The 72089-nt window shown below is 34.1% G+C and overlaps 2 protein-coding genes and 1 pseudogene across 2 annotated transcripts in view; 2 read left to right on the top strand and 1 right to left on the bottom strand.

Moving 5' to 3' along the window:
* NTS (neurotensin) overlaps nt 1-4329 on the bottom strand; it is a 10090-nt gene extending 5761 nt beyond the window's left edge. Inside the window, exons 1-2 of the mRNA XM_069491291.1 lie at nt 4146-4329; nt 1780-1841 (exon numbers count right to left, since the gene is read on the bottom strand). Coding sequence (XP_069347392.1) covers nt 1780-1841; nt 4146-4218 — 135 coding nt within the window. The 5' untranslated portion in view covers nt 4219-4329. The remainder of the gene's footprint in view (nt 1-1779; nt 1842-4145) is intronic.
* A 16783-nt stretch (nt 4330-21112) lies between these two features.
* Nucleotides 21113-54855, top strand: RASSF9 (Ras association domain family member 9). Its single transcript, XM_069491251.1, has 3 exons — nt 21113-21265; nt 26446-26645; nt 53595-54855. The coding sequence occupies exons 1-3, from the start codon at nt 21113-21115 to the stop codon at nt 54853-54855; spliced, it is 1614 nt and encodes a 537-aa protein (XP_069347352.1).
* A 13210-nt stretch (nt 54856-68065) lies between these two features.
* Nucleotides 68066-68626, top strand: LOC138397138 (TM2 domain-containing protein 3 pseudogene; annotated as a pseudogene).
* The last annotated feature ends 3463 nt before the right edge of the window (nt 68627-72089 follow it).

Raw genomic sequence — 72089 nt, 5'->3', positions numbered from 1 at the left:
TTTTTTTTTGATCTGTTTTTTAGAGATATATCCCATGACTGAATGAAAATGAAAAATTTAATTATGCCTATACTTTTGCTATATATTTCTCATAAGAGAAAAGTGAAACTCCTCTATATACTAATTCATTTTTTCTTTGCAGTATCTTGGCTAGAGAAGGAATCACAACTCTACTCTCACATGTTCTCAAAGTAACTAGCACTCCCCAAATTATGTCACATTTCGGAGATTATTTAGGACATTTATGTGTCCATGTACACTTGGAAATTATTATAGAGGTAAAAATCTATACCAAAACACCAAAGCATTCTAATCTATCCCATTTTCTGTCACGGACTATTGACTTCAATTGTCTTCCTAGTTTTGAGTTGAAGAGATTGTAGTCATTGCTATTCTGATTGAGTGTTAAACAAGGACTCTGCTAGCATAGGTTAAATATATTTACTCATGGAGTTTTAGTTACTAAACTAAATTTGTTCATTCCTAATAAAAATCCTACCAAATTAGAGTAACATTGGGGTTCAATCTGGTCAATTTTTGTAGCTGTGAGCCATTATGGAAATGTATATATGCCTAAAGTTTCCAAAAATGTCTCTTATGTACCATGGTAGAAAATATATCTTTGTGAGCTTCCAGACAATAATGTCCTACACTCTCACACACAAAAATGGATATTTTTCCTTCCCACTATCAAGCATAATCCTTCTCGTATACTAAGTATTATTGTACCTACAACATGTTCTTTTAACCAGAGAAGAGGAACCTAACATGGCAGAACTTGAGCTTCAGAAATCAGACAGTTTTGTGCACTTACTTTTCCACCATAACATCTATTGAGTTCTCCCCCTTGGTACAGTGGTGCTATAAAAACGATTGCATCGGGTGACTGCTTCACATTTAGAATACAATGATTGACTTACTCTGAGTAATCAATGTTATATGGTAACATGGTAATCATGTGTATTCTAATAGAGTTTTATTCCTAGGTCCAGGTTGGAAACTTGTTTTCAAGATCCCAAAAAATAATAGTGCCCAGAATACCAAATTGTATGTGGCTCAATTAAAAGAAAAAAAGAGAGAGAGCAAGTACAGATAACACATCTGTTATAGGGAGAACTGAAATGCAGACAAACAATGAAGAATGCAGTTCAATAATTTTTACACACATTGCAGAACTGTAAATGTCTAGATCATGAACTCCAACCCCTGCATTTAAAAATAAGGAAACAAAGGTAAGCAATGTTAACTAATCCACTTGCTTAAGATCAACTATTTCATAAGCCATAGTTTCAGGATTAGATCTCAAAGTTCCTATTTTTAAGTTTATTGCTCTTTCTTCTCTACCACATTTCTTTCATATGTTGTCATGAACTTTCATTTTTAATTTAGGTACATTTTTGTTCTTTCCCTCAATATAATAGAAAAGGCAAAAAGTTCACTTAGTTGTCATTTAAGTTGAAGCCAGTGATCTTTCATCATACCCAATTTAAAAAATATGGAAACAAGTTCCTTTAAATACATTTACATGTCCACATAAATAATATGTGACTACTTAATTAACTTTGCAATATGATGATTGATAATCATTATAGTTCCTTTCCCTGTCATATCAACGCCCTTAACTTCTTTGAACTAAAAGAAAAGTTTCCCAAGAAAGGAAATGCCTCCCAAGGAACTTTTCAATCTTGATGGGAAGTTATTACTATAGGAAAAGGACATGATGTTTAGGATGAAAGTTCATATGTTTTTCACCCAGGGTTAAAGAAAAGAAAAAGTTACCTTTGATGTATGCATATTGGTCAATAAATCTGCCTCTAATGCTTTCATTTCCTCTTCTGAATCTGAGTAAAATCAAAACCACATGTTTACTATTTAATCACATACCATATAATTATATCATAATATACAGAGTTTAGATTAATCTCAAAAAAATTGGTCTTAGATGTTTAATGTCTTTCCTATGTATTTGTTCTATTTAACACAGTATTTAGAATAAACAAATTATAGTGTTATTTTAGGCAAACAGCAGGCAACTAGAATAGTAGAGGCACCTCTAAGAAAATAATCATATGATTATTTGCCAAGAGAGCTATTAATCTGGAGTTGCTTAATCTTTGAAAGTCAATAAAAAATTATATTTTATAAGAGAGATTCCATCAAATATGCTACAGTGGTTTATTTTTATCAGCAATAGTTTACATATATAGGAAATATGTATATTAATATTTTTAAAACAACATAATAAAAATATGTGAACAAGAGACTTTTTCAAGAAAAAAACAAAGGGAATTGCTTACTGGTAATTTTAAAATAATTAAGATATAAAGATACTGAGATTTATTTAGTCTGAGATGCTACTTTACAAAACACACTTTGAAAGAATTGTTTTTGTATTATTAGCAAAAATTTGGAATTATGCATAGGCATAATTTTATCATAGGCAATTAAGGAAATTGTTTAAGCAAACATGGAGCTGTCCATCAACATATTTACAACAGTGTTGAAAATAGATCTCTATTTTTTAAGAATATTCTAAGTTTCCATTAATTAAAATTTTACAAAGAAGGAAAATCTAGAAAATACAATAAAGTAGTTAAAGTTATAAAACACGATAATAAAGTGGCTTGATTCATACTCACTGACCTATATGTTATAAAACAAGGCAGAAGTTAAAAATGACTCTATCTTCCTTGCACTATAAACTCATTGAAAAGAAGCGGCATACTTGGAGAAACCATTTGTTAAATTGACCTAGAAACTAAATCATAACATAGATCTTTTCTCCCTATTTGTTAGAGAAGTAATCTGTTCTTCAAAATGAATGGCATATTCCATTGATTATTTATGAACAATATATATCACAATCCCCATAACTTTTGGTTCATTACAGCAAGTAGTTTCAAGAGTTAATAAACACAGTGCTTTTAAACAACAGCTCAGTTTTTTTCACATACTCTAAGTATACCTTTAATCTCACATAACTATCAGATAAAATCACAACTGTAGAAAAGTCAATGTTTTTCTCATAAAAGATTTGCAAATTTAGAAGTTCAAGGTCCTTTTCTAATGATTAAAATAAATTTAAAAATTTTCATAAATCAGTTAAATCTTCTAGATTTTAATTTCATAATGTAAATAAAATTATAACATGAGTTTGAATTAAACATTTCAATGTCATGTATATGAGATATACTCATAAAAGCATAGGAACAGGTTAAATTGCATTTGCTGCATTTATCCCCAAGCTTTTTTTCACTTTGATGTGATCATGCAAATATTTTTAAACATAATCAGAACATTTTGCAATAGTTTTAATATTTCATGTTACTTCTTTAAACTTAAATCTTACATTCAAGGTGAGTTATTGATAGATATTTAGTAATATAACTTCTCCTTATCATATGCAAAACATGCTAAAGCCAAATAATTTCCATTAATATAAGAATATTAATTTTCCAATTAAATTTGCATCAACTTAAATGATATGCCAAAAGTACCAAATGATTAAATTAATAGCATCTCTGTTTGTCACACAGACAGACTATGTAAAATGTATTCTCAAAAAGACTTGGAATATTTTGGTATTTTTCTAGAAATAATTTTCTACAAATAATGCTTCATTCATTTATGTATTAATCATCAATTTTCACTTTATTTGTTATCTTAACACAAATACACAGTTAAGAAGATAATTTGGGGACAATTATAAGCATAAGGGAGGAAGAAGCCACTGAATCCTAAGAGATCCAATAAGGATGAGAGGAAAGCATTTTGAATGGAATCGGTTTTAATGATGGGTTTGCACACTGACAGCCACCGCCTCTGTACTTCTCATTAGATAATGACCACCCCAAATTAAAGTTTTGTGGATTTTTTCTCTAGTGGCTGCATTCCAAAGGTGGGCATGCAGTATTTAATTGAAATCCCTTTTTTCTTTGCTTTGCATATTTAAAAAGAGAAAATACATCTCTCAGTTCTTATCATCATAAAGACAGAGAAAGAAGATAGTCACAGTTTCTATCAGTAAAAAGCAAATCCTGAATAAGAGGGAGTGACTCTTCTCCTTGGATACATTAAGTAGCAACACACCACAAAAGAGGAAAAAGAAATCACTTCAGAGAGTTGTGAAATGCAGTTTCACTTACCTGAGCACAGACTCCAGGAGCTGAAAGCCAGGAGTAGCATGCATACCAGCTGGATTTTCATTGCTGCCATCATCTCTTTCAGCCTTCTAGCAAGCCAAGTCCATAAAAGTCAGAAACACACGGAAGGGGGCTCTCTTTAGCTCTTCCTCTTGCCTTCAGCTGGCTTTGAAAGTGAGTGAACTATGAGGGATGCTCTAGCCATTCCCTATATATATGTAAGCAGGAGGATGATGTCATGACTGTACAGGGATTATCTTTTCAGGATGTGCCCTGCCTTCACCTTTATCCCTCCCCTCCTTTCCCCACTTCCTCCTTTGTCCCCCACTATCCTCCCCCACTTCTGAACCTTGAGTGAAAGTGACGATCTTCCCTAATTGCTGCTGCTGCTCTGTGTTTCTGACGCACGGAAGGAATCATTCAAAAGCAGAGCCATATACAGCATACTGGAAAAGAACCCTCAGTGTCATTCTTTCCCCATTTCCTCCCATTCCCTCCCCTCCAAAAAGTTGTCATTTTGATTCTATGAAACATGAGATCTGTTATTTCTAATATTTAAGCAAAATCTCCAGATGAAGGTATGAAAGCAGTGATTTCTCAGGTTTGGAAGTTCTAAAAGAGTTAGGGTACTTTTCTGGTAATCCAAGCTTCTCAGCAAATGTTTCGTGATTCCAGAACTAATATAAGTTTTAGAGAACACACGGTAGAATAAGAAAAAATATAGGCAGAGAATCGGTTATAATATATAAATTAAGCAAAAGAATTTAGAAAAAAGAGAGAAAATCAATAAAAGAGAAAGAACAGTAGCTCCAAGAAATAGGATATTATTTCTTAACAAATCCAAGTTTTTATCGTCAATAATTGGGAGAATGACTGAATTTTATATGCTGACTTTGGATTGAATGTCTTAGAAAAATAATTTCATGTTTATAAAATTAAGCTATAAATCATTTATGTATTAGCTGGTGAAAATGTGTCACTGATTGCTTTTTTTCCTGCTTATTTTCTCTTTTTCTGTCTACATTGTTCTGCTCTTTTTGGATTCTTTCTTGATGCTATATCCCATTCTTCCTATAATCCCTTCTCCCTGGTTTTCACCATTCCATCAACTTTTTTTTTGTCATAGTCCTATTTCCCCCCAAAATGAGACTGTACTTTTAGAAAGGAGACAATCCTAAATACCCACCATTCACCAGAGTCACTTTTCTATGACAGAATCTTTACGTATTTCATGAGTCACAATGATACTCATTGCTTCTCTGAGTTCTCAGAAGAAAATCAAGCAAAATGCCTTTTGGAGTGATGCTTTCCTCTTGAATTAGGTATTTCAGGATAAAAGGAGTGATCTGAAAAGACAGTGCTGTTAGGGATGTGAATATTTAAAGCTAAAGGTGCCTCAGACTTGTTTAATGTTTAAATAAATCAATCATGTAGTAGCAATTGAGAAAATCAATATTTATTTCTATTAGAGTTGATTTATTTTCTGTCTGTGAGATTAATTTCATATTTACTTTAAGCTTAAAGAAAGGGAGTAAGTCCAAACATTTAATAATTATTTAAAATAACAAAGAATCCCTCATATAATTTAACATCAGGAATTTAACAATGGCTTATATTTTTATTACTTCTAGTTTGTTTTGTGAGCTTACATAAAACACAATTTTGAACACTACTCACTTGAGTGAAGTTTTCTATAAAATGCAATTAATTGACAAAATGTGAAATATATACAAGTCTAGATATTTTTTGCTTTTCTACCATTAGGGGGCACAATGGAAGTTTAAAAGGCTTTTACTTTCATTTAACTAATCACCGTGGAATTCTGAGTATTGTGCTTACTTTCCTCTCACTTTCAGAGCATCTTTGTGATAGAATCGTTTTAAAGCCACTTGATGAAAAAATCCAGAAAATTATATATTCTTTGCATGATGCTTAAATTAGTTGTTTTCTCTGCTTTTGAATTGCAAATACAAAGAATGATGTTTTAAAACGTTTGATAGCAATCGAATAGTAAAAACGAAGTGTGATTCCTATTTTCCCCAAGTGATTTCTGCAATAAGTAAAGCTCAAGGAAAGGTTGACAAAATTCATTCCTAATTAATTAGAAAAAAAGGAAGAGAATGAATAATGGAAATTCATTTTGTTTTAGGTATGTAACATGAATATTAATTGTTAACGTGAGAATTGTTTTAGATATATGATAAATTTGAAAGAATTGGGAAAATGTGTTAACTAAAGACAAATGATTCAAAATCAAATAAATGCTATAGGCCATATTTCCTTTGGATAAAAAAAAGATGTGTAACTTTTTCTGGTAAAATTATGATGTAGATAAACTTTATCTGACCTCTAATTGTTTTTTTTTTTTTTTTAATGTGTTACCCTTTTCTTTTTTAGCCCAAATCTAACTACTTTAAACTGCAGAAAAGTCAACTAAATAATTTGTTTTAGGGATGGAGGCTAAGTGTGGATTTTTATACTTAAAAAGTACCCTAGGAGGTACCCAACTGATGCCTTTAATGCAGGATATTAAGCAACTTTCAGTGGCAATGAGTGAACTATTTTTATTCTAAAGGCTTTTAACCTGAAATTGTTCTAAGGATACCTAGTTCTTAAAATGACTAATAAAGAATTTGAACATTGCCTTTTGATAATCTTCCTATTTTGTCCTTCTAGTTTGAGGTCACTAACTTTAAGTGGGTGTTCCTTGTCTAGGTGTCTGTTGATTGCACCATTTCTACAATAGATAGATTTCTGAGCTTCTACCATGACTTCTCAGACCTTTATTAGGTAAGTGCTCAAACTAATCAACATAGACATTTGAAATATTAGTAACTAGAAAGAAGTCTAAAAGCTTATTTAATTTGGACATGAGAAAGCTATAGAACCAACTTATGAACAGTGAAACAGTAGTTCTTAAGTTCCATATGATTTCTTCCTATACCTTTGGAGGCTTCAATACCTAATTAACAGCTTCCTGGGCTCTCCAATCTTTCGATACCTAAATAGTAAAAACTTGGCCTGTAGTGTGTCTACCACTTGGAATCTCTCCTCCATCTTCCTTTGATCATCTTGTCTCTCATTTTATGACATTGTCTCTCATTTTTTAAAGATTCTATTTTATGGCCTTAATCACCATAAATCTTTCCAAGTTTGAATCCTGAAAGTAGTCATTTCTACTTCTACTCTTCCAAGTTTCTGCTAAATGCTCATCAGTAGTTTGTTTACACCATTTAGGTAAACTGTAAACTGCCAGAAGGCAAGGACTCTCACTCATTGTATTTCTGAAGTCTTCCAAGTTTTGCAATCCATGCTCAATACATACTTTCTAGCTGAATTAGAATACTAATTATATTAAACTTCTAACATCTTTTCACTGTTAACATTTCTTTCAGTCACATCAGTTAAAACTCTTTTGTTTTCATTAATCTTTGTATTTTACGTGAGTCTTTACACTCAGGTTACTCAGCCTTTTCTCTAGTCATTCTTTTTCTCCCTGACTGAGAAAGTTAACTTTAAAAAGTCATTCGAGAAGATTGCCCTGGATTCATGTACAATCTTCAGTTAAGTGGTTAGGATAAATTGTGGGTTTCTTCCATTTCTATAAATGAGTCAATGATTTGAAACTGTAACTCTGATTCATCTGAACAAACAATGATGTCAAAGTCTTCGTGACTGAAATTGATTTTTCTGTTCAATTAAAGTTCATTTTCTAGGCATTCAGATAGATAGATGCACACACCCACACTCATATACACTATCTTATATACAAAAGCTGTGTAAACCAGACCTTGGAAATTTAGGTAAATGTAAACCAAATGTTCAGTTTCCCAATCTATGTGTAACTATGCTTTGCACATAATCTTTACAAATTCCCAGCTCATTTCCCTTCGGCTCTTCCTGTCTCTATTCTTGCATTCTGATAGTAAATTAACTTGAAAAATTTGATGATGGATTTCCATAGTCAAACCATATTTTGCAACTTTAATTATAACACATGCTTTGCTTGGAACTCATACATTAATGAATTATCCTATTTAACTAAAGATGTTCCACATTGCAGTCATTGCTGACTTCACCTATAATCTTCTCATGTCTAAAAAAAAAAAAATTGATACCCACAAAATCACTACCCATTATGTGAAATTCTCAGGTATTTGTCCTTATAAGGACAAGGGTCTCCTTTTTGAGCAAGATGAAAACAAACAGAAAAAAATGTTCCTGACAATTTTCTTCTTTTATATTTCTCAGTTTTACAAATTAGTGAAATTATCTAGGGTAAGAAATGAGATAAATTTTTATTGAAAGAAAAGTTTACCCCTCATTTTAAAATCTGTTACAAAGTCTAAGGAAATTTCCCTAGTACCTGCAATATCTGAAACAGAACAGATGTACTTGAGCTACCACTTACCAGGAGCAGATTCATTGAACACTTTCTTTTTTTTTTTTACTTCTTCAGAAGATATTAGGCCAGGCGCGGTGGTTCACTCCTGTAATCCTAGAACTCTGGGAGGCCAAGGCGGGAGGATGGTTTGAGCTCAGGAGTTTGAAACCAGCCTGAGCAAGAGCGAGACCCCGTCTCTACTAAAAATAGAAGGAAATGATTTGGACAGCTAAAAATATATATAGAAAAAAAAAATTTAGCCAGGCATGGTGGCACATGCCTGTAGTCCCAGCTACTTGGGAGGCTGAGGCAGAAGGATTGCTTAAGCCCAGGAGTTTGAGGTTGCTGTGAGCTAGGCTGATGCCACGGCACTCTAGCCCGGGCAACAGAGTGAGACTCTGTCTCAAAAAAAAAAAAAAAAAAAAGAAGATATTAGACATCAAATTTGGAATGTAATGGTTTTATATTATTTGTGCTCCTTAATCATATTGTTTTTTAAATTTACAATCTTTACCCAATGATCCTGATATGTCCGTGGCTTTCAAACTATCTATTCCTTAATAATCTCCCAACTTGCGTCTGTGATGACCTGAGTTGTATATGCAATCACATCCTTAGCAGCTCTACTTGGAGTTTCATTAGGCAAAATTACAATCCAAAGTAAAACTTTTGATTCCCCCATGCACTTTTCTAAAAATATCCTCCTAGCATTGTTTTAAATTTTAAAATATTAAGGGGGTACAAATGTTTTTATTACATGGATAGTTTTTATAATACTTTAGTCAGGGCCATAAGTGTACCCACCACCTGAATAGAGTTCATTGTACCTGTTAGGTAGGTTTTTACTCCTCCCCTCCCCGCTTCTTGATTTCCAACAATTTTTACTTTTTCTGTGCCCATGTGTGCCCATCAATTAGTTCCAAATTATTAGAGAGTGCATGTGGTGTTTGCTTTCCATTCTTGAAATACTTCACTTAGGATAATGGAAACCATTATCCTAAGTGAAATACCTCCTTGTGTTTTTGGTTTCAGTTATTGGAACCATGATTTATTGAGTTACACAGATAAAAAAACTAGGATCCATTTACATTTTATTCTCTCCACCATCACACTATCCAAAACCTCTGGGTGGCGGCCTGTCACTAAAATATATTTCAAATACAGCTACTTTTTCTTCCTTCATTATCATCATCCAGGTCCGACTCGCCACCATCTTTCCCCTGCACTGCAGCAATAGCCAGTTGAATAGTCTGTCTACAAACAGTCTTCATCTTTTCAATGTAGTCACCACACAGTAGCCTGAGAAGTTTTTAAAAATGTAAATCTATTTTTGTCATTCTCTGCTTAAAAACACTCTAAAAGTTTCCTTTTAAACTTAGAACAAAAATGCCTGATTCTGCCCTACATAGCCAAGTAGGTTCAGTCTCCCTCTCTACCATCATATCCCACCATTCTCCCCTTCTGTTCCTGCACTTCAAGCACATTGGCCTTCTGGATTTTCTGCAATCGTGCCAAGCTTTTCCCTAAGAGATTTTCAACGAACACTGTGATTACTATTCGGCAGATACTCGTTCTCTGCCTCCCCTTAGAGTGGATGAAATATACTCACTCACTCTTTGACCTTGACTTTGGCTATGCAACTTACTTGGGCCAGTGGGAAAACAAAGACATGATATGTTCTTTAAGCAGGGGGCTTGCACTCTTGCTCTGCTGCCATTGCCATAAAAAGATCTTTTCTGGACAGTCCCCAAATGAGGAAGGACGTAGGGAGCAAAGCTGTCCCAGCTGACGTGAAAGTCTGCAGTGTGAAGCAGAGATTCCTGAGCTTAAAGCAGGGTCACCCTCCCTAACTCATAGACATACAAAAATGAAATTAAAGGATTTAAGTAACTGAGTTTTGGGGTAATTTGTTATATAGCATTTTTGTGGCAATAGCTGGCTGATACAAACATTAATTTTAAAACTCATCTCATTGCCGCCCCATTCATTCTCTATCGTCTTTATTTGTCCATTTATTTTTGCCTTCTATAAGTAAAAGCAAGGATTTTTTTTGTTGTTTTCCTAAGTTATCAGAACATAAGTAATTCTTTTACATTGTAGACATTCAGTAAATATTGATAATGAGATGAATTAATGAACTAATGAAATTCCAAACACCCCTCTCTGATGGTTATAGGATAGCTACATATCCCTCACCTTTCACAAGGACATTTTTATTCTCCAGTCTGTGAACAATGAAACCTAGGAAGCAAATTTTTTCTTTTTCTGAGATATTCCTAGCCAAATTAGGTAATATGAGAGAATTATTCCCTTTAAAGAGTCTTGAATATTGTGTTTAATTGCAACTGACATTTTGTACGTCTCCATTGAGGAAAAGTGGGTTAAAGCCACATGTTGGTGCCTCCAACAATTTGTGCAGAAAGACTAGATACTGGCAAGTTGTCAGAGGCAGAGGACTAGAGTAAACAACACAGCATTCTGAGTCTAGAAGCAGCCACTGTAACCAGTACCACAGACCTTAAACCAATCTAAAGATTAAACCTGAAATTCAGTTATGTAAAACTTCCTCTATGACAGGCACTACGCCAGGTTTATTTGATTTCATGTAGCATAGCATACTATGAAGCAGGATTCACAGGATGATATTATTCCCATTGTGTAGGTTAAAAAATTGAAATGAAATGCAAAGAGTTTAAGCAAGGATAAGAGAACTTCTTGAGCAGAGCATGGATAGGGTTGAAGAATGCTTTCATTTCCAAAGCAGCAGCTAATCTTTTTAACATTAATACCAGATCCAAGCAACAAGTCAAAGAAAATCTTGTTTTAACATGCTGTAGAAAACATTATGCCAAGCAAAGGAATGGCTAATACTTTCAACTTAAAGGTACATTTAGCAAAAAAAAAAAAAAAAAGAAATAGATATAATTTTGATTCTAATTCATCAGTTTAACTATGTTTTTCTCTCTTTTCAGGCTTAAGTGTGTTACACATCTTAAATATACAGACTTTTGATCTCATTACAAGGACTATGTGAAAGTAAATGAGTTCTCCGTACATTGAATTGTTTTAACTGAGTGGACAATTAGAAAGTACAGCTCCAAGAATCAGGGAGAAAGTAAGGTTGTAGCCTGAGAAGCCAGTTGCCTGGGAAGGAGAACATTTCCCACTTTGTACTCTAGGTGGAGACACTAGTATGCATAGAATGGAAACACCAGCTATGAGCTTTTGCTTTGCTAGGCCATATTTTAATGCCATCATAATTCATTGACCCCAAAAATGTTAGAACTAGAAAGAGCTGTATGAAAATAGTCTTATATTTTCATTTCACAAAGAAAGAAACACAGGCTCAGACACTGTAAGTGGATTACAAATTTTCTTCACCTTCCCACCCTTAATTACATGTCCTAACTGTTCAGAGTCTGACCTCACTTCTTTTCCCAGGGGAAGGTTATTTTCCAACATCAGTTAAGTTATTTTGAGAAATTCATTTATTCTCTGAGTTTCTCTATTATTAATACAGTATCCACACAACAAGTTGGAACACATCTAAAAGGTCACTATAAAACAGGGTTTTCTTTTGGACAAGTTTCTCTTTTTTTGCCTTTATTCTGTGCAATGTCTTGATTTTGGCATGATCATTTCTGTTGCTATCTTCCAGTAAACACAAATCCTTTAGCTTCTAGATCATGGAATCTGTACTCATATAATCTTTTGTTTTACTATGTAATATCATCATCTTTTTTTTTTTCTATGTCCTCACTGGGCCTGAAGTTGGATGAACATGGTCATAAGTCAGGGGACCATACTCAAATGCCTACAAGGACCAGGCAGGTAACATGTTCCATTGAAGTCCTATTTAAGGGGGCCATCTGCTTGCTACTGAGCTTCAGATGATGTTTCTGTGCCTGAACACATAAACCCTGGAAGACAAAACTTCTGAGGTATTTTTAGGATTTTTCAGAAATTAATATTTTTATGGAAATCTTACAATCTTTAAATGCAAATATTTAGTTCAAAAAATTTTTTCACAATGATATGCAGACAAATTGAAATGTATATATACGGAGTTCAGCTTCAAGATCCATTTTGCTAGTGTCTGGTTTGAATCCTATTTCTGTAACTGTCTACTTTTGTGGCTTTAGATTTTAATTCTCTGGGCCTCAAAACAGGGTGATGGGAATATCCATCACCTCAAGCATTTATCATCTCTCTATGTTAGGAACATTCCAATTCTACTCTTTTAGTTATTGTAAAGTATACCCTAACTTATAGTTACTTTGCTGTACTCTCAAATGTCATTCCTTCTATGTAACTATCTAATTATTAAAACATTTTTGCATGCATTAACCATTCCCACTTTATCCCTGGCTTCTGGTAACCACCGTTCTACTCTCTGTCTCTATGAGTCAATTGTTTTAATATTTAGCTCCCATACCTGAGTGAGAACCTGCAAGATTTGTCTTTCAAACCTTTTCTCTTTTTAATATAAACATTTAAATCCATAAATTTCCATTAGGGTCTGGTTTTAGCAGTTTTCCACTAATTTTGCTAAGTTTTACTTTAAGTGCTATTCATTTAAAATAACTTCTATATTAAACTCATATCAAGGATCTTCTCTGACCACAGTGGTATAAAACTAGAAATAAATAATAGGAGGAATTTTGAAAAATTCACAAATATGTGAAAATTAAACAACATGATCCTATACAAATAATGGATTAAAGGAGAATTTAAAAGGGAATTTAAAAAATATCTTGAGGCAAACTAAAATGGAAACACAACATACCAAAAGTTATGGGATGCAGCAAAAGCAGGTCTAAGAGGGAAACTTACAACAATGCACACCTACATCCAAAAGGAAAAAAAAAAAACAAATAAACAACCTAATGTTACACCTTATGAGCTAGCAAAAAAAGAACAAAGTCCAAAGTTAGTAAAAGGAAGAAAGAAAAAATAAAGATCATAGGAATAAGTGAGATAGAAATTAGAAAAACAACAGAAAAGGTCAATGAAATGGAGAGTTGTTTTCTTGTAAAGATAAACAAAATTGACAAACCTTTAGTTGACTGAAAAAAAAAGAGGACAAACAAATAAATAAAATCAGAAATGAAGAAGACATTACAAATGATAGTACAGAAATGCAAAACATCATAAGAGACTATTATGAGTAATTACATGCCAACAAATTAGATGACCTAGAAGTAGTGGGAAAATTCCTAGACATATCCAACCTATCAAGACTAAATCATGGAGAAATAGAAAGTCTGAACAGACCAATAATGAGACTGAATTAGTAATAAAAAGTCTTCTATCAAAGGAAAACCCAGGACCTCATGGTTTCACTGTTAAATTGTAAAATTCTACCAAACACTTACAGAACTAATACCAACCCTTCCCAAACTATTCTAAAAAAATCAAAGAGGAGGAAATACTTCCAAATTCAATTTATGAGCCCTGCATTACCCTGATACCAAAGCCAGATAATGACAGTACAAGAAAAGAAAATTACAGAGTACTATCCCTGATGAACATAAATGCAAAAATTCTCAGCCAAATACTAGCAAACTAAATTCAACAGCACATTGGAAGAACCACTCACCATTATAAGTGGGATTTATCCCTGAGATGCAAAGATGGTTCAACATATGCAAATCAATAAATACAATATGCCACATTAACAGAATGAAGGACAAAAACCATATAATCATCTCAACAGATGCACAAAAGGCATTCTACAAAATTCAACATCTTTTCATAGTAAAAACTATCAACACATTAGATATAGAAAAAATGTACCTCAACACAATAAAGACCATATATAACAAGCCCACAATTAACATTATACTCAATGATGAAAAGTCGAAAATTTTTCCCCTAAGATCAGGAAAAAAACAGCATGCCCACACTTGCCACTTCTATTCAACATAGTACTGGAAGTCCTCGCCAGAACAATTAGGCAAGGGAAAGAACTAAAAGACATCCCAACTGGAAAGCAAGCGTCAGGTTTTAGTTTGAAAATGTCAGTTCTTGGCGCACTCATGGCCAATGAATGACCAGACACACCAAAGTTAGGCAAGCATGAAAATGAGGTTTACTGAGAAGAGAAAGATAAAATTATAGGGCAAGAGCAAGATAATAGGTTTGCAGAGCATGGTACATATGCCACAGATGACGACTGGACCCATTGTCGAAGCAAAGGGAGAGCCAAAGGAAGGGCACAAAAGAGGGGCTGGTTATGGTCTGCATCTTGTTTTATAGTGTCTGGATTGGTCCAGAGGTCACCATGGAACCACTTTGATTGGACAATTGGGGGTCACATGACCTGAGTCTTAACTATGCATGTAGGTTGTTCTAGGTCAATTTCCAGACTCTATGGTACCTATGCTGCTTCGCCCATAGGCTAGAGAGTCCTCTGCATTCTTTTGCAGCTGGCACACTGAGTTATGATTGGCAGATTCATAGGGTATTCCCTTCTCCCCCAGGTATGGGAAATTAGGGTTGGGCAGGACTATGATGGAGGCAACAGCACCCACTTTTGTCCCTAGGAGACCTGGAATCCCTCGCTGTCCATTACTGGGTATATATAAAAAGAAAATGAAATCACTATGTCAAAGAGATATCTGCACTCCTATGTTTATTGAAGCATTATTTGTAACAGTCCAGATATGGGATCAACCTAAGTGTCTATCAGTGGATGGGTATTTAGCCATGAAAAGAAGGAAATTGTGTTAGTTGAAACAACATGACTAAACTTCAAGGACATTATGTTAAGTGAAATAAATCAGGCACAGAAAGAAAAATGCTATATGATCTCACTCACATGTAGAATGTGAACTCAGAGAAGTAAAGAGTAGAATGGTGGTTATTAGGGCCTGGGGTGGTTTATCGGGGAGGGGTTGGGGATGGGAAGATGTTGGTCAAAAGATAGAAAATTTCAGTTAGGTAGGAAACATAAATTCAAGAGATCTATTGTACAACATGGTGACTATGGTTAACAAATTATTATATTTTTGAAAAATGCTAGGAGAGTGTATGCAAAGTTTTCTCATCACAAAAATAACTATTTGAGGTAATGCATGTGTTCATTGGCTAGATTTAGTCATACCACAATGTATATATACTCCAAATGATGTGTTATACACTGTGAACACATGTAGTTTTATCTGTCAATTAAAAAAATCAAAAGAATAGCCATTTATTTATTTATACCAAAATCTTTAACTACCACAGTGTCTGCTCTCACACCCTTAGACCAACACATTCTTTCATTTTACACAAGTCTATTATAATCAGGAATTGTTTTGTGAAAGTAATGTCAGCACAAAGACTGTTAAATGATAAGAATGGTTTCTGGCACCAGACTCTAGTATCTAACGCTTCATCTCCACATTAATAATAGCTAATATGTATTGGCCATTATTTTCTCACAGCATCTCTATGAGGTACAGTTATATCCCTGCTTTACAAATAGAGACACAGAGGTACAGAGATTTTTAGTAACTAGTAAGTGGCAGAGCTGGGTTTCAAACACATCTCTTCTGGCTCAGGAGTCCAAGTTCTCAACCATTCTGCTATAAGCATATACAGGGTCCACAATATAGCAATACCTGATGTATTGCTTCTCAGGATGGGCAATAGTAGTACTGAGATTGTTGGGTTGGGACACATCACTTCCTTCTCTCCACTTTTCTATGCTTCAGTGGCTAGCCAAGGTCGTTTTGACTAAGACATTATTTCTTTAGATGTGAAAATACAGTCAATCACGCTGCAGTGAAGTTTGATCAGATGGCTTTGAATAACTGTCCTAAATTTATTATTGTTAATTTATAGAGAGTTCTCAACCTAGAACACAGTGGGTGGTCTGCATTCAGAAATTTTATATTTGGTTTTTGCATTTTTTTTTTTTTTTTTTTGAGACAGAGTCTCACTCTGTTGCCTGGGCTAGAGTCCCATGATGTCAGCCTTGCTCACAGCAACCTCAAACTCCTAGGCTCAAGCAAACGTTCTGCCTCAGCCTCCCTAGTGGTTGGGACTACAGGCATGTACCACCATGCCCGGCTAATTTTTTCTCTATATATTTTTAGTTGTCCAGCTAATTTCTTTCTATTTTTAGTAGAGACAGGGTCTTGCTCTTGCTCAGGCTGGTCTCGAACTCCTGACCTCGAGCAATCCTACCAACTTGGCCTTCCAGAGTGCTAGGATTACAGGCGTGAGCCACCATGCCCAGCCTGGTTTTAGCATTTTTAAAAATTTAATTTGTTGCCATTCATTTAATATGGCAACTTTTCCCTTCAAAAAATCAGATTTTCATGGTTTCTTTTGAAAAAACCAGAAACTCTGGAGATAATGGACCCATGTTCCACATGAGGCAATCTATTAGAGCTATCTAGGTGACTATATTTATTAGTATAACCTGCTTAACACCCTCAGGCATTTTAGTTGGCAACCTTTGGTATGTAGTTTCACTTGAAAGAAAATGATTGCTGATGTCACTTGTGAAAATATCTATGGATCTACCTTGTTCTTTTAAATATTCATATCAAGTAGTCTATAATGGGGTGCATTATTTATTTAAACATTCTATTAAAGTACATTCAATACATTTCTTTATAAGAGGCAGCTTATTATAATTGCTAAAAGCATGGCTTTACATCACTGCTGTGCCACATAGTAGTTTTGTGACTTTGAGCAAGTTATTTCATTTCTCTGTTCCCAGTTTCTCTTATCCATAAAATGGATTCCAAAATGAGCCAATCTTGTAGGCTCTTAAAAGCATTAAGGAAAGTGCCTGACATATAATAAGTGGTTGTTAGGTAATTTATTTTTTACTATTGCACACAATGACGCAAAAGTACACCTTTTTGGACATTTATAATATTGTACTCCTTTAGGTTATATTTTTAGAAGTAGAACCATTAAGTCAAAGATACGTATGTGTTAAAGTTTTACAGATAGCATGTTGGCAAATTATTCTTTAAACAGGGAGTTTTAATTAAATATTCCTCAGTAGGGTGTGCTTGGTAGATTTGGGGGATTATTACTCTTTTAAAATTTGGGCAATCTAATGTTTAAGAACTGACTTACCTTTGTTGTTTTATTTTGCCTTTCTCTGATACCTAGTGAATCTAATTGCAATGGTTATTTAACTCTGTGTAACAATTCACTCCAAAACTCAGCATCTTAAAACATAGGTTAACTAAGGCAGTTTGTAAGAGTCAGGAATCTGGGAGCAGTTTTGCCGGTGGTTCTGTCCCAAGGTCTCATGAGATTTCAGGTAAGCTGTAGGCTAGGGCTGCAATCTCTAAAGGGACTGGAGTAACTTCTAGACTGACTTTTTATGGTGGTTGGCAAGAGGCTTAACTTCCTCACCATGTGTGCCTCTCCATGGGCTCACAGTATGACTTCCCACAGAGTGAGACAGAAACCACAGTCTTTTTAAACCTAATATTGAAAATGATACACCATTACTTCTACCGTTATTTGTTAAAAGCAAGTCACTAAGTCTAACCCACTTCTATTCATTAGAACTGTGTTACTGAGACCTGTCTACCCTCAAGAAAAAGGGAATCAAACTTTATCTATTGAAGGGAGGAGCATTAAAGAATCTAGGGACATATTTTTTAACATTTTAACACTGAACTTCTTTAATCCCCCTGTGAATTTTATGCTCACATCAGTGACCATTTTCTAAATTATAGTTTTTAGGGTTCTGCTACACATTAAATTCAACCTTGTTATCCTATTAAAATCTAAACCACTGTATTGGGGCAGCAATATACTGACTTTTAAAAATTTCTCCCATCAATTAAGTAAATGCTTACATTATCTAATATCAACTTTTCCTCTCTTCTGCACTTCCCTCCTCCTTATCTACAAATACAAAGCAGCCCTGCTTACAGAAAGTACTACGAAGGAAAAATGAAAAATGTGAACAGTTTACTTGCAAGTAAGCATTTACTTAAATAATTGTTACCGCATGATCAAGATGCCTGAAAATAGTTTCTGGTGAGGGCTCTCTTCCTGGATTATAGACAGCCACCTTCTGGCTGTGTCCTCTCATGACCTTTTATCCGTTTATGAGTGGAGAGGGAGAGAACCTGTCTCTTCCTCTCGTAAGAACATGAGCTCTGTTGGATTAGAGCCTCACCCTTATGACCTCATTTAACCTAAAGCCCTCTCTCCAAATACAGTCACACTGAGGTTAGGGCTTCAACACGTGAATTTTGTGGGGAACAAAATCCAGTCAACAACAATTGGTAGTAAGCAGTGCTCTGATACATATGAGGCTAGTATGTTCTCCCTATCACAGGCAAGAGAACTGGTACAGTGCTAAATGCAGATTACATAAACAAAGCTTTAATAAGTTTAAAAAGGAAAACAGTCCCAAATTTATTTAATAAAAGTTAAATATCAAGTAAAGAAAAATTTCCAAAGGCAATTTAAGTGATTGTATTATCATTCTAAACCATTATTGTTAACATCTATAAAATAGCAATAATACCTGCTTCTCAGAGTTATTGTGGTTTTCCTTAACCGTCCTTAATAAATTTAATTGCCTCCACCTCTCCCCATATCACCATGGTACTCTATAAATACTTCAATTCAAGGAATGATATTTTATATTATAATTGTTTTTCCCATTCCACTCAAGATTTTGAAAGCCAGACTGTGCTTTCTCATCTTTGAATAGCAGGCCTTTAATTCAGTGCCTTGCATGCTCTAGGTGTCCATTAAACCGATAGTATCAAAGAACAGATTAGCTTCAAGTCATTGTTTCTGTTAAACATGAACCAAACATAAATGGTAAGGAATAATGATTAGCAAATTCATTAATTAAAATTCTGTTTGCATGTTTTTAACACTAATCTTTGAACTATTTTTTAACCTTTGCTAAAAATTATCAGCATTTGTCATTACATAATATTTTCTTCAAATTCCCACAGATTCCCACTTCAAATTCCTAATCACACAATGCCTTACAAAGAAGAAAATCAGGTACAATGTTTTTATTTTTGGTGTTAGTAATATTTGAAGCAAACTCCAGGATTTTAAACTAACAAATGAATGTCCTTTGCAATACTTTTTAAATGTTCTGAACTGAAAAATATTCAAATTATTTTTTCCTGTATAGATACTAGCTTCTGGTGTTCTGCTTTTATTTCTCTTTCTTTTCAACACCCTTGTACCAATTCTCTGCAGCAAACCTCTGTCATCTTGAACTACCTAAAGTAATGCCTAATATCCTGATATGAAACATGTGGTATTACATTTTCTTTCCATATCCATTGCCCATTTGTTAAATAATAGTTCTGTATTTTAAAATTATTAGTCTTTGAGACATTAAAATGTGAAGAGTAAATTTCTAGTAATAAGAACATCACACATCTCTATAAGACATTGTTTTTTTCAAAAAAATTCCACTAGTGCTTCATAAGTTCATGAAATTTCCTTTCTTTTTTTTTATTTTTTATTTATTTTATTTATTTATTTATTTATTTTGAGACAGAGTCTCGCTCTGTTGCCCGGGCTAGAGTGCCATGGCGTCAGCCTAGCTCACAGCAACCTCAGACTCCTGGGCTTAAGCAATCCTTCTGCCTCAGCCTCTCGAGTAGCTGGGACTACAGGCGTGTGCCACCATGCCCGGCTAATTTATTTTTTATGTATATATTTTTAGCTGTCCAGATAATTTCTTTCCATTTTTAGTAGAGACGGGGTCTCACTCTTGCTCTGGCTGGTCTCAAACTCCTGAGCTCAAATGATCCACCCGCCTGAGCCTCCCAGAGTGCTAGGATTACAGGCATGAGCCACAGCGCCCGGCCCCTTTCTTTTTTTTAAATTCATATTTTTTATTTGACAAATCATAATTTCAAAATAACCAAGAGAGTAAATTTCAAAAGTATTATCATAGAAACTAATAGATAAATGAGGTAACGAGTATTTTAATTAGTTTGATTTGATCATTCTGCATTGTATACATGTATAAAAACATCACATTTTAATCCCCCATAAATCAAATTTCTTGACATTGGATTAAAAATATTTTGTTTCTTCATAAACTATGACATAGAGGTGAGATTTCAGCCCTAGGCATTTAAATGATTGCAAATAGGTCAAGCATAAAGAGTTATATAATTTAAAAAGAATACTGCATCAGGAGAGTTGTGCTCCAACCCTACCACTGTGTGAAGATTAGAAATTAATTTATTCTCTCTGGACACAGAATTCTTAGCAATAAAATGAGGATTTGTATGAATAAATTCTAAGGTCTGCTTTAGTCCCTAGATTTTTATTTTGTTCTATTTTACATATCAGTTGAAAATAAGCTATAACTGAGTTATTACTATAATCGAAAAGGTCTAGTTTTGGTTCTACTCCATGTGAATAAATATCCTTGAGTAAGTGCATTTATCTCTAGGTCTCATGTTCCTCATTTCTATAATGAGAGATTTGACATAGAGGGTATCTGTGTTTCTTACCAACTATGAAATCATCTTTGATTCTAGTTTGGCCCTGATTTTGTTTTCAGTAATTATACAATCATCACACGACTCTCAATCTCAGTTTCCTCTTTGATAAGACTGAGAAAATGTTTTCTTCTCTGCTGACTATACCGAGATTGTCAGGGTGGCAGTTGGCCTTCAGCGTGCTCTTGGTGTGCTCTTGGCCAAAGAATGACCAGACACACCAAGTACAGGCTATTATCTTAGAAAAATCACCAGCAGGGCAAATACAGCTGGGAGTAAGTAATCCCAGGCAGGACAGTGAAGAGAGAGAGACTGATTCACTTTCTGGCTAACTGACTGACCCACTCTCTGAATTCTCAGATTGTTTCCTTCTATTAGCTCAGTCTGGGGGCAGGCTCTTGGGAGCCTGTGGGATGTTATCAAATGAACAGGTGTCCTTAAAATTCCATCTGCATATATGAGCTCCCTCTCTGAAAGCCCACCTGGCAGGGTGAACCACAATGCAGATTCAAGCTAATGGCATAATAATTACCCTTACATTACTCTAAATCACTTTCTAAATCCCAGATTGAAAAAGCATTCCCTCTTTCCCCAGGTGTAGCAGTTGCTTGGGATAGGATTAAGGGTGGGACATCATCAAAACGGAGTGGCTACCCTTATTTTTCTTCCCAAGTGGAGCTACCGCTCGAGACAGCTTCAAAGCAGGATACCCTTGTCCCTAGAAGAGCTGGACTGAGACTAACTATCTAATAGGATCAAATAAGATACCAAATATAGAAATGCCTTGTGTAAAACACTACAACATAATATTATGATACTATTTACTATAGCAGGTGAATGTATATTTGGTGTGTCTATATACTTATATACACATATTTTATTTCCTAAAGTGTTTGTGTTTAACAGCTTTCAAATGTTTCTTTGAAGGTAAACAATTTCTAGTAGCAGCCAGCCTGGTATGGATTTGTCAGTTTATCTTATTAGAGTTAATAACAGCCATGGCTACTAAGTAAAGAAATTTGGCCTTTTATTTAGGACACAGGTATCTGGCCAACACCCAACCAGTCAGCTATTCAGACTCTGAGTTTAAATTGTTAAAAGCTATTTTTAATGGAAACGCCTATAGAATCGGGATGACTAATTAGACACCTGACTATATAACTCCTACAAAGCTTAGGAGTGTCATTCTAAACTTTTATGAAGAATCAAAAGAACATTGTCACCATAGAATCCTAGAGATGAAATGGAATCTGTTTTTGGCATTCACTTAAACCATTCAAGGTAGTTATTTCTTCCATGTTTTAAACCTCTTAGAGAGGTTATTTTACCGTCCATTACACCTACATCCATTATTTAAAAGTCTCTGTGAAAAAAAGCCACATCCATTCCAATTTTTAGACATGGTTTCTATTACCATGAACACATTTAAGACAGGAAAAGACTGAAGAAGGTAGATACTCATTGCAGATAATATCAATAATAATAATAAAATTAGTAGCAGCATCTCTGGAATTCAGTTTAACCATTTATTTTCCACTAACATTTTGGGGAATGTTCTACCTTCCACAAATAGCTCTGTTTTACACGGTGTCCTTTTGCCACATCCTGATTCTCCAAAGATTCTCATCCAAATTCTGGTCCCACTGTTCTAGCCAGCTCTAATTATTTCTGAGTTCTTTTCTCTTGTCGCATACAAACGAGGTTGTGTATCTTATTTTTCCCTTAATTGAGGATGAGGTTTTGAGTAAATCAGATAAACTGATTGATTATAACAACCTATCTAGTATGCTATTTCCTCACAGATTACCATGTAAGTGGTGACAAATTGGCTCATAGTCAAGTACCTGTGTAATCCAAGACTGGGAATTTCAGCTCTGCTGTTTTTACGCAAGCCCTGGGGAAAACTGGCTCTTACCAGCACAGACACCTATGATAATTATACCAGGAAGCCAATTTAATCATTAAAGTGTGAAAAGAAAATTTCTAGCAATAAGAATACAATACATCTTTATTATATAGTTTTTTAAAAAGAAAAAATTCTCTCAAACTTACATTTAATAAGACAATAAGGATGCATTATTATTTTCTTCATTTTTCAGATCAGAAAACAGACTCAAACAGGTTAAGTAATTTACCCAAGGTCTCTACTAGGAAGTGGCAAGGCTGTGACGTGGATCTCTGTCTGTGTAGCTCCAAAACTCATACTCTTAACTCCAATGCCTTATCTGCCACCCTTTTAGTGGCACTGTATATGCTAAAGCTAAAAATCAGAAAAGCTCATTTAATAAACAGCCTTGAATACCAGGCTACAGAGTTTCCACTTAATTCCGAAAAAGTATAAAAAGGATTTAATGGGAATTAGAGTGGTATTTTTAAAAGATTAGTTTCTATTATGTACTGGAGGAGGAAGATAGTTGGGACATTGATGTAAATGGTTAGGATGTCATACCAAGACTTAGCTTTCCATTCTGCTCATGCATAAGGTCAGCCTAAATAATTTTGAAATTTAGTTGTCAGAAAGCGAATCAAGACTTCTTATTATAGTATGAAGACAGGCTGGGTATATGCCTTAAAAATGAACTAGACCGAAAATTGATACATTTATTTTCTTGATTATTCCTTCAAAAACAGGGTTTTCTATCAGAATACATGTTTTAACACTGTTCAGCTTTTGATATTAACTCAACCACAGATTAAATAATTCTCATTTAATTCATTTAATATTCATTCATTCTTTCATTGTCAAGTATAATGTACCACTTTCAATGTTGATTTTCCATGTTAATGTGAATATGTAAAGGAATACATCTTTTCTATTTATTTTGGCAGAGCTTCATATTCATAGATGAGTAAAAGAACATTCTAACTTCTATCAAAACGCTTTTTACACATTTCATGTTTTAAGAAAAATAGAAATATAGATAAATAACCATCTTTCTTCTATGAAGACTTCCTATTGGTTCAGAAAAGAATTGATATATGTTATTGTTTTTCAAGGTATGATTTTTCAGGAAGCTAGAATTATGCATTTCTTAGAAATATATGGTGGGCAAGTGTCAATGATTGACTTAACTCATTAATAAAGGATCCAGCAGAATTACAAAGCTGGTTCAAAAGTGGATAGGAAAGACTTACATATGGATAGTGAATTGAAGTCATAATGCTGAGATAAAATTAAGTGTTTTAAAATTAGTTCATATCCTACAATTCAGTAAAACCATAACCTTTAGGTTATCTTTTCTACTAGACAAGAATCATTTGTATTGCTCGTGAACAAAAAATTTCCCCTATTTTTTTTAATAATTTAACATCTAATTTCAAAGTCTCAGCCTAATCAAAACATAGTAGTGAAAAAAAAAGTGCATTCTTTCAGAGAATTGGATAATCTTTGAGAGGGACTATTAGATCATGTTCCATTATGTCTTTGTAAGAATATGCAGTCATTCATTTGCCTTATATTCAAGTCTGAGATAATTTTCCTTGACATCCTCTATCCCGTAGTAAAAATAGTACTTAGGCTAATACAATGTGTCAGCACTTTGTATGCGTTATTTCACTTAGTTCTCAAAATGAATATCAATGAGCATAAGGCTTTTTATAAAACTTATTTCTTTGGGAAAAATTCTTATAAGAAAAAACTTGGATGAGAGTTTGAATATTTTGAAGGTGATTGCTATACATAGCCAAATTTACTTCTAAAAATGACATGCCAATTCATAGTACTCAGAGTAGTACACTCAACTATCATACTGACACAGTTGAGCATCATCATTTTAAAAATTAGCCAATTTGGTAGATGCAAAACAAAATCTTATTTCGATTTAACTATACAACATCTGGTTATTAGTGAAGGTGACTTTTAAAACATGGTTTCAGTTGCATGAGGTGGCACATGCCTGTGATCTTAACTACTAGGAAGCTGAGGCAAAAGGATTGCTTAAGGTCAGGAGTTCCAGGCTATAGTACACAATATTTGAACATGTAAATAGCCACTGCACTCCAGCCTGGGCAACATAGCAAGATCCTATCTCTAAATAAATAAATTAAATTAAAAAAAAAACATGATTTAGTTATTTTTTTATTGTTTGCTTATTTTTCTATTTAGGAATTAGTGTCTATTTTTTATTATTCCTTTCAGCTTTTAATATCTGGCAGACATTAACCCTTTGCTTTCCCCCCCAGCTTTATTGAGGTACAATTGACAAAAATTGTATACATTTAATGTGTACAAACCCCTTTGTCTTCAATTCTTATACATCAAAGAGCTTGTCATGAAAAGTATTAATAGGACATTTTATATGAAGATTAATAGCATCCTACATGAGATTCATTTATGTCAACTTGAAACTCAACATAAAATTATGCTAGTAAAGACGTAATGTTGTTTCCTTTTTCCATTGAAACTCTTTTATTAAAAAGTGCAATACACATACATATATAAAGTGTTAATAAGGGCGGAGAACCGAAACTACAGTAAACACAAGGACATTTGTAAATGAAAAATTCTTAGAAATTTGACTACAATAAATACATTAATAGGCAAACAGTACAGCTTTGGGGGATTATATTTTGAACAACTTAGAATAACTAGGTAAACTTCCGTAATAGTTTAAATCATTTTTTGGAGGTGCCAGTAAAATAAAATCAAGAACTGAAACAGAAGTAAACCCAACATTCTGTAATTTATATTGCATCTAAAGTGCATATGGAAAATGTATATATACATGCACCTTTACGTTTATATACATAAAGGTGCTTACGTATATATTTATATGACAAAATATGTCATTCCTACTTTTGGTATTTTAAAGGTTTTCTCTGGAACCTTTGACCATCAATCCATTTTAAGGTGGGTATGTATTTTAAAATTATCTTCTCTCCCAGGAATATAAAAAGGTAATTGAATTATAACATTGGCTACCATAATGTTTTTATTTCATAACAATTTTGGAGTATACATATATATCATATATAATGCATTAGATAACATTATAAAGAAAAAGTAAAACATTTTAAATACTAAAATAATATACAAAACATACATGTACCTAAACATATAGAAATAGACATAAATTATAGAGAACTGGAGAACAATTATGATAGTAATGAAAAAAATGATTAATCTGAGCGCTGTAGAATACTGCACAAGTCGTTGTGAATAAGGATCATAGAGATCTTTGAGATCATTTTTTGTTGGCTGTTGTTGGGGGGCGGCGGATGAGCTCCCAAAGAAAGTGTGAGCCATTTATTTCTTTGCCCAGGCACAGAGCCTCGCCAGCCAGAAGTGTAACTCACAAGGACCCTACAGTCTATCGGTTTTCTTTTCCCTGCTTCCCTCCCTCGAGGTCCACGGCTGCGGAAGCCCTGGATTGGAAGCGTGGCGCGGTGGGGGTGGGGAGTGGTTAGGGGGCGAAATCCTAGGAATTAGGCCCTGGGAAAACTCTCCCGGTCCTAGGCCTACACAGCGCTTGCCCAGGGCCACGCGGGCCCCAGGGCACGGGTCGGTGCTGAGCGGGCGGCCAGCCGCCGCCTCCCTCGCCCGGCTCTGTCCCCGCACGCTGCCCGGGTCTTGGGTTTGAGCTCTCACGGCATCCGGGGAAGGCTGCCCTCCTCTGGACTTTCACTGCACACTTTGAGTTCCACGGAGTGCTCTAGGTGTGTCCTCTCTCATTTTACTACTTGAGGGCGGAAGCAAACAATTTGCTTTTCCTCTGAAACCCCCGTGGCCCTAAAGGCCCAGTGCATGCCAAAGATGAGGCAGGGGTCAGCACAAACGCCGCGGGAGTCTCACAAACCCCAGCTGGTTCCTAGGCCAAGGGTGTGATCCATCAGCCCTGCAGCCCTGTCGTCCTTCAGGCCCTTCAACTTTTGGAAGGTGAACTTGGGAGTATGGAGGAAGGGGGCTGGAGGAAGCTCTCGTAATTATGAATTGAGGGATTTAAAATCCCGAGTGTTCTGGGAGTCCTCCTTGCTACAATCTCCAGCTTCCTCTCTCCCCCTTAACGTATTTGAAAGCGCTGACACCCTGGGCAGGGGATTTTTGGGTCTAAACTGAAGGCAAAGATTTCTTGGCCCTCACTCAACGCTTGGCTTGATCAGATTACTTTTCTCAGACTGGAGCTGGCCTGGAGGTGGTGGGTAGTTGCTTTTAATCCTTTTATGTGTGTTCAGTACACCTTGTGTGGCTGGGTGTGGAAGACGCGTGAGGGGGGTTTCCAAATCTGGTGAAATTCCTATTCCATGGGTATTGCCATGCCTGTGGGGTTGGCAGTTCTTAAAGTTTAGCTAGTCTGTAAATAACTGCAGAACACAATAGAGTCCTCCTCCCTTCCTCTCTCTTCTCTCTCTCTCTCTTTTTTTTCTTTTCCTGCTTCCAAACGCCTTCTTTGAGGCTGAGGCTGGGCAGGTCTCCAAAGGTGCAGCAGCCACAACAATCCCGCAGTTAAAAGTTAAGCAGCAGTTGCACAACTTCCAGCAACTCTCTCAGCGGCTACTAATGAGCTGAAAGCCAGGAACATCTGAGGAGGTGAAGAGAAAGCTTCCAGCGCTCCTCCTGTCACCCTAGAATTCCAGCTATCCCCACCCCCACCCCCAGATCACTTTAAGATACGCTCCTAATTATTCACTTGCCCGACAGACCATGGCTCCTTTTGGAAGAAACTTGCTAAAGACTCGGCATAAAAACAGGTAAAGTCAAGCCTGTGTGTGTGTATGTGTGTGGTGTGTGTGTGTGTGTGTACACTCGGGACCCTTCGTGTGAATATATGTGTTTTGTTACAGTTAGATTGTGATGAAAACTGCTTCTGGGGGCCAAAGCTCTAGGAAGTTAGGCTGGTATGAATACCCAGAGAATAAAAATACTGTCCCAGTATTGATGGTGGCAGTGGCCATCTCAAGGATCTCAGAAAATAATGATTATTTTTGACTCCCCCCGCCTTGACCAGTCCTGATTCCACAACTGGCAACACCAACAATTTCTTTTTTTATTGCCCTGAACATTTGAGGGTAGTAGGATGACAAGTGTCATTTTGCTTCAGACAAAATGAATATTACAGAAAGGGTTAAAATTTTGATGACATGACGATATAACTAGAATTCATAGTCACTAATTAGAATGAAAAACAGGGCTGCTAATAGAATCCAGAAACAATGCTTTGGCTCCCCTGAGAGTGGAGCATTCCTGAAACCTGGAAAGCTCCCAAAGTGAAAATACTCTGTAGAAAAACTTTGTGTGAAGTGATTCTTTTGAAAATCTTTGGGAACTATAGGTGGTTTAGGCATTAAAAGAGAATTCAAGCAGCTGTCCTCCCTAATCCTTATTATTACTATTTTACTTTTCTTTGATTCGATATTTCAAGCCTGAAATATCCAAAGTATAAATAAATGTACTTAAAACACACATACAGATTTTTTTCTTGAGCCAGTATATGTGTTTCAGTCCTTAAATATTTTATTTACACCTCAGATGTTACATTCTTATGCCAAAAAATGTGGGGATAATTTTAGACATGGGCTTTTTAAAAAAATATATTTGTTTTGGCATAGGGTCTTTTCCACCACTCTTCTCTCAATCATACCTGTTTGTACTTGTCATAATTTGCTTAGTCTAAGTTTAGAAGGATACAATTACATGGTAGGAAATAATATAGTTATTTTAAAGTGTATGCATGACAATATAGAGTGATACAACTTTAAAATAAATCTCCATACTTTATTTGGTGCATAAATGTCTACTTCAAAAATTGTTATTAACTCTATCCAAATGTATTCATGATTAAGTTGACTAAATTTCCTTAAGAAACTAAAACAGCCATAATAAATACTGTAAAACGTTTGAAACCAGTTTTATTTTCTAATAACTTTATGATATATTGCAAATTTGGTATTTATGATAATTATAGGTAGTGAAACTATCTTTATGTTAAAATAAAGTAGTTTGAGTATTTTAATAATATGGTAGTGATGGTTATCAAAAATAGATTTGTGTATTGTGTTTTAATGGTGGCAATGTATTTAAAAATATTCCAGAAGTGTCTTTCTCCCTGCCCCCCCAAATTCTGTTTTTTAGATGATTTTATGTAGCACTATTTTTGTAGTACTATTTTGGCATTTGTTTAAATGCCATCAAAATATATTTTTTAAAGATTTTTTTTAAAGAAACTGTAGAAAAGTTTATGGTTTTATAAAACAAGCTATGTTTCTGGCATACTAACAGACCTCCTCCCCTCCCAGTAGTTTTTTTGTTTGTTTGTTTGAGTTTTTTTTGTTTTGATTTCTTTTGTTTTATTTTAGCAATTCAAGAACTCTGTCATTGGTATCCCAAATGACAGTGCAATAAAACTTTGCTCATGTAACCCTGTGAGTTTCCCTCCACTTTCGTTATATCAGTTTTTCCACTGCCCTGTATCCTTTACCTGTAAAACTACCTTTCATTCAAGGAGGTGAGTATACAAACATTTTTTAATATAACATTTGCTATACAAAATTATGAAAATATGGAAAGAATAATAAAAATATGGAGTTTAATAGTGTTTCAAGTTTCTCTGAGAAAATGAAATGGTGCTTCTTGAGGATGATGCTTTATTATGAATGCAAATGTTTTGGCAAAGGTGGTAATAGTGAGAATGGCTGCTCTAATAACTGAGCACTTCCATTTACAGATTTGTATTTTTCCAATCTTTAAGAAAAATTTAAATCATATTATTGAAACAGAATTAATGTATTTTTTGTATTTATTATTGCTATATATGAGGTCTTTTGTTTTTTCATCTTATCAGAGGTTAAACTACAGGTGAAAATTAGTTACATGATTAAGTTTACTCATTTCCTTTAGCTGCTTCCCTAAATGATTTGAATAATCACACTCCAACATACAGAAACCAGATGTCTTTCCTTAAATGATGAGTGATTTATTCTTTTATAGAAAATGTGACCGATGATAAGGTAGCTATCTGATAAGAGCCAATACATTCCTCAAAAGACAAAAATATATATACATATTCCTTATGGAATGTAAAGGAAGAATTTGAGTGATATATTTGTATGCCTTGTGATATATAGCTTAAACAACAACAACAAAAAAACTACTTGAGCATAATTACATCTGTATTAACAGAAAAAAATATGGACTGCTAGAAGGAATATTGGGGATTTGAGATCATAAAATTTTGAGAATTTGCCGAATTTTTCTGCATGTCATTCTCTGTCCTTTCATTTTTGTTCACTCTTGTAGTGATATTTAATGACCCAGGATTGAAACTCATCACATAGTTCTGAAATTGTTCTCATAATAAATGGATATTTGAGAGTTTTAGAGAAAAAAACAGTATGCAAATGAAAATATGAGGCATAAAAACTTTTAGACAAACCATGAAGTTTGGAGAGGGCAGGGCCATAACTTTCTAGATACCATTATTTTTTCATGCATAGGACAGTGCCTAGCACGTGGTAGACCTTCAATACAGTTATTTATTAAATTTTGTAATCTAAAATTATAATTTGCACTCAAACTAGAAACATAGTAATTATTTTATTCTCTATTCATCATGTGACACCAGCTGGTATTATGCAAAAGTGAATATTTTATAAAGGATTGGTTGATATTTAATATAATTCAAAACCTAAGAAGGTAGACAATTATATAGATTTGGACATCAAGGTAATTTCACCCTACTGGATAATTTTTTCTGAATTTTAAGGTGCATTTAATTCAACAATTTAGGAAATAGTCTTCAGGAGATTTGAGAATAATACATGGTCACAAAATGATTATATTTGGGCATATAAACTTTTCAGGCTTTTTCATTGCAAACTTTCATGGAGCCAATATAAAATTCTTTATGTTTGCAATCAGAGTTAATCTTTCAAAATTTTCTAATTGTAATAATGTTTAATTAGAAGAGTAGTTTTCAGAGGATCTATTGGTCTTAGGAGAGGGATTGTTTACTTTGGTTCCAGAATAATTGAAAGTTCTGTGACTAAATCCCAAGGATTGATGATGTGTATCTTCTTAATAAGATTTTTTTTCAACATGAAGAATAAAATTGTTGGAGAATCCAGATAATTTTTCAACAAACTATTCACATTTCTGAATGTGTTTTCAGTAGGCAGTCACTATTTCTCACAAAAAATCCAAAGATGTAAATAACATATTCGTATAGGTTCCATTTGTGAATATGCTTGTCTTTATGTTAGATTATATTTTCAAGGTAAGGATTGTTTTAAAAGTTAATTTGTCTAAATAACAATCAGGAACTTTTCTAAAAGTTCTATAAATGAATGTCACTATAATGCATTTCGGAATACTTGGTTGTGAGACATGATTTCTTGGTATTTTAATTAATGAAATTTGTGGGCAGAGAATTGGTTGGTACTTTTACCAAACCTTGCTAGAAGCAGAACATTGCCATAGTGAAACAGTGTCCCATATATTTGATGAAATAGGAAATGAGAATTGTTCATGTAGGTGATTTGTAATATAATAAAATGAATATAAAAATATCTAATCCACTTAAAAAGGCCTTTATAATTATTGTTATGTGCCATTTACTCTTCTGGCTTTCCCTGGAGTCATTTCAAGCCTCTCCCTTGGCTTTTACTAAACATATGGATATATGTCTGTCGGTCACAGGCTATAGCAGACATCCTTGTAATATTAATGTAAAATTAAAATGCTTCCCAAAATGTACTTGTAATGAATACATTAGAAGTATTACAGATCTATTGTTCTATAACTGATACATAAACTTTGCTGTTGAGTCAATTATAACATATCTGGCCAATTTTTTAAAAACCAGGCACATTATATTGCTACAATAAGTAAATCATTCAATGATTGCTTCACAGGAAGGAAGAATTAAGTGTTAGGGTTAGGGTAAAAGTTGCTGGCAAGAATGATGTCTTCTCTCTTTATTAGATATGTTGTAACTTATGAATTCTGAAAAATGAGACATTATCATGTACTATTTTGTATACTTTTCCAGTAAAGATTTAAAATGTTCTCACGATTGGATTGAGAAGTGCCAGATATTTGTGTGTGTAAATCTTCACAGTTCTCAGGAGCTCCTGAAAGAGATTTCCTCTGATGATACCTAGTAACGTAAGTAGTTATTAGTTGGCAGCAGACAGCCCATTAGGAACAATCACTGGAATGCTTTATCCCTGGCAAAAATATCCTGAGAGCAGTGGCAGGGTGAAATTGAACTCTACGTTAAAACCTGAATTGTTACTAAAAAAAAAAAACAAAAAAACCCTAAGCCAACTTTAACACTACTGTATAAGGTGTGGTAATGTACCAATGCATGACACATGTCTAAGTGAGAAGTTCTTAAATGGATCTTTTGGCAAAAAGTTTTAAAAAATTTGAAGCTGGTTAACAATTTTATTTAGATACTGTCTTTATTGACTGACCTGCATAACTTAAAAAGTTTTGATGTTATTTGATTGGTATATAGTTCCAGGAGATCTGATGATAGCTCTAAATCACAAATGTGTGGCTCCATTCTTTTGATTACAGGTCTGAAAATGAAAGAAAGTTGATGTAGGGGAGTGCGGTTTGCCTCTTCCAGGTGTATCTAGATACCAGTCCTTGACAAGGAATTTCTTTGTCTCTGACATATCGGCTTTCTAAAATGAAACCTCATGATATCTGTACCATGTATATGTCAAAGGAAAAAGTTCTGCTTACTTCTGGGTTCTAATGACTTACAGTTGCTTAAAAAATTTTTTAAGACATCCAAACACAACATTGGCCAAATACAACATTGCTTTCTTAAGAGTTAATTATTTACTATTATTTTAATAGATTGTGATTCCATTCCTGTGGAGCCTGTTGTAATACTACACCTTATAGAGAAAGTTTTGAGTATTTGTTGGATATAATTGAAAGCAATTACTAATATAAATGATGACCCAAGTACAAAGTATTTACTTTATGTGAATGGAACAGAGCCCTAGGAAGATGTTTAGCACTGGCAGTGATAAGCAAAATAAGAAGAATGATCAATGGATATTAAATGTGCTGATAAACAAAGAAAATTGTCTTCAAAGGTTTATATCTGCAGGCTAGAATGCCCTCTGCTTTTATAAACAAAGTGACTTAAGCATTCTGTAAAAATGTTTTTTACGTACAATTACAGCTGGGACCTCACCTGTCTTTTTCCTTTCCAGATAAACAAAGAGTATGTGCTCAATAAATATTTGTTGATTGAATAAAGAAACTCAAAATATACTCTCAAAATACACCTGGTCCCCATACCATACCTAGATCAGAGTAGTAGATAAGTACCTTTTTATTGAGTGGACACATGAGTAGCTTAAAGAATGAATCCATAAATGCAAGTTTGATTTCTCATCTTCTCTGTCCCTAGGCTCAACTCCTTGCTTTCAAATGGTGAAGGGCCATATCTGATGAATAGATGCTATAAGAGACTTTACCAAGCTTCTCATAGAAAAAGAAATCAAGGAGCATGGTCACTCCTCTCGGGATGCTCTTACCTCCCCTCGTGTCCCTTGAGCACAACCATGTGTGCACGTGAGTAAAGGGATGGATGATTGTGGATGGCCACTGCAGACCCCACTGCAGAATGTGGAGCACTTCCTCTCTTGTTTTGAGATAAAAGAAAGAAATATGGCTGGAAATATTTGTTTTCTCATAAGGGAAAGTGCTCGAAATGGGCAGAAAAATATTTTGGCTAAGAATTCCAGCTCACCAGCCACATAGAGCTTAGAACATATCCCAGCTATGCTGTTACAAGTTTTGTGCCCTGGGGCAAATATTTAATCTTTCTAATACAAAAACAACAACAATAATAATACTCAAGGGCACATCCAAATTTTACAATGTGTATGTGGGGGAGGTGCCCTTTAAGTAAAAAAACTTGCAAGTATGAATTTTAAAAATTTGCTATGGTCATTTTGTGACCTTGAAAGGTGACTATACAAATGAGGGAGTTCAGATGCTTAAGCTATGTTAACTAATGCTTTTTATAACTCTATGTGCCAGTCACTGTTCTAAGTGATTTACATAAATCAACCCATTTAATGCTTAAAATAGTGCTGTGAAGAAAGTACTATTATTTCCGCTATTTTACATGGAAGGCAACTAAGACACAGAGCAGTGTAGCAATTAGTAAGTGGCAGACACAGGATTCAAATCCATGCTCTAAGCCATTACCCTGTATGAACTATTTAGGACTTCATTTTCTTATCTTTAAAATAGAATTAATCCTAAACCATCAAGTGTTTGGATTAAATCTGATTATATATAAAATACTTAGCACAGTCGTAGGACATAATGAAAGCTCAATAAATATTCACTCATTGTTCAGGTCTGTTAGATTCAAAATGCTGTACAATTTATCTAAGTTTTTAATGTTTAAGCACAGTGTGATATTTTGGGCTTTGAAATCCCAACCTTGACACACTAGAATTTCTGTATCATCACTGATCTCTTTCCCCTCCAGTTATAAAGAGATAGATTATCAGTTACTGAATGTACATAGAAATGAGTTCCGTAAATGTTGTATAGAACTACCTTTGGGTCTTACTTGAATTCTGACAGATTTTATGTATTATTCTCACATCTCTTTTAAGTCAAATTGTAAGACTAGTAATGATTTTGCAATACATAGCAGCACAGCATTGTATAGGGGCTATGTCCTTATGTGTCTTTATACAGTTTTGATAGAAAGGATATATAATTAAAATATTTCATTCTTATCTTCATCATATAAAATGAGAGCTTGAATTAGATCTTTAAAGTCCCTTTCAGGTCTGAATTTCTATTATTTTAAAATATCCTCTACAAGGTACAATTTAATTTCATTGTATTGATTGTTTACTTTTTCAAGATAACTTTAGAAATAGAGTTAAAAGAAGGAATTATGTGCAGTTTTATTTTACCTAAAACATGATGCCTTGCCACATAACCTCCACCAAGAGAGGTGACATGGTGAAAATCAAATGTGTTTATTTCCACTTACAATAAAAAAATATGATTAGTTTATAAATGATATTTAATAATTGTTGAGTGTTTACTGTTTGCTAAGTACAATTCTAAGTTTAGCAACAAAGATATATGAATGCAATGAATGGCTATCTTTTTATTTGATTTCTTTAGGACTGGTAAACTGTATATTTGGCACTGTGCCAGACATGCAAAGACACAACCCCATTCCTGAGAGATTAAACTCCTAATTGAGAAAACAGCACTATAGTTAAATAGTTCAGGCAACAACTTTTTTTTTTGAATCACTCTTCCATGGGGAACTATCTTTGACAGGGAAGATAAAATCACAATCTTTGTAATACAATTAAGAAAACGAGAGTATAATCTCTTCAAGTTGTGGAAGCCTGTTCCACTAGAGTAGGTGCTCAATACATGTTGTTGATTGTCTGTAAATAGAAGTATATAAAGAGCAGTAAATGGAGACAAAGGAAAATAAAAGCAGGAGCATCATAATTAGGTAGCAGTTATTAAACTCCCACAGGTGACAGGCTTGGACAAGAGAATGGAATGCAATAAGATGTACAAAATGATGTAGGAGGGGGCTGAATCACACAGAGCTAAGACTGACTCACATAGGATAATCAAAAGGGAAAAATCCCAGAAGCAGGCAGCAATATGGTCAGTTCGGGAAGAATCCATAATTTTGGATGGGTTGGTAGAAAACAGTATTTTACAACTGAAGTTACAATGGAAATGTTCCGAAAAATTTTAAGAATATGTTTATATAACAGTGTCAGACTTAGAGTCAATTGTAGTTGACTGCTGTTCATTCTCATAATCATATTAAATTGGTCAGTTTATCAGATCATGGAATTGAGTCATTTTACCATCTTATGAGTCTTTTAAATTTTAATTGCATTAATGCAGACAGTGGTCCAACTTCAGCAGATTTTTATGCTTAGTAATTATGGTATATATTTGTAAAGGTTGTGTGTCTGAGGCCTGTTAATACTATAGTGTATGTTGGCCGTTCTCAACCAATGACTGGGACATTTTGTAATTGCCTCAAATACTTTTAGTTAGTCTAATGCTCCTTTATTTACTCTGCCTTCCTTAAATCCCTCTGGAATTCTCTGCAGTTATAGTTAACTGAAGGTACTTAGCTTCCAGTAGAGGAGAGTTAGTTTTGGGAGACCACAGTCTTCCACAGTAATGCCTGGGGATACCTATTTTTAGCTCTGCATATAAGACCTGGCATTTGCCTGGAAACTAGGAGAGATGATACTGTTGAAAATCCATGGATAGTTTCATGGGGTAGACATATAATAACTACATTCTTATATGAAGAAAAGTGTTGCACGTAATTAGAAAAAGTACTTAAGAAGCTACAGTAAACCTTTGAGATAGTGCAGGAAACTAGGCACGTCATAGGATTATACCACAAAGTATTCACCTTCGTTTCTTCACTGCCTATTCTTCTACTTTAGCAGTGAAAGTCCAGGAATTTCTTCCTAGAACTATTAATAATGGTCATGAGATAGACTAAGTTACTTTTTTAAAAATGTTGATCATTTTTAGTGGTTCTGCTTCTAATTAGGGGAACTTGCTGTAATCACAATTTAGAGGATTAAGTAAAATGGTGGCTTGTGAAAATAATGCTTTATATAGTGTGCACATACAATAGTATTGCTTTTTAATGTATTTTAGCATATAAGAAGAAAACATTCATGAGCTATCACACTCTGTCAGATTTACTATTTATGTATATATACACACACATTTATATATACACATATATACATGCACGTGCGCACACAGAGACATATATAAATAATTTTCCCTTTTTGCACTAAAGATGATGGTTGATGATTTTTAAAAATCTAGAAATATTAAATACTAAACTCTTTGAGATACAGTATATAAGATAATGATAAATCAGATATGGATCATGTTTTTAAGGAACTTGCTAATTAACAGACAGACATACATAAACAAAATATAAAGCAGGTATTTTTTTTTTTTTTTTTTTTTGTTGAGACAGAGTCTCACTTTGTTGCCCAGGCTAGAGTGAGTGCCGTGGCGTCAGCTTAGCTCACAGCAACCTCAGACTCCTGGGCTTAAGCGATCCTCCTGCCTCAGCCTCCCGAGTAGCTGGGACTACAGGCATGCGCCACTATGCCCGGCTAATTTTTTCTATATAGATTTTTAGCTGTCCATATAATGTCTTTCTATTTTTAGTAGAGACGGGGTCTCGCTCAGGCTGGTCTCGAACTCCTGACCTTGAGCGATCCACCCACCTCGGCCTCCCAGAGTGCTAGGATTACAGGCGTGAGCCACCGCGCCCGGCCTAAAGCAGGTATTTTAAATGTCTTAATAAAATATATGTATTCAGTAACAAATATTTATTTACATTTTAGTGTGTGCCAAATGTTATTCTAGATGTTAGGGATAAACTAATGAGAAAGAAGGTCAAGGTTTCTATTCTCATTGAGCGTATAATACAGAGGTAGACAGACAATACACAAACAATAAATGAATAAGAAATTTCATGTAGTGATTACTATTAGAAGGAAAGAAACCAGAATGCTGTTAGGGAGAGCGTAAAGTGGTCTGGGAAAAAGAGACTTTTGAGTTAAAACTGGAATGAACAAAAAAAAATCAGGCATGTAAGGCTCTGGAAGAAGATTCTTTTAGCCAGATTGAACAGAAAGTATAAATAAAGTCAAGGAGATGGAATAGGGCTTGGACTAGTGAAAGGAAAGAAGAAAGACTGTAGGGGATATATAAGGGACCTAGATGGGGTGTAATCATTTAGGTATTTGTGGATATTAAGGCATGTTGATTGTACTTTAAATGCAAGGGAAATCCCTTGAAGGGCATTAAGCAGGGGAATTATATGATCTTATTTATGTATTTTTATTTTATATTTTAATAGATTAGGGAGTACCAGTTGAATTCCATTTATTTATGTTTTTTTAAAGGTCAACCTGGCTACTACACGGAGAGGTAATTGTAGTAGAACAAAAAGCAAAAGATAATGACTAGTGTGGTGATAGTAGAGAAGGAAAATAAGTGACAGAATGGCTAGACTTTGGAAATAGAACTTATACTGTATGTATTGGGTGAGGGAAAAGGAAAAATGAAACATAATTCTGAAGATTTTGACTTGAACAACTGTCAATGGTGGTAGCAACAGCAGAAAGAGAGAGATGTGGGGAAGAATGCGTGGGAAATTAATGATTCTGCATCAGCCTTGTTATGTTTCAGGTGCCTATTAAATATCCAGGTAGAGGGGTCCAGTAAGATATTGGTGGCTGAAGCTCAGGACTAGAGATGTAGATGGAGTGGTATGGTAAGGTGATAAGGAGAGAATAGTAACCCTCTGCAGGTTTCACAAAACAGCAGTTGAGCCGGACTCATTTTAAATGAGAAGCAAGACTTGAGTATGAAAAGATTTAGGGAAGAGAACATTGCAGGTAAGGTAGAAACAGAAGGAAAGAAAAGGGTTTGGCATGGTAACATCACTGAGTTTTGGAAATGCCAAACAGATTACTTTGCTTTTTTTCTTTTACCTATTTACTTATTTATTTATTTTTTGAGACAGAGTCTCACTCTGTTGCCTGGGCTAGAGTGCCGTGGCGTCAGCCTAGCTCACAGCAACCTCAAACCCCTGGGTTCAAGCAATCCTTCTGCCTCAGCCTCCCGAGTAGCTGGGACTACAGGCACACGCCACCATAGCCTGGCTAATTTTTTTCTATATATATTTTTAGCTGTCCAGATCATTTCTTTCTATTTTTAGTAGAGACAGTGTCTCGCTCTTGCTCAGGCTGGTCTCGAACTCCTGACCTCCAGTGATCCTCCTTCCTAGGCCTCCCAGAGGGCTAGGATTACAGGCGTGAGCCACCCGGCCAACCTACTTTACTTTTTAATTAACTTAATTTAATTTAATTTAGTTTTATTTTGCAGTAGGAACCATTAAAGGGCTATGAGCAAGAAAATGACATGATTATTGTGCACCATAAAGATGAATGTGGAAGAAATAATAAAAAAATCTTGGAGGGAGCAGAGAAAGAATATTAGTGGGCCAGTTAGGGGACAGTTAAAGAGATCTCTTACATAAAAACAGAAGAAGGACAGGAGTCACCGTGGAGGCAGAATTTATAGGAATACAAAATTCAATGCATGGGGGCCATATCAGGATGGAAAAAAGAATCAATGATAACTACAGTTTTGGTTCTGAGTAACTGGAAATATGTGTGTCATCATAGAGGATGGGAAAAAATGGCAAGGATAATTTTGGGGAGGGAAGAACATCAGGGTGAAGAGTGAAAAATTCAAGATGTCATTTGAATGTTTCCAAAGATTCCACCTCCAAACACCTGGTGTTTGGACACATCGCACCTGAGATGGGACTGTTAAAGCAGCCTTTCTTCCAGCCTACTCTCATCCCTGTTGACGTCCATATGGGGCTGATTAATATGGAGACACTGCACCTGCAGTGGGGCTTTAAAGGCAGAACAGGCTGGTTTCCCAGTCAGGGCCTTCAGGCTGAGTAATCCTACATTAACCCTACTCAAGCCGCATGAATCAGCCAGCCTTTTAATGATCCTTTAGTCATTGCCTTTGGTTGAAATGACTTCCAAACATGGGTATTATTTCCCCTATATTGTAAGTTTCTTTGTATAAAGATCATGTTATTTTACCTTTTCATTTCCTAGAGAACTGCACACAGAATGCTTGTATAGATACTGAAATTCAAGAAACGTTTTATGATTTAAATAAAGTGTAGGTTTTTAGTGTGTTAAATTATCTAGGTCAGGAGTTGTCAAACTTTTTGTTTAAAAGGCCACATAATAAATATTTTACATTTTCCCAACCATAATATCACTGTCTCAACTACTCACTCTGTCATTGTAGTATGAAAACAGCCATAGACAATGTATAATGAAATGGGCATGGTTGTGTTTCAGTAAAACTTTATTCATAAAACAGGTGGTGACACAAGTATAACCACCAGGCCCCTAGTTTTCAGACCCCTGATCTAGATTACTGATGAGAAATTTCCTTCATTTACCTCTCTGCAACCTCTTCTCACCCTCCAATCAAAAAAAAGCATTTAACACTCTATATTAGGCATTTAAGCTTCATAGATGAAAGACTTAGTCCAGAATTTGACTGGCAAACTAGCAAAAAAAATAAATAAATAAAAAAGTAAGCATTATGCAAGGTAGAAAGTATTAATACTGAGTGTCCTCTAGATTCTGTAAAAAGCATCACAAATAAGCACCATTTCCATGTGGGGTTGCCGGATGGGGGTTATTCTGAGAAGGTCAGGGAATTTTCCTAGATGAAATAACATTTGATACAAAGGAAGAGTTAAATAAAGAAGGGTAAAAAAATGCTTCAGGACAAGGAAGCAGGTTATGGAAAAGTCCAGAGTCAAAGTAAAAGCATGGCAGATAGAGTTCAATCAGTCTAGCAATTAATAGGGTGATGTATATGACAACAGGTTGTTCTCAGATCTGTCAGAGATCAGCATCAGCAAGAAGTTAAGAATGGCTAACTCAATGTATATATTAATGAATGCTTGGCTATGAGTTAGAAAGATCAAATCATAGAAGGAATCTTGGGAGCAGCTGAGAGAGAGAAAGAAGAGAGACAATATGATTTAAATGAAGGACTTGGGAAATCATATTTTAATCAAGGAAATTATAAAACTGATTTGTGGTTTAAAGAAAAGGTAGTCTGGTAATATGGGGCAAAAATGTGAAGAGGGCAATATTTTATAATAATACAATATGTAAGAGCTTAATACAGTGATATATAGTAAAAGAGAGTTGTCTGAATTGTAGTGGTGGTGATAGAGCTGAAGGCAGATACTTGGGGCATGTAGGAGAAAGAGTAAAACAGACATAGTGACTGGTTGTTAAAGGAGGAGAGACACAGAGGTTAAGTCTAAGAAGACCCCCAGTTTTCAAGTTTGGGAGATAGGGTGGGGGATGGTGATTACATTCAGCAGGATGGAAAATCAGGTGGTGGAATAGTTTGGAATTTTAAAGAAGATAATGAATTAGATTTGATAATTAGACTTGGGTCAAATTTGAGGTGCCTGTGGATTATGAAAATACAAAAAATACAAATACCAAATAAAGATGGAAAAAAGGAAATTGAAAAATACGGGTCTAGAGCTCAAGAGAAAAATAATTAGATTTGGAAACTATTCTCATACAATTTGGTGAGTGTTGTGGATATCATCACAGTAACCCAGAAGAATGTGTATAGTGAGACAAGAAATGAGTCATACAAACCTAGGGGATGCCAGTTATCACTTACTGCATAATAAGACACCCCCACAATTAGTGGCTGCAAACAACAATTTATTATTTTCATGATTCTATGGGTTGGCAAGGGAGATTCTTTGGCTGATTTCAACTGGGCTTTCTCATGAGCAGCTGGTTGGTAGGGCAACTGAGATGATTGGGTCTCTCTCTATTTCCATATAATCTTTCCTCTCAGGCTTTTTTAATCAAACAACAGTCTCAGGACAGCATTCCAAAAGGAGGAAAACAGAAGCTACAAGGCTTCTTGGAGCCTGGACTCCAGAACTTGTGCAACATTATTTTTGTACCATTCTGTTGGTCATAGCATGGTCTATTCAAGGGGTGAATAAACAGACTCCTCTTAATGGGAGGAGCTGCAAAGACTTTGTGGTCATGTGAATTGTATTCTACATGACACCAACATCTATTGAATGTGTAGAAGAAGCAAGGTCCATGTGTGAGCTGGGAAGAAAAAGCTAGAAAAGTAAAGGCAGAACCACACAAGAGTGGCATCATAGAAGTCAAGGAAAGGAGAACTGCAAGACTGGGAGGAGGTGGTGACAACGAGTTATATTACAAAGAGGTCAGGTCAGATCAGTACTGAATGTGGCTATTGGGTTTGGCAGTTAAGGGATTCCTGATAACCCTAAGAAGAAGTTTGTCTATGGGGGTGAGTGGAAGCAGAAGCCACTTTGTGGTGGGTTGGAGGGTTCCTGGAAAGTGATGTACTAGAGAGAATGATCATGGCTTGCGCTTTGTGTTTGCGCAGGAAAGATCCTTGAGGGGAATATTGGTCAAATGAAGGTTGTTACAATATGGCAAGATAGTGGGAAAAAATGGAAGAAAAGCTAGAAAATAAGAAGAGTTTATGAAGGGATAAATTATGAAGCAAAGTCCTAGAGAAGGTGTAAAAAGTAAAATTCAGAGCCTATTAAAGAGGTTAAAGCCTTGGGAAAAAAATGAACATGCAATACTTTTGATATAGATAACTGGTATTTTTCTCCTATCAATAATGTGTTCAAGTATCTCTCCTTTCCCTTAACAAAATTGCATGACAGTCCCTGGTATACTCTTGTTGCTACAAGCTATTAATTTGTTTTTGCTCTTTAGGTAACATATTTGTGGTTAATGTGAAGAGCTGATTATTTTAGATGAAGCTTCCAATTGGAAGGCACATTTTATTGGGTTTATTATACAGAATGTTCAGAAAATGAAAATGAGGGATAAAGGAGCTCACCTTGTGTTGTCAGTTATCCTACTGTATAATTCAAATTCTTGCATATCTCTAATGCCATTCAAATTTACCAGCATATCTCAGAATACATTTAGAAGGGGGAGGGTAGGTAGCTGCAGGCAGATACAAGCTTCAAATCACCATCATTAGGAAATGTTTTTCACTGAGAAGGCAAAACCAATTATGGATTTGACTATCCAAAGGGAAATAATGCTAATAATTGAAATGACCATAGCTATCATTAAATAAAATTTTCAGGCAAGCCAACTTTTTTAAATAAATACATTTATGCTTTGTTATGAAATATTTCTATACAAAATACAAATCAGTAAGAACACTTTAGGTACTTGCCAGGTGCAGGTAGTACTGGGAAGTAAACACTAGAATTTCCAATGAGATTAGATATTTCTGAGCATTTCATCTGGTAAATACTGCATGTTAAATATTTACATTTTGATTATAATCAATTTCCGGAATCTGAACTATGAGCTTAGTTTACTTAACCTCCAGTAGTCTCCAATACACATTCTTTACACATTCCCTTCCCTTTTGTCTGTTTATGGGAATTATGTACCATAGCTACCTTGCAGTTATGGAATGTCTAGGGTTTTTTTAATTCTGCATGACTGGTTTATAGCTTTACTTCCTAGAAAATTAAACTGACATTAGTGGAGCACAAAACTAGTAAATATATATGTATACACAAACACACATACATACACATATATATATCAAATTTTAATTTTCAGGTTAATTTTTTCCTTTTATTTTTATTTTTTAATTGTTGTCTGTCCTAATTTTTCATAGAACAATTGATTTTCTGAAGGACTCCAATTTTAACTATTTTAAGAAAAATATTAATGGTTTGTGTTTGGAGGAAACCATCTTCATAGCAACACTTTTCATGCTTCATGCATTAAAACAGTTTAGATTTTCTTAGCAACCTAAGAAAAGATCATTTGTATTGCATTGTATTGTATTGTATTGTATCATTTATGGGTGAAAATTCTGTATTCATCTCTTTCTAGGACTACAGCTCTATGATCCCAAAAAAATTCTACTTCAGAAGGATTTGCCACACACTGAGTAAAATTAATCAGAGTTAGTTTGTAGGCCAGAGCTACCTTACCATTTGTATGCTTCAGTAATTTTAATTTTGCTTACACTTTATTTTGTATGCATGTATGAACTTCAAAGAAAGACAATCAAATTATCATTTAACATGGCTATTTTTAATGCATAGCATATTTGCTTCACTTAAAATACCTTTGACTTTCCCAAGGTGATCATTTTTTTGGTATAGAAAATAGCCAAACAAACTTAAAATAGAATTAATGGTTAACGTAGCTTTTAAAGGTTGAACAAGTGAGGAACATATCATGCTTTAGAAGTTGCTAAAAACAAATAGAACAATTCTCTGAAACTTAAAATAGACCTTCAACTCTCTCCTACATTGTTAATTGAATATGTATTCTTTTAAAATTTATGTTTTATATAAGAGAACCCATTATCATGTTTTATATAATTATATATACTCATTTGTTTACATAAGAGAAATACTATTTTGATTTCTTATTAACAAATATTGGTGGCTTTGTTTTGAAACAAATGATGTTTTGTTATATATAGTAAATAGCTGAATTTGAATGTAGCAGATGTTTCCTGCAAATGATAAATTTTGTGAAATGTTATACCAAGCAAGTTAAATAAGTTTAGGAAATAATATATGCTAGAATTCTTTTCTTTCTCTTAAGGTTTTATAGTGTAACATTAGCATATTAAGTGCTCTTGAAATTCCTAAGCAAACCTCTTTCACTGTGTTTATCCAGAGGTTCACAAACTTTCTCTGTAAAATGCCATCTTGTAGATATTTCAGGGTTTGTGAGCCATGAGACCTCTGTCTTTCAACTACTCAACTTTGTCTTTGCAGCATGAAAACAGCCATACACTATGTTTCAATAAAAGCATGGACACTGGAATTTGAATTATATAATTTTCATAAGTCATAAAATCATTATTCTTCTTTTGATTTTTTAAAACTGCAGTCCCCAACCCCTGGACCATGGACCAATACTAGTCTGTGGCCTGTTAGGAACTGGGCATCAAAGCAGGAGGTGTGCAGCCAACAGGTCAGCGAAGCTTCATCTGTATTTACAGCCCCTCCCCATTGTTCCCTTCCCTGCGTAAGCTCCGCCTCCTGTCAGATCAATGGTGGCATTAGATTCTCATAGGAGTGCGAACCCTACTATAAACTGCACATGTGAGGGCTCTAGGTTGCGTGCTCCTTATGAGAATCTAATGTCTGATGATCAGAGGTGGAGCTGAGGTGGTGATGCTAGTGCTGGGGAGTGACTGCAAATACAGATTATCATTAGCAGAGAGGTTTGCATAGTAAATGTAATCTATACTTATTCCTTCATTCATCTGTAAAATGGGCATAACTGTAGTACATCACTCATTGGTTTGGGATGAGGATTAACTGAATTAGAACATGTAAAGCACTTATAACAGGGCATAGCACATAGCATTCATTAAACATTAGTATTTTTATATTGTTTTGTTAAAAATTATATATATAGAAAAAAAGACCATATGGAAATAATGAAATATTATCTCCAGGTGCTAGAATGAATAGGTCATTTTCAATTTTCTTATTTGAAATCTATATTTTGCTAATTTTTATGATAAACATAGTATAATCAAGAATAATTAAAATAGTAAAAATTTGTGTAGTATATGAAAAAGCCAGTAATCAAACATAGAGGCATCTGATTCCTTCCATTCTACTACATTATATGTTTTTGGGTTTCACAATACCATGGAAATGAGAAAACTTTACCTCTTGGAAACTTTCTTTAACCTAATTTAAAAAATATTTTAAAAAATCTGAATTGAATGGACAATTCAGTGTTTTAATCAGGCATCTAACAGGCATCTACAAAATAATTTTATAGTTGCTTCTAAGCAGTTGAAAAACTTAAGAGTCTCTGTATGACAAACTTCCTGATTGCCAAGAAAGTCAATTTCTAAATATTGCATTGGTAGACAATCTTATATGTATTGACAATATACCGAAGTAGGTGATAAATAATCTATTGTTTTAAATTTTTCTTATGATACCATAAAGGCCTTTTTTCTCAATAACTTCACTTCTAACTCTGATTTCATATCTTGTTTCAAAAAGACAACTTAGTGAAACATTATTATATTAGACTGAATAGAAAGTTTATCAGTGGTATAATTCAATTCTAACTCATTTATCCAAACTTATTTTTCCCCACTTACTAGCCAAGGTTAACATTGAAAAGTACTTAATTCCTTGTGCCTCAGTTTTCTAATCTGTAAAATGGATTTAATAATAGAATTTGGTATGGTTGTGATGAAAATTAAGTGAATTTAATTAAGTGCATAAAGCACTTAGAACAATGACTGGTGCATACTAAACATACAATAAATGTGAAATATTATTAACCAATGCGTCATTTACCCATTCTCCATATGTTGTTGAAAAGTTTCATTTAGCATACAAATTCTCTTAAATTTATGAAGAAGATATCATTTAAAAGGTAAAACCTAAATAATGAAATAGTTGTAGAAGAATAATCAGGCATATACATACATTTTTAGTAAAATGTGCCTCATTAGCATGAGTTTAATCAAAATTAGAGAGTTATAAATCTGTTTTTGGCTCATCTTTGATCCAAAGTATATGCTAATGATTTTTAAATTGTCTGTTATTAGGTAAAGAATTATTTTTATATGGGTAGCATACATGCAAAAAAACTGACTAGTTGAAACTGGTAAAAAAAATATTGTGGGGCAGGCTGGAAAATATTTGTAAAATAATATTGTTAACTAGGTAGTAAGTTCAGTAAGTTTGCTGAATAAGAATACTAAAAATTGGCCGGGCGCCGTGGCTCACGTCTGTAATCCTCACACTCTGGGAGGCCGAGGTGGGTGGATCGCTGGAGGACAGGAGTTCGAGACCAGCCTGAGCAAGAGCGAGACCCCGTCTCTACTAAAAATAGAAAGAAATCATATGGACAGCTAAAAATATATATAGAAAAATTAGCCGGGCATGATGGCACATGCCTGTAGTCCCAGCTACTCGGGAGGCTGAGGCAGGAGGATTGCTTGAGCCCAGGAGTTTGAGGTTGCTGTGAGCTAGGCTGACACCACGGCACTCTAGCCCAGGCAACAGAGTGAGACTCTGTCTCAAAAAAAAAGAATACTAAAAATATTCCACTCTTCTCTGTGTTAAATAATGAAAGTGTTAATTTTTTTATTGTTGTTAATAACCTATATTTATACAGTATAATTTTCACATTTCTCAGAGTTCTTTTACTCTTTGATATTTGCAGGAATGTGAGAAATGTAAGTTAGACATGTACATTGCAGTACTACAGTGAAGGGTACAGAGGATTAGAAGAAATGATTTGTCAGAATTCAGAATGTCTATTAGTGATAATTAAGACAAAATCATAAATTTAAAATTTCAAGTCCAATTGTTCCTGCTATATATTTTTGCAAATATTTAGAAATGCATCTCATCAATGTTTCAGGGAAAAACGAATTTAAGGAATTAAATAAAAATGAATGTGGTAGCATTATGAACATTTAAAAATTTTCTTCTGTGTATAAATTAATACTCTTCAAACATATTTTGTGACCATAAACAAGTTTAAAATAAACACAGGTGTGCTAAGCAACAAAACAAAATAAACTTTAGGGTATTTTTAATATTATCAACTTTAGTAAAGTATTAAAAACATCATACAACTAAGAATGGTATATGCATGAGAAATGTCATAAATGTATACTGCATAATTATAGCTGTGGTATAATATGTTTAGAATGTGTAATAAAATCTGTTGAAATGTTTCAAATTACCTTTAATTCATTTTTCAATAACTAAAACATAGTAAAAGATAATTGTGCAAAATAGTTATGTGTTAGTGAGAGTCATAGTTTAAAAATGACTAAAAGAACAATTTTTTCTTTTGTTAGGAACCATTCTCGAAATAGACAAACAAATAGAGTTCAAATTAAGTCCAAACACAACTATAATCTTATTCAACTTTTCAACACACATTTCATTGTAAAATTTCTCAAGTTTTATTGATTGTTGTGTATTTTAATCAGAACCAAAATGTGAGATACCTACTTAGCATTATGTAAGGCAGTATTTTAAATTTTTATTTATTCATTGTTTTTACCTGTTAAAGTGGACATCTTGTGAATTTCCTTGTTATAAATGATGATCTAGATAACTGATCCAAATCTTTCTTTGCATATCATTTATTTAAGAAACTTTATGAATAATAAGACATTCGGGATACTAAGTACTATAGTTTGATGCCATGGCTCAACTGCATTCTGACTTATGAAATTTCATATCTGCTTGCAAATTGTAGGAATGATCTATTATCAAATTAACCTAAAATTCCAAACTGAAAGTGGAGTGAATTAAATGTGACTGTAGTAGTTATTTTATCTTTATAAATGTACAACTTTCGATGCTTTTACTCTATAATGAATCACAGAAGTAATAAATTTTCAATCCAGGCAATTCTGATTTTATAACCAGTATTAAACAATTTTAACTAACCTATACTTGCAAACAACTATAGTATTCCTACGTAGCCTTCCATCAGGACATCCACAGGTTGGTTACTCCCTCACAGATTACCTGGTGAGGACCATTCCTGGAACCACCATACGTATCACCCTGACTATCTGCCTTCAATCTCTTTGTCCTCATTCCCTTAATATTACAAACCCAGATATATTAGACTCTGTCAATACTTTATACTGGATGTTCAAATGGAATAATGATAGAGTTGAAGGAAGGCAAATTTATACTTAACCTAAAAGCATTCAAACTAGGAGTTTGATAGATTATACAACAGGTAAAAAAAATAATTCTATAAAGAAAAATACATTGAGTTCCAAACAAGTAATTTAAAAATAACTACAGTAATATAATCAGTTCATAAAAGTGAGGAAATATTTGTAATATTTGTAGTCATAATGGCTATTGTAATTTATTTTTGGGAATAGTTGTGGGTTAGCATGTATTGCCAGATCTAGAAGAAATGCTGCTACTTCCTAGCATTGGGACTTTAGGCAAGTTACTTACCCTCTCCTTGCCTCAGTTCTCTCATTTGTAAAATTGGGATAATATTAGTAAAAACCACATACATAAGTTCTTAACTTTAGGGATGCACAAAGCCAAGAAATGTCTAAAATAAAAATAACTTCATTGGATTGGAAATAGTATCAACCAACATATTTCTAATACACAGGAAAAAACTAAGCTAAGCTATTAAAAAACCTTGAGTGAGTAGGAGCATAGTATTGTAAGCTGAAGAAAATAATATTAATCAAATCTACAGGTTGTTTATAAATGAAACTAAAACATTGGGATAATAACAGAACATAGAATTGAATTATTGGCATGTGAGATTTTATAAATTAAAAAACAGAATAAAGCTGTATGAGTTTTCAGTTTTTGTGTGACTACAGCATGTTATCTGGACAGTTTAAGATCTACTGAAACATTTATCTGCTCACCTCCAACACACACAAAAGCCAAGTAAAGCAAAGCCAAATAAAACAAGCACTTTTAAGCATGCAGTATATGTATATATTTTTATTTTGAAATGGCAGTGCCCTCTTGCATTAGAATTGGAGGTTATGTTTCTCAACTACTAGATTTGAATCCATTAGGTAAGAACTGCCACATTATTTTACATAACAAACCAAGTTACTTAGTCTAGGTTTGTATTTTTAACTTTCTGTTTTGTTTGTGTTTGTAGATGTCGTTATTTCTACTAAATGGTAAATTTCCAAAGGTTTGGAAGGTAACATTTTATTTAGTCCCAGATCTAGTGTTAAATTCTGTATGCCAGATGACTAGGTTTGCATGGGGCTGTAACCAAATGAGAACAATTATTTCTATAAAGTAATAATTATTTAAGATTTCTAAATTGGTTTAATTTTGAAGAATATTTATTCTGTATTCTCTCCATAGTTTTGACTTGAATGCTCTTTTTAACTTTATGAAATGATGTTGAGGGTCATAAATCTGTATCATTCTAACATTTGGGTACCTTGTCCCTTCTCAACCCTAGCACTGTTTTTCACAATAAGCCAGAGACCCTGTCTTATAAATCATGCATGTCTTTGTATCATACAAGTTTCCCGTGACAGTGTTAGCCACAGAAGAGGTGCTCAGCAAATATTTGTCAAATGAATGAATAGAAACTCAGAGCCATATTATAAAATAAATAAAGCTTTCAAAGTTCTAAGTCTACTATAAAGTAGACTCTAGACATAATGAAGCATATACTAGTTGTGGAAGACTTATTGCCTATATTCTGTAATGAATAGCTATTACCTTTAAAAAATATGTTCAGTCAAGTGGCAGGAGTTTTGAATATTATTTGGTTTGAATGATAGTTGTAAAAATTCCTCAAAATATTTATAAATAGCTGACCTGGGAAAATACAAGGATATTGAGGGCAGACCTAAAAAAAATTTAAAAAGAAAAGAAAAAGAAAGATTTGCAGCCAGTCAGGTTGTGAGGTTATTAATAAAGGCACTAATTTTTTCATGTATAACAATCAATGTGCATAATGACCGTTAGTGGCTAGTGCTACATTGTCCACATGAACTGAAAGCTAGCAGATCTCCAGGGAAAGCCCACAATATTTAAGACTTTGATCCCTCCAAAGCAGGAAGGATTCTGATGGGAGTGTAGGGGGTCATGGAATTATTGGGACGTTGCCAGGTACAACATTATTATTATTATGCTCTTTAAAAGTATTCTCTGCTTCCTGTTTCCCAGTCTTCTTCACAGCTCTAATGTAGGCCTGAAGAATTTATAGAACATGTGTCATCCTTAACTACAGACCCAGAAACACTGGTTCCCAACCAGAAAAGAGAACAGGACAGAGGGACTGCTCTAAGGAGACAACAGTAAGGGCTTTTGAATATAAGAGAGTTTTATCAGCGAAGGGAGATCCCAGGCCAGCCAAAAACCCTTTATTACTGCATCAGCTCAGGAATGAGATTGATTTTTTTAAGGCACAGAAGGTAACAATTCCTGTACACTTTTCTCCAAGGCTGGCCATTGGGAAGAGCCCTTCCTTGAACAATTGTGTGCTCTAATGGGGCACAGTGTGTCCACTGCTATCAAAGGCTAATTCATGTTATAAAGTTATTCTTTAAAAAGTAGTTTATTTGTATCTAATTTAATCCATATGTGTAAATTATCAAATTTATGAAGTTATTTTTATAGGATAGTGGTTAGAACTGCAGACTCTGGAGCTAGTTTGCTTGCTTGCGTTTGAATCCTCACTGCACCACTAACTGTGTGACCTCAGGCAAGTTACTAACATCCTCTGTGCCTCAGTTTCTTTATTTGTAAAATGGGGATAAAATTATTACCTACCTTCCAGAATTGTGACAATTAAATGACTTAATACATGCCATAGATTTGAACAGTGCCTGGAACATTTTCGATGTTTTACAATTGATAGTTTCTATCTTTAATGCTGTTTATTATTTTTTTAATTTTTATTTTAAATTATTATGAGTATATAATAGTTGCATATTTTAATAGGATTTTTTTAGAGTTTAACTCTAAACACTAAAAAATAACATCAAATAAACATGTCCTTTGTTTTAACATAATAGATATTAGCATTATGTTATAAAGTTGATAATTATGACAACTATTTATTTAAAAGGTTTATATTGAAATTAGTGGTAATTTAACATGCAGTAAGTGCATAGGGAATGGTTTACTGCTTTTCAAATTCTATTTACAGTAAGTAAACCAACTACATGGTGTAAAAAAAGTTTATATTAATTTTGAGTATTGTATATACATGATTAAAACATAAAAGTATGGAATTATTTAGAGCTTACTTGTGCCGTACAGGCATAACACAGACAGTAGTTAGTATCAGTTATTTTGAGAACTTACTTGTTTTTGTTTAACATATATTTGTGTATTATTTCTCTGCCAATCAGAATATGATAATAACCTTATTATCCTAAAATTTAACCTACTCTTTTGCTGCTTAGAATTATTAAATGATGAATTTTAAACATTGTCAAAACATTGCATTTACTTCAAAATACATTATTCCATACTGAGTCATTAAATGCAAAGTATTTTATAAGAGAATCGTAATAATCACTTTTTGAGTGGCTTTTTGAGTAATCACTTATAAAATTTTACTTGCTATAATTAAATACTTAAATTTTACTGGGTACTCTTTGTTAAAAACTGGACATAATCTTTTATGTTACATGGTGTCATTTTTTATTCTTTCACCTTTAGTAATCACTTTTTGAACTTAGGGGAGTCAGTAATCAAAGTATAATAATTAGCTCATTTAAAATAAAGATAATACCATAGAATTAGTCGTTCTTGCTACTAAACCATAAATACTTTACATTATAAATGTTTTAAAACGATTCTAGAAGCCAGGGAAATTTTCTTTGGTATGTGCTTCATGGAGTCATATGCTTTGATGGTACTACATAAAGTGATAAATGATTTTGACTTAACTTTCATAACAAGCCAATTACTACTCAAAAATCTGTCACCATAAATCATGTTGTAGTATAATTCATTTCACATCATTAATTTTTAGCATTCTTTTAAAGATATGTTACAAAAGACACTGAATTTGATGTATAGTCATAAAGGAAAATATGATCTTAAAAATTCTCCAATAGATTTAGCCTAGAAATCATGGAATTTCCCCTGCTTTTTTCACTGCCTGTTTTTTTCCTCCAGAAGACCGAAAACTGTTTTTTTCTCCCCACTATCCCTCTATAGCACAGAGAAAAGTACTATCAAGCCCATATACATATGTATATATACACATATGTATGTATATATATTTATGTTTATATATATGTATGTATAAATATGTGTGTGTGTATATGTATGCTAACTCTGATCACTTTTTAATATCTGTACTGCTAAAACCTACTTTAGGAAATCATCATCTTTCTCCTAGAAAATCTGCAATAGGCTTCCTTCCTCTACTTTTTCCTTTTTTACAGTCTATTTCACAAAAGCCAGATATATGTTAAGTGTAAGTTAGATTCTATGCCTCCTCTGCTTAAAACTTCCTACTGACATCCCATTAAAACTGGAACAAAACACAAATGCCTTATCACAGACTGCAAAGGTTTGCCTTTCTCCTCAACCTCCCTTGCCTATTGTTTGATCTCTCCCTCCCATCAGCAGCAACTCCAAACTCCACTATCCTCAGCCTCTAACTACATTCACATTATGCTGTCCCTATATGTCTGTTCACTCTTCCTGAAATTCATCTCTTAGATCTCTGATTGCCTCTTTTTGATAATTTATGTCCCTATTCAAATGTCACTTCCTTAAGGTAGCCTCTCCTAAACACTCTAAAATAAAATAGACCACCCCTCTTCCAAGTCCTTTTGCATCCCTTAGTCCAGTTTCATTTTCTTCATAGAATTTATTATTATCTGGTATTATATTAGTTACATATTCATGTCTGTGTTCCTTTTTGTTTATTACTGTCTCATTATCTTCAGATATGTCTGGCACATAGTTGCCAGGCAATATTTGTTCAATGAAAGAATGACTGTTTTCCATATTGAACTATTTTTGACAATATGACTTTCATATCATTCCACCCTACCTATGCTTCCAGGGTCCTTTTCTAGTCTGAAGGCTTTAACAAAATTAGTCTTATTCTACTTCCTCTTATTCATCTCTTCTTTGATTATTTATTGTCTCAACTCTAGCAATTATAACTGTGATTATATTGTGTCTAACTTCTAAAAATAAATTAAAATAGCCTCAGTTATCTTTGATGGAAATTTGCTCTTTTCAGAGAACACTAGGAAATAAAAAGGAAATTAAAATACTTTCTATGGTTTTTTTTTTTCCTTGCTGTAAATCTTCTTCTTATGTAATCTCAACATCAAAATGCCTTTCTTATGAAGGGTAAAATCTAGAAAGGGTATTAATGTTAAACCATCTTTCTGAGTTTACAAAGGTGATGACAGAAATATAATGTGCTTTGTTTTTCTTTCAGATCTCCAACTAAAGACATGGATTCAGAAGAGAAGGAAATTGTGGTTTGGGTTTGCCAAGAAGAGAAGATTGTCTGTGGGTTAACTAAACGCACCACCTCTGCTGATGTCATCGAGGCTTTGCTTGAGGAACACGAGACTACATTTGGAGAGAAACGATTCCTTCTGGGGAAGCCCAATGATTACTGTATCATAGAGAAGTGGAGAGGCTCAGAACGGGTTCTTCCTCCACTAACTAGAATCCTGAAGCTTTGGAAAGCATGGGGAGATGAGCAGCCCAATATGCAATTTGTTTTGGTCAAAGCAGATGCTTTTCTTCCAGTTCCTTTGTGGCGAACAGCTGAAACCAAATTAGTGCAACACACAGAAAAAGTGTGGGAGCTCAGCCCAGCAAATTACATGAAGACATTACCACCAGATAAACAAAAAAGAATAGTCAGAAAAACTTTCCGGAAACTGGCTAAAATTAAGCAGGACACAGTTTCCCATGATCGAGATAATATGGAGACATTAGTTCACCTGATCATTTCCCAGGACCATACTATTCATCAGCAGGTCAAGAGAATGAAAGAGCTGGATATGGAAATCGAAAAGTGTGAAGCTAAATTCCACCTTGATCGGGTAGAAAATGATGGAGAAAATTATGTTCAGAATGCATATTTAATGCCCAATTTCAGTGAAGTTGAGCAAAAGCTAGACACGGAGTATGAGGAAAGCCAGATTCTGGAGGACCTGAGCGAAAGTGATGGAATTGTACAGTTGGAAGAACGACTGAAGTATTACCGAATGCTCATTGATAAGCTCTCTGCTGAAATAGAAAAAGAGGTAAAAAGTGTCTGCATTGAAATAAATGAAGATGCAGAAGGGGCAGCTACCAGTGAACTGGAAAGCTGTAATTTAGAAAGTGTTAAGTGTGATTTGGAGAAAAGCATGAAAGCCGGTTTGAAAATCCACTCTCATTTGAGTGGCATCCAGAAAGAGATTAAGTACAGTGACTCATTGCTTCAGATGAAAGCAAAAGAATATGAACTCCTGGCGAAGGAGTTCAACTCATTTCACGTTAGCAACAAAGATGGATCCCAGTCAAAGGAAAACAGAGGGAAGGAATCCCAGGTTCCCAACAGCAGTGGGGAGGTTCCTCCCTTTACTCAAAGAGAATTGAACATGTATACAAACGACACAGACTCGGACACCGGTATCAGCTCCAACCACAGTCAGGACTCAGAAACAGCTGTAGGAGATACGGTGCTGTTGTCGACATAATATGAATGGCTTCTTTCTGACCTGCTTTAATGTTGTCCATGTTTTTTTAATTTAATAGGAAACTTTATTTTAAATGTGACTTTCTGAAAAAATGTAAATCATGTTACAGTATTCAGTAGTTAATAAAAACTAGAGAAATTTGTTCTTCGTTTTCCATGTAAGATTTCCAACGGGGCTTTAATTATTACAAGCTCAAACAATGAACTATTTATTAGGAATGTATTATAATAAATAGTTGTAGGTGTATAACAGAAATAATTTGATGAGAATTATATGATAATCTCACAGCTTCTTTGTAGAAGGAGTTATATAAACTTAAAAACAATTCTGTATATTAGACAGTCAAAATATTCAAACCACACATGAAGAGGTAAAATTAAAATGTGTTGTGATATCTTTTTTCAATACTGTATCATTAGAATTTTTAAATCTGTAAAGTACATGGCAATGACTGTGTTGTAACTAGGGTAATCCAAATCTTAGTTCTTTGAATTGATCCTTAGATTGTCCGAAAGATCATGTTTGTCACTTGCTGAACCCTTCTCCCTGTTTACGCCCATGCAAAGGGCTGCTGTTGGGACATGTACAAATACTGACAGGGAGTCAGAGGTATAGATGAGGTGGGGCCAAGTGCTGCATGCAAACAGCAATTTTTCCAAAAAGACTAAAATTATTAAGAGCTATGCATGAACTTTGCTACCTGGCAATGCAGATCCTCTGATCAAATCAATTTTCTGTCCAGGTTCATTCTTTGAGTAAGGGACAGTGTGGGTTACAGATAAAATCAGTCATTGTCTTGTTTGTTTATGCCATATCTACAAAAGTTGCAGTGATGAAATATGAGGTCCTTTGTGTGGATTAAATAGAGTTCTGTATGCCATAATTATTAGCATGGAGTTTTATTCTGCTATACTGTAACTCAGATTGTCTTCTTAGTACTTCATCTAAGGTGCTTAAAGAAGTGTAGTGCTTAAAAAAGTACTAGCACCATCCCAAACATTCTAGTAAAAATCCAAGAAATTGAATGAATTGTTTAGGTCCTATCTTGACTGACAGTCATTAAAGTGACTGATGATGCTTGGTTTTGCTTGGTTTTTAATTAGGAATTTCCTTTCTCCTTTTCCTTTTTTCCTTCTTCTTTTCTGCCTGTCTGTCTGCCTATCTGTATGCTTTTCTTCCTCTCTTTTCCTACCTCCATTCTTTACTTCTCCCCTCCCTCTTTTTCTTCTTTCCTTCCTTTTTGCCCATGAACATATGATGCAATCATATTGAAAACAATTTTATCATTTTTGTATTGTTAACTGAATATTGCTGCAATTTATTTTTTTCTTTAGCTACACGTTTCCTGTATGTCAGTGCACATGTAAGTTGAAATATTATTTTACTTAGTTTTGATATGTGGTTACTGGTTAAGATTTTCAATAAATTTCTCATTTCTTCCCTTTTATTCTTATGCATACTGTAGTGCAGGTTTTAAAAGATTTTTTTTTTTGACGTTCAAAATTTGAAAGATATTTAATTTTTAAAACCAACTTGTTAACTGAGCTTGCTTAATCTATTCTTTCTTAATTTTTTTTAACTTATTCTTTTATTCCTCCATCCTCAACCTTTTCACCCATTTTTGGAAAGATATTTAGAATGTCATTAGTGTTTCACTTTGGGGGAACATTTATGTTTTCATTTCTTGCACCAAGACATTTGCAGGCCATATTTGAATTTGGCTGGTAAAAAAAGTCGAATTTGTGTGGAAGTACAGTGATAAAGAGTAATAATGCTAACGTGGCTTATACTTTTTCAAAAAGAAGGAATTGAATCTGTGAAAGGGAAGTTCACCTACCTAATAGCCCATAAAATCATTCAACAATATAGTAAGTTATTGACATATTCATTGTTCACTAATAGGGATTAAATTCAGAAGATCATGATAAATGATAAACTAATTATAATGTTGTTTTCCTAAAGCAAAAGTAATCTCTTTGGCTTATTCTTATCTTTAGCATGAAAATAATGAAAAGAACATTGCTTAACCATTTGACTGATTATCTGAATTCAAAAGAGGTTCTGATAAGAAATAGGACTGGGGAGATCATTTCATTTTAGAAATTTTGAATTAAGTTTAGCTTCTGTACACTTAAACACAATGATACATTTTAAGGGCCAATTCTTCTGTATCTTAGAGTAAATAATGTTTAAAACTCTTAGTAGAAAGCAAGATCATTGGTTTTTAAATTTATTTTGGAATTTCTATTTGCTCTTCAGTTGTACAAATGTATTTGTGCTTTTGATCATTACATTCTTTAGGATTTAATCATTCATCAGTTACCATGGTGAATCTGAGAGTTATACGTTAATACAAATAGAAATACTAAAATGCACTGCCTCCATGTCTGTATACTGAGCTATTTGTTATTAAATTAAGTGACAATTAGAGTTAAAAATATAGGACTTCATAGAAAGTTTAATGTTTTTACTACCTAGAGACACTTTAAAATATGTATAAATTCTTGAGTAACCTGACAGATTAACTATGAAACTGTCATATGCAGCTAGAAGAAGCAAACCAAAGCCTACTATTCTTCATTTCTATAACAAGACATGGGTTCATCCTTGTTCATCCTTCCACCTGGTATTCCTCTTTTTCTCCATCTGCCACACATTGAAACCCTACCTTTTTTTCCACAGTCTTTTTAATGTGCTAGCTCTTACATAATATATTTTTGTTCCATTTCATCGATTGTAATCTTTTATCTCTGAATCCATAAATAGTTTAGATACTTCTCTTAGAGGAGCATTTATATCGTGGCTTAGGTTATATTTATTTATGTATTTATCCAACTCCCCTCTTTCAATGGATTCTTGTCATACTACTTCATCAACTATCTTATTAACCTTACTCATTCCTATCAACTTCTTTGCCCCCTCTACTCAATTTTTGAATTGAATTACTAAATTTTAGAGGTTTGTAGCTTTGTGTATGTGTATGTTTATACATGGTAAATGACGCTTGTGCATTTTGTACATGAACAAGGCATTTTAGCAGACTTAAAACTTTATCAGTAATTGTTTGGGGGAAGTAATTATCAGAACTAATCATGCTACTGTGAATTTTTTCATGTGGCATCAATTTTTAATTTTATTTGTAATTCACAGAATTACTGACTTAAAGCAACAAAAATATTGTTTTTATTAGCCAATTTAATGGTTAAATTGTAGAATTTTTCTCTGCATTGTGTGCTTATAAGAAAAATATATTTTAGAATTGGGTTTTAAGTGGTAGACACCCAAAATAACTTACAAATATCCTAAATAAAATATCTATTTTATTTTTCTTCTTCAGTAAAATAATACATGACCCCTCATCAATGTGTAGAAGTTAATCCATCCATTAAAATTTTATTTTTATATTTATTTAAACATCTATATGTGACAAAATATATCTCTGTGGCTGCATTTTATAATTTTTCAAAGTAGGATTATTGTTCCATTTAAAACATTTTTCTAGTGATAAAGAAATACTTTTAATTATGATATATAGTTCTTAAATATTAGGCTATTTTTTTCATACTTCTTGATTGGTTTAATAAACCTGATGTGACAAATATAACGTATATATCATTTCTTCAAGCTGTAACTGATCCCAAATAATAAAAGGAATAATTGTACCTTTCACGTGATAGTGTTTTTCTGGGTGTGTTACTTGGCTGTATTAAAAATAAGTTTTATATTAGTTTGAATTATATAATTGCTAAGCTAACTCACAACTTATTTTAAGATCACTTATTATTTCATGACAATATAAATGTATGGCAAGTAAGATCTAACAAAACTTTTTATTAGGTTTCATACATATTTGTTCCAACGTTTTGTGGAAGCATTTCCTAACTTTTATAATGGAGAGCTGATTTTATGTTACGGTATCTTGCTTTCTAGAATGAAATCACTCTAATGTAAAAATATTAGGGTTGGAAATCCTAGTGGAGGGAATAGTTGAGGAAAATTTGCCTGGCCTTGCTAGAAGTCTAAATATCCAGGTACAAGAACCTCAAAGGACTCCTGGGAGATTCATCGCAAAGAGGCAAACACCAGGACACGTAGTCATCAGACTGAACAAAGTAAACGTGAAAAAGTCACACCTACAAGCCGTAAGGTGAAAGCATCAGGGTCTCACTATGTCGCTCAAGCTGGCCTGGAACTCCTGGGCTCAAGTGATTTTCCTGCGTAGCTGAGACTACAGGCCCACGTCATTGTTCCCAGCTCCATTTGATTTTAAGATAGTAAAACAAAGTAGACATCATTATTAAAGAGCATCCTACTTTATCCACTTAGTAAAATATGTTTCAGTGGAATCCCTGAAGGTATTATGAGTTAAAAAGAAAAATCATGAAAAATATAATTATTGTTGATATGATAGTCATGTCCCCCTCACAAAAAAAAAAAAAAAAAAGAATTCAGACAATGATCAAAGAGAAAAGCAAAAAGCCAGAGAGAGATTAAAGAACTAGCTGTCATACCTACTAAATATGTCCATAATGACTCTGATCTGTAAGTATCATAGTGCTAGGTATTTAATATTTTGTTCTTAGGTCCTTGATATTATTAGAATTTGTGCATTTTTATCATGTACTACTCGTTCATATTATTGAATAACTTTCCACTTGAAAAGAAAATGAATGAAAAGGCCTTCTCTGATAAGTATATCCCTGATTTACTTATGGAGATTGGTATAACACATTGGAAAGTAATTTGGAAATACTAGCATAGATCAATAATTATTCAAAGCTTTCAATGAGTACTCCTACAGTTCATAACAAATAGCAGGAAAATAGTCCAAAGCTTGTGAAAACATATGCATGAAGGTATTTGGCTTAGCTTTATGTATACTGGCAAGTTAAAAGACCACTTAACAGAAAAAGAGTTAGGTAAGTTCTGGGATATTACTTAAGTACAAATTATTAAAGTATGAAAATATTAATAACATTGACAGTTATAAGATCATACAATAGTAAAGTCTAATTTAAGATAAATTAATTTGAAAATGTATATAGACTAGCTATGTTAAAAAAATTAAAACCCGAGTACCAAAAGGCAAATACATATAAAAATGGAAATGCAAAGTTTTTGCTACCAGTTTTCATGTTAAAGTATTGATTTGGTCCATTTCATATTTCTTTTTACCATAAACATATTTCAAGATATAAACTTTTTATAACTTAAAAACATTAATAATGTTTCCCACATATGATACTCTTCTATCTTATTTCTTTGCTGAGCTCATTAGAGGTTTTCATAAACTTCAAACAGCTAAAGAGTGATGATTAATGACAAGATCAATTAACTGGGAACTGGAAAGCTGAATGCTGTAAACAAACCATATTAATCCCAGGATGTCAGATTCCTACCTATAAAATAAATTGAAAGGGAAAAAAAAGGAAAAATTTAAAAAATTAAATTAGATAATCCTTAAGGTCCTTTTCAGCTTGGTTAAATTATGTAAAATAACACATTCAATGTATTTGTTATGAGCACAACAAACATAAGTGTTTACTTGTTTATGGCTCTATTCTTTCTATTTTATCCTTGATAGAGCCTAAACAAGGTTAAATTTAGGGAGCCTACTAACTGAAAAAGGAGGGAGTTAAAATTCAAAACTCTGCTTCTCTCATCGTTTTCACTCTTATCTATCATTTGTTTCCAAATTACTTAGGGTGGGGCTGTAGGGTTGTTATTATTGGCCACGATAAACAGAAGAGTCATGATTAAACAATATATGGCCAGGGGAAAAAGAACATCATTTGTTTTCCAGAACAGAAAAAAACTATCCTGGAAATAGAGGTGGGGAGACTAGTAACCTGTACTATTTATTTTTATCTCTCAAGTGCTTAACAGAGATTAGTACCTAATATTTGCCAATAAATGTTAATAAAACTATATATAAGTAAAGGGCAAGCACAATTCCTGGCACTTAAGAATTATTCTATAGATGTTAACTCTTATTATTGTTAAGTAATGAAAAGTTAAACTTTTATTATGGGTAAAATATTGCTTACATACTATATTCAAAATAAACGCTACCTCTTTTCCTTCCTGTTTCTATCACTCAGCACAGATACACTGGTACTCACAAAATATACGCTCAAGATAATGTTTTTCCATTCCAAATCCTATTTTTAAAGTTCTGGGTTTTTTTTAAATTCTAGGTAGTATTTGTCATACCTCAGATGAGAAACCAGAGAAAGTGTTATACCTTTTCAGAACTGAAACCAAGATTTTGAAATGTTAATATCACCTTTTACATATATGAAATTTGCAGAGTCACTCTCCTCTGGTAAATGGAGTTTTATGACATGGTGATTGTTAATGATGCTTTTGCTTTCCATGTATAGATCTTTGACCAAAACTCTAAATTACCTTTAGGGGAAAGAGCCCAAAGATGGATAGCATAGTTTTATATTCCTTTTTCAGCATCTACCCAAAGCACCCCACTTCTGTGGTAATCTTTCCAAGGACTATAAAATGCAAAAATGTCACATACTGTGAGAATCAGCAATTTCACTTAGGATGGCCTTAGTGATGCTCACTGGGATGTATCATTCAAAAGTCGGACCAGCTAGGGAGGATAATGTCCTGAGTTGGAGATTTAATTCTTAGGTCAATCCAAGTCATAAGTCTTTCTGAGATAATTCCCAAACCTGCCTCCACAAGAGAATCACAAAGAGTGCTTGTTAAAAATTCAGATTCTTGAAATTCAGCCTGGTAAATTTGATTGAGGAGGTCTGGATTGCAGCCCCAACTTTTGTGTTTTTAAACAGTCAAAAGATTTTAAAGCAACAGTGTTAGAGTGTGGTTTATGAGTTCTAGCAGAGCTGGTGACTATAGCCTTTACCAAGCTAAAGTGAAGGGGCATGAAGAGCAAGCATTCCCATGGTGATCACTAGAACTCACTGGCTTGGAAAAGACATAAAAAGCACTAGGTCCTCAGCCCAGGGTGATCTGGAAACAGAAACTTGTTAAAAGGCTGCTCCAGAGACTGCTGGTGCCCAAAGACAGAAGGCTTATTGTCTCATTTTTAAATAGTGCTTAATCTAAGGTGAAAATGAAAGAAAAAATTAGGCCATTGTGGGAACTCCTGTTGTCATATGAGTAGTACAGATACTTTTTCTGTGTCTTATACACTTTTTGTTTAAAATGCCATTAGGGGCCGGGTGCGGTGGCTCACGCCTGTAATCCTAGCACTCTGGGAGGCCAAGGCGGGTAGATCACTCGAGGTCAGGAGTTCAAGACCAGCCTGAGCAAGAGCGAGACCCCATCTCTACTAAAAATAGAAAGAAATTAGCTGGACAATTGAAAATATATAGAAAAAGTTAGCCAGGCATGGTGGCGCATGCCTGTGGTCCCAGCTACTCGGGAGGCTGAGGCAGAAAGATTGCTTAAGCCCAGGAGTTTGAGGTTGCTGTGAGCTAGGCTGATGCCACAGCACTCACTCTAGTCCGGACAACAGAGTGAAACTCTGTCTCAAAAAAAAATAAATAAATAAATAAATAAAATGCCATTAGGAGGGCTTGCATATTAAGAATAATAAACTGTCAAAAATTGTTTTTCTTGGCTCAAATTAAATGCAGTTTCTTCTGCAAAATAAGGAAGAGAGGTCTCCTTTGAAAAGACAGAGCAATTCAGTCCAGCTTTGGGTTGAAGCCCTTGTTACCTGCATGATTTTAGTCAAATTATTATTCAACTATTCTGTGTATGAATTTCCTCAGCTGGAAAATTGAGATAATAATAATACTTGACTATTGGAATGCTTTAATGGTAGAAGTTGTAGCATGAAAAATATTTAGCATCTCAACTTGCATAGAGTAAGTTTCATTATTATGTCAACTGTTACTAGTACAATATTTTCTTGATTTTATTACTTTGTACTACATTAATGATAATAAAAGAAGGATGCACCATTATATTTCCATCAAAAGAAGTATAAATGCCCACCAGTTTGAAGAGTAGGTTATGCTGATGTCAGCTCACGGAAATTATTTATCGAAGGTCTACGTGTTCATCTCATTGTCATTTCAGTTGGGTATTTATACAACTTACATGACATCATAAAAGTTCACTTAACATATTTTACTATAGTTCATTGTCAAAATAAAAAGTTTGTGTGTAAATAGAGAACAGAAATAGAGCTGTAAGATGAAATATAATACAGGTTTTATAAGTAATACATGTATTCTTCCTCGAAGGATAACCATGTGTTTATACTTAATTTGGGGCAACAATCAAAAGTTTTATAAAAACTAATAAGACAGGATAAAATTGCACTGTATTTGATCATTGAAAAGATTTCCTATTCACAGAACAGACAATGTGATCAAAGGCAGTAGAAATACCAAACATCTCAGAATAGACCAGAGAATTTTCAAAGTTAAGAGAAGTTAGTACGAGTAAATTAATGTATCATAAAGACTACTCTTGGCACCAAATGACAATTTGTCAAAACATCTGTGTTATTTTTTAGGAAAAATTACTTTCCAGTAATATTTTATTAGTTATGGCAAGAGAGAAGTGCAGATTGTTTTATTGTATGTTTTTCTCAAAATAAAGAAATCAAGTTCGTTAATATTTGTTATAAAAACCAGCATTTTATATAGATATGAATTAACAATCATTGTCAACGATCAAAAGTGATCTAGAACAATTTGGGAATTCTCAATGGGAAGACATAGACTAAAACATCTATTAAAATAGAAAAAGAGTCATATAATTGCTGGATAAAAATACTATAGCATGCATGATTTCTTTTATTCTTTAAAAACTGTTCTGAGCAAGTATGCCTTATTATAAATATAGTACATACATTTTATTGTTACAACAGATTTTCATAACAGATAACATCAAGAGTGACACAATCAAGACCCCAATTTCCAAATGAAGCAAAGAATAGTTATGCAAATTTTTCCATTAAATAAATGTATCAGGAAAAAACTAAATTGCTAGGCAAAGGAAGGATTTACTATGGCAAGGATAAAAATTTATTTCATTGGTTTGTGTTGTTGTGGTTTAGGTACACTGTATAAGTAATAATTTTTATTTACATAAAATAATGTTTTAGAAACCCATAGTGGAGTAGAGAATCAGAATTTTAACAAAGGGAGGGAGGAGTCATCAAAAGGTGAAAAATAACCCTGCAATACAGAGTTTTGAGGCTTAGAAAGTGATGGTAACCAGGTGATTTCTTGTGAGGAGTTACCCGTGAATTTTGAGGTCTTACATTGAACTGGATTTTTCCTTTTCTGAACTTCATTTGAGTCATTATTCTCGAATCTCAATAGCATTCTTCTTATGCAAAAGTATTGTGTTAATAATATAGAAGATTCTATGTCCACCTACCAGGCAAAGTAGAAATGAGAGAAGAGAGACTGGGGGAAGTAAAATAATGAGCAGAAAACAGAACATAACATAAGAGAACCCAGTGAATGGCTGAAGGTGTTAAATGTACTATAATTGGTATAAATATTGTGTTCTTCATTCTTTTTCTTTTTCTTTCTCTCCTTTTTTTTTTTTTTTTTTTGGTATGTGGAGGTTGTAATTGCTGTCTAGGCACACAAACTTGTAAAAGCATTTTGTCTTCCTTTAATTCTACTGTTCAGAATGGGTTGTTTGTATAAAACATGTATAATGCAATTATCTAGTTTCTTGTTTTGCATCCTTATTTTTTGCTTCTTTTACAGAATGTCATGTGCAACATGCTTGTTTATTATTGCTATATACACAGGTCTTCATTGATGAGTCCAATCAAAAATTAATACAAATATAAAGTTTTATTCTTCAGTCTTGAAAATATACCTAATAACTAGACTTATTAGAAAAAATATATTAAATCAATGTTTTCTATGAAATTATTTTCTTCAACACCAAATACAAACAAAATATATTAGCATTATTTATGAGCAGAGCTTTCAAACAGTCCCCAGAATATTTATTAAAGTATTTCGATGAAGTTACTTGATTATATGACCACTGTTTTAATAACTACAAAAAACTGATAACTGCAAGTCTTCATTATTCTATGATATTAAGCAGCACCTGTAGATTGGTATCAAATAGAGGCATATTTGCTAAGGACTTGGTAAAAAAAATTAAGAATGTCAATTTAAGCTAACAAAAATTTGCCAAAGTGATTTTGGAGAAAAAAAAAATATCTGATATAGTAAAAGAAATCTGATGCAAAAAGAGAGATGTTTCCCTGCCATTTGGTAATGCTAGGAAATGTTAGAGAGAACATTTATTACCTGTAGCAAATGAGAAGAGGGCTTCAAGTGGTTTTATTTGTATATGAAAATAAAATAAAATTCCAGAAGCTTGGAAAATATGGGGTGTTCAGATTACAAAAATTTACATAAAAATTTTTTTTTAAAGTGATATTTAAATCAAGATGGATTTTGGAGTGGATTTTGACCTAATACATGTGTTGGGTTTCTAGCAATCTTTAGGAAGATATGTTATAATTTTTCAAATTACTTATCTTTCTCTAATAAGACTTCACTGTAGTTGAGCTAGAGAGGAGGCAATTTGTGACTGAACTTTGGCATGTAAGGAGTTACACTATGAATATATTACACAAGAGACCAGATCCTACCTTTATATTAATGTTACAATTTAAAAAAGATTATTTTAGCAATCAACGTGTTGGAGATACAGGTAATGAAAAATACCATTCCTAGGAAGAAAATTACATGGCCAATATATCAGATACAAAATATTGAATTACAATGATTGAGAATGAAGATTTCCCAAATTAGTATAAAAAAGATAAAATGATTTGCTTATTTTGAACTTAAAATCTTTCAAACTTTTCAGACATACAAAATAAATGAGCAATTTTCCATAAATAATGGAATTAGAGTACATGATATGAGTTAAATACTCAAAGCCTTGATACAGTGATATGTCATTCCACATAGACTTACAGCATTTTGTGAAGGCCTCCATCACCATGGAAGCTCAGCTGAAACTGGCTCTGTAAGTCTCTGTCTCCACCTTGTTGCCTAGGTTCGTGGGTGGTCAGTACTTGAGGCTTTACCCTACTATCTTAAAATCATAATAGAGGCCATCCTTAGTATTCATCATTCCTTGTAGATACAACTTAAATGAGGCTTGAAGAGTATATGTTTTCTCGATGCTAAGTGAGTAATAAGGTTTTATGCCTAATACCATGGAAATTTTTCTAGATGGTTAGAACAAGAATACACAAGTCAGGGAAAGGGAAAAAAAGGAAGATTGATTTTAGCTTTCCCAGGCAATCAGTACTCAGTTGTCAAATATGTGAATCACCCTAGCTGCTGCTTTTTCCTCATTTTGCCGGAATTTTGGGAGAGTTAACAGTTAACTTCTCTAGAACAGTTAACCAGACATCATGTATCCAAATTAGACTCCTCAGAATCCCATTAGACTCCTCACTCTACCAAACCTTCATATTCAATGTTTTTAAGGTCCATTAATTTTTGCCATCCATGTATTTTTCAAAAAATTCCATCTTTTTTTTATCATAGTCTTTTTCCAATTAGGTATGAATTCTTCCAATTAGGAAGAATTTAAAAGTTTATGGTAGTAACATTCATCAGGTGTCAGGTAGGTAGAAGTGGGGAGGAGGGGTATATCCACACCTAACGGGTGCGGTTCGCACCGTCTAGGGGATGGACATGCTTGAAGCTCTGACTCGGGTGGGGCAGAGGCAATATATGTAACCTAAACATTTGTACCCCTGTAATATGCTGAAATAAAAATAAAAGTTTATGTACTCCAAACCCCTCAGGTTACAAAAGAGCAAATAGAATTCCAGACACCTGAAGGTTTATAGATAGTTAATGGTGGAATTTTATTACTGAAGTTCAGACCTTTGAACTCCCAAGGGAGTGTTCTTTTCTCTCTTTCCACAAGTTGTCTCAAGGAAAGTGGATTCCTTACAGTTCTCTGTTAATGTAACATTTGCCGTCCTAACTCTAAAAAAAAAAAAAAAAAATTACTTAGCTGCAGTTTAATTATAATTTTTTCACACCACATATCCACAGAAGCAACAGATGAACAGGTGCAGTATCTTTTTTATCTTTGTTTATCTATCTCTTCATTCTCAGTCACTAGAAAAATGCATACAATTGACAAATGTTTAATGAATATTGATTGCATTCAAATTACATTAGTCATTTGACAACCAGTGGCACAATTAGAAGATACGTATCTTCTCATCTATCTCAACAAACAGTTCACATTTTTATGTGTATCTCCTACAGGAAAACACCAGCTGTCTCCAAAGCAGAAGAGAAATAGTTTTCCAAATATTATAAATATTGGACAACCTTTACGGAAGTATTATTCCTTCTATAGCATTGATTTTAAATATTTCAATGTTTGTCCATTGCTTTTTTTGCAGTGAATATATATTACAGAACAGGTTGCCCATGATTTATAAGCAACTGGCTGAATGTGTCTCATTTAAGAGTAGCTTCCGTAGTTAAGAGTTTGCACTATCACAATGTTTCTTCAGTGAATACATTTATTCACTCCAAGCTTAATGATGGAAGTGAAAAAAAAACCCTCTTTTTTATGGAAATGGAAACCACATCAAGTAAATCCTATCATTTATTCATTTACTCAACAAATCCTTGTTGCTAGAGGCTCTTGGTTTTGTCAGTTCTTTCATCTTTAAGAGGGGAGTGACACAGGGACATTCCAGAAGTTATCTGTGAAGCTACCCTCTGGAGTGTGAGTCATTGTGAAGAGTCAGCCTGACTGTTTCTCTCATCTACCTTTTCTACCACTCCCACGAAACAACATGGGAGAGTTCACTCAAGGTGACAAATCCCCAAACCAAAATGTTTATCCAGGCTCTGCCAGTAACCGGTTATCATAGATAATTAAAAATTGATTGTAATCCAATTATAATAAAGACATCTTGAAGTTTAGTCTGAAACTTAAAGCACACAACTCTAGGGATGGGTGAGGAAGCCGAATTTGGATAGACCTGAACTTCAGGTAGCGTATTTAGCAAAGAGAGTCAAAGGAGGGAGGGTAGATCATAGCATGAATAATGAATGATATGAAAACAAAAAGTCATGACTAATAAAAAGAAATTATAGGTAGCTGCAGCAGATCTGCTGCATGGCCTCCAACGCCTCTGTAGCATGATGTTTTTCTTCTCACAGTACTACATCTCACCAAAATCCCACCTTATGTGATGACAAGGCCAAGCAATGGTTTGTGTAGCAGGTTCCCTGCAGACTTTGTAGAATGCACGACAAACTTCTTGTGTGGGAAGCCTTCCACTTTGGAATGTACAGTGAAACCTTCTGTTACCTGTGTTGATCATGAGTTCAGATCTCAAAAGAACTTTATCATCAACATGACTTGCAGATTTTGCTGGTAGCTTCCATGAACAGATTATGAGTGTTTCAATTCCACCAGCTGCATGAGGTGTCCTGTCCTCAGCAGCATTATATTGCTAACTGCACAGTAGGGGAATACTTTCATCACTTGAGTAGCTATACATTTCCCAAAATGTTGCACTGCAATTGGACTGGAGGCTATAAGTGATCTACCACCTGCTCTGGCTCTAAGCATCGCCCTCAGTGAGTTTGGAACAGGTCATTTCTACCTGGGTAAGTGGCAAGAAGGACTCAGCAAGTTTGTCAGCTTCAGTGACCTGGAAATATGGACACTAGTAGATGTCTTGCTAATGGGAATTGGCTACACTGGACCAGCAGATGGCTCTTTGTACATTTAGCTGTGATTATATGCTTCAAAGAGGAGCAATGCTTAGCAAAAGTCCTAAATTGAATATTCTAAATATGGGAAGAAACACATCTGCTCAATATTTATAGTATATACAACGACAATCTCACTTTAAATATATAGTTCTTTGAAACTTTGCAAAACTTCAGAATATTACATATTTCCATTCATAATAACAGCCTACCATCATATCTCATATGAAGGAAAGTTAAAAGCCAATTTACCTATGTTTTAGAGATGTTGAAACTAAGGCACACCAAGTATTTTTCTCCCAGCATTTCCATATGGTTAAAATTGTAGTCCGAGAATAAAATTATTTCTCTGGCTCTCTCACATCAGTATCTAGTTTTAATCGATATATGCATTTTGATTTTCAGAAATTATTTTGTTATCTTTATCTTTTATTGATTTATTGTTTTTTTTTTTCTGTATGTGTGTGTTTTTTTTTTTTTTTTTTTTTTGAGACAGAGTCTCGCTCTGTTGCCCGGGCTAGAGTGAGTGCCGTGGCGTCAGTCTAGCTCACAGCAACCTCAAACTCCTGGGCTTAAGCGATCCTACTGCCTCAGCCTCCCGAGTAGCTGGGACTACAGGCATGCGCCACCATGCCCGGCTAATTTTTTGTATATATATATTTTAGTTGTCCATATAATTTCTTTCTATTTTTTAGTAGAGACGGGGTCTCGCTCTTGCTCAGGCTGGTCTCGAACTCCTGACCTCGAGCGATCCACCCGCCTCGGCCTCCCAGAGTGCTAGGATTACAGGCGTGAGCCACCGCGCCCGGCCAATGTGTGTGTTTTAAATATCAAAAGTTACATGTCTTTGTTTTTTCAGACACAAATTAGGAGCTCCCATGAAATCTTTCACAATTTAGACTTGCAACATTTTGGTTTGTACTTCAACAGAAGACTTCATAATTTATTTAGCAAAATCCATTCAACAAATATTTGATGAGCCCTACAGTGGATATAATACATATGAAGTATTGTGGTAAGTACAAAAGAAGTATGATTCAAGACAGAGTTGCAGTCTCTAAGAGCTTGTTGAGGAGGCAAAACACACAACTATGAAAGAGTTAAGCAATGATATAGAAAGTAACATGACAGAAATTTTAAGAAGGTTTATATGAAAGTGAAAATCAGTTATGGAAGGTAGCTAACATTTTTGAGGACCTATCTTTAGCTAAGAACTTTGCAATTATTATCTTATTTCATATCATAACTATGAGAGATAGATATTATCATCTCAACCTTACAGATTAAAAAACAAACCAAGCAACATGAGGCCAAAAGAAGATAAGCATATTTCCAAGCATAACATTGTCAGATTTGAAACAAAATGCATGATGACTAAGATTTTATCTTGGACCCTGAAGGACTTGGAAAGTTATATGTAGAGAAAAAAAGACTAGCGTAAGCAATGGCATAAAAAGATGGAAGAATGAGCAAAAGATGTAAGGAATCTAGTCTCTTTAAAGGAAAGTGACTTGGGAAAGGTGAGAAATAATTGTTACATAAGCTCTCATTTAATTTTAGGAGTCAATAAATCGTCAATAACATGAGGAAATCCTCCTGAGAATATATTATTCTGGAAGAGCATAGTGAATAGATGCTATTGTAAAAGTCTAGGTAGGAGGCAATGAGGTGCCAGGGTTGCTGCAGCTAAAGTTATAGAGGAAAAGATATGCTATGATATGCTCAACAATATTATCTGTAGGAAAGTTGTTTGTTTTTTTTAAGAGATGGGCTCTTGCTGTGTCACCCAGGCTGGAGTGCAGTGGCAGGATTCCTGAGCTCAAGCGATCCTCTTGCCTCAGCCTTCCAAGTCACTGAGATTACAAGTATGAGCCACTGCAACCAGCTCTGTAGGGAAGTATTTGAAAACTCGGCTTATAGTGGAGGTAGGAGACAAAATAAGAATATAGAATTGTATATTCATTGGGACTTAGTATAATCAAGAACATAAAAAATATTAAAGCTTCTGACTTGCTAATGTCAAGGCATTGTTTGAAACGAAAAATTAATTTCAAAAACCAAGAGAAAATCCACAGAGCACTGGACTTAAACTTTAAGAAGATTATAAAGATCCCAATATTCATGTTATACCCAGGCCAATCAAATCAGAATACTTGAGGGTAGATGTGGTCATCAATAATTTTTAGACCTTTCCAGTGTGCAGCCAAGGTTAGGAAGCATTGCAGTGAGAATTGAAGTTATGGATAGGGATGAGATCGACAAGTGGTGAAATAAACAAATACACACAGTAGAATGCTGAGTCAGCAAAGTAGACACTGGCAGTGGCCACAGATAGGTAGAAACACTGAATAGTGTAAGATTCTAAAGGTTAAACAAAAAAAGAAGTCAAATAAGACTCAATAGGCCCACTGTTCATACACAATTAGGATAAGGACTGAAAGAAGGTTTTGAGTTTGTTGATAAGAAAGTTAACTGCTGACTAGAGGATCACTCTCAGGAATGTGGTGAAGATCATATTACTATTGATTGAGAGAATGGATATTGAAAAAGAGAAGTTAGTTCGTGTGAACTAGTCTTTGAAAAAGAAGTTGTCTGAGAGCTGAGGAAGAAAAAAAATGAATTGATGGAATTTGATATTTCATATTATTTTAGACCTATGAACATTTTAAGCTGAAGGAAAGGAAGTAGAATCTAGGAAAAGACTGAACATATATATGAAAGAAAAGACTGATGAAATAAAGTCCTGGAGAAAGTGAGAAAAAAACAAGGTGCAAAATGCATGCAAAGGATTACTCCTGGCAAATAAAGTAGTTTTGTTCTTGGAAACCAGAATTAATTAGGGAGAATGACTTTGGATTCTCAACAAATTAAGAGACAAGGTTGAATTCTTAGAGTTTCAAAGTGGTATATGTGCCTTCGGGAGAATCAAGAGGTGACTCTGACACCCTGGGTTCCTTCATTGTCTGCTCAAATAAACTCTTTAAAATTTTAATGTGCCAAAGTTTATCTTTTAACACTATGATGATCATATATACTATATCTACAATGCTTTTTTTAAAAAAAAATCATTTGACCATATGTTCTACTGATGGCAAGAGAAGTTCAGTCCTGGCTTTAAAAGGCTGATTCATATTTTCATTGATAATGATAAGCAAACAACTGCAACACAAATGTGAGCCTGCCCCAGCTGCCAGCCCACACCTGGGTCAAGAGATAATCTAGTTGGTGTTACATGTAAAATTTGTTATCTCAATCTGGAGATATGCTAAAATATTAATATATGGTTATAACTGAGTTTGGAAAAGACAAAAATCTCTTCATAGACAAAAGGTATTCAAAGGGTTTTAAAACAATGTTCATTTGAAGTGAATAGTAACCCAAATGTAGGTTAAAAATTCTTAAAAATATAATTTCAAATCAGATATCCTGCTAGGTTGAGCAATGTAAAATTATTGCTATTAAACCATTTTTCCCTTATCTCCA

The sequence above is a fragment of the Eulemur rufifrons genome, chromosome 16, assembly GCF_041146395.1.
Source record: "Eulemur rufifrons isolate Redbay chromosome 16, OSU_ERuf_1, whole genome shotgun sequence".
Classification (NCBI taxonomy): Eukaryota; Metazoa; Chordata; class Mammalia; order Primates; family Lemuridae; genus Eulemur; species Eulemur rufifrons.
This window is presented reverse-complemented; position numbering and strand designations above follow the sequence as displayed.

What these genes read in the sequence shown, in the direction of transcription:
- RASSF9 (XM_069491251.1), top strand. Translation starts at nt 21,113, where the DNA reads ATGTTTTCTTCTCTGCTGACTATACCGAGATTGTCAGGGTGGCAGTTG. An exon ending in CAGGGCAAATACAGCTGGGA is followed by an intron (nt 21,266 to 26,445) that starts GTAAGTAATCCC and finishes TCCCGGTCCTAG; the next exon opens with GCCTACACAGCGCTTGCCCA. An exon ending in AGTTCCACGGAGTGCTCTAG is followed by an intron (nt 26,646 to 53,594) that starts GTGTGTCCTCTC and finishes TTTTTCTTTCAG; the next exon opens with ATCTCCAACTAAAGACATGG.